The sequence below is a fragment of the Ixodes scapularis genome, unplaced genomic scaffold, assembly GCF_016920785.2.
Source record: "Ixodes scapularis isolate PalLabHiFi unplaced genomic scaffold, ASM1692078v2 PGA_scaffold0__279_contigs__length_252992795, whole genome shotgun sequence".
NCBI lineage: Eukaryota > Metazoa > Arthropoda > Arachnida > Ixodida > Ixodidae > Ixodes > Ixodes scapularis.
Window position 1 is genome coordinate 19,713,964 of NW_024609835.1, and position 72,089 is coordinate 19,786,052.

General features: G+C 43.5%; 1 protein-coding gene across 1 annotated transcript; it reads left to right on the plus strand.

Moving 5' to 3' along the window:
• Positions 1 to 1,822: 1,822 nt before the first annotated feature.
• LOC8038654 (protein couch potato) lies at positions 1,823 to 37,824 on the plus strand. The gene is made up of 8 exons (XM_042289866.1): positions 1,823 to 1,902; positions 2,028 to 2,081; positions 5,102 to 5,164; positions 12,405 to 12,546; positions 16,833 to 16,969; positions 19,967 to 20,235; positions 32,116 to 32,223; positions 36,397 to 37,824. The coding sequence occupies exons 1-7, from the start codon at positions 1,855 to 1,857 to the stop codon at positions 32,141 to 32,143; spliced, it is 741 nt and encodes a 246-aa protein (XP_042145800.1). The 5' UTR covers positions 1,823 to 1,854; the 3' UTR covers positions 32,144 to 32,223; positions 36,397 to 37,824.
• Positions 37,825 to 72,089: the final 34,265 nt, after the last annotated feature.

The following is a 72,089-nucleotide window of genomic DNA, read 5'->3' on the forward strand; positions in this document are numbered from 1 at the left end:
TGTTGTTTCCGACAAAAGTTATTTTCTTCTTGCCCACTTTATAAAAAAGAAAAAAAAAAAGAAATATAATGCGTGATGTTTTAAAGTTTTTTGAACTAGTAATTTGTATGACCTCTCATTGTCAATAGTTGTGCAATAATACCGTCTGAACGATAATATCGCCTCAGTTATGCCAAAGGTTCGCGCATCGGACAGTCTCGTCACTGCAGCATCGGCCGTATCGCACAAAGGCAGACGGATCCCCAAGTCACGTACGAGGAGATGCCTTTGTCCATCCACAAAAGCGAAAAGCGCACAATAGAATACATTATCGCTCTCGGTACTTTTCCCGCTGAATGTCTGTGCGTAGGAATGCTCACGCAGACACAGACGCTTTTTCTGAGAAAATCGACGACCGGATTAACAGTTTTGGAAGCGGGTCAGCAGCGTAAACATTGGAAAGAAAACGAACTTTTAGCTTTCTTTCTTAGTGCTCGTATACAATTTCTTGTTTTTTTTTTAAATATTTTTTACAACTTAATCTTCGTTCGCAAACGTCCTGCATTGTGATCTTATTCGTAATTGTGCGATTGAAATTTTGTGACTTGACTCGTGATTTCCGGATCATAAAAAAAAAAAAAAAAAGGTTTATCTCGTGGGACTTTCGCGCACAAAAGTTTCTTTAAGAGATATGCATATGTGTTTGCACAGCTGAGCGGGAGCACACATGGTAATAATGCGTTTTCTATTTTATTTTTGGCAACCGTTGCGTGGGAAATGGCACACCATTCTCGTCGCAAGTTTACTCAGCGACTCTCTTTGAACGTCGGCCTGCAGGCTATATATGCTAATTAAAAACAGCGCGAAGATGGACGACAGACGAGTAAGTGCATGCACACAGAGCGCTGCTTGTCTGCATCTACTCGCCCCTCGTCCATCTTCGCGCTGTTTTTAATTAGCACAAATGCAGAACCAACTCGCCCAAGTTTGAACGATACTACAATTTCTATATTCTAGTCGCACTTTCGAGTGTCTCTGATGCGTGCGAAGGTCACCCAAATCGCTCTATTCGTCTGCTTTTTATGTACATGGAAGGAAATTAATCCAAAATTGCAGGTTGTGATACTTGTCATGGTAACGTCGCATGGACAAAACACAAATGTGTAGTTTCTCTCAAAGCTGAAGCCTGGTTTCACGCCTGCCAATCCGTGTGCTAAGTTCGCGTAAATTGCTGTCATTGGGAAATAAGTACACGAAAGGTGTTTTCGGAACGACCTTATTCGAACATCAAACACGCATTATCTTTTAACTGTTTTGCATTTCTTCCGGCACGCGGTCAGTATGTCGATCCGACAGAGAAAGTTATGCTCGTTGTCACATAAAAATAGAAATACGCGTTACGAATGAGCTCAGCGAAGTAGTTCTTAGTAGATTTAGTTGTCGAAAGAAGAAGCAATCTTTCTGACGTTTGAAGCGTATACGTCTTCATAAAATAACATAAATCTACATATATGTTAATTCAATATATGATGGGGAAATTCAATACCGTTCTGCGAGGATCAGGACTTCTTTTAGCTACGGTTCTTAAGGTGAATACGAATATAGACGAGTCGGTTCTGTTCATCCGCCTGTTTCTGCGGCTCCTGATTTTAGTTCGCTGTTCAGATATAAATCCGCGAGACAGAATCGACGTCGCTGAAAACTACCACAATAGTTATCCTTATGTTAGGAAGCTGGGAAAGCAAAAAAAGGATGCATGACGTTTTGATCTTCATCTTGAACGCATGTGAATTTTGTTGTCGCAAAGCAAGACAATTCATTCCTTGTCCTTACTTTTCGGCGCAGGTTCGCACCCTCTTCGTGAGCGGCTTACCCATGGACGCAAAACCCAGGGAGTTATACCTACTATTTCGTGCCTATAAGGTGAGTCGATTTTCGGACGTCGAAGTTGGTGGGACGGTGGTTTCCCTTCTTCCATGTTTTTACCCCCTTTACGCCCCACCGTAGCAAGTATTGAAACGAATAATTGTGCTTTTTTTCTCTTGCAGGGTTATGAAGGGTCGTTGCTGAAAGTTACTCAGAAAAACGGGAAGACATCGTCGGTAAGTCCTGTGAAATTCTTCATTTTCAATCCGCTTAGACGACAGGTAGTTTCTTTGTTTTAAGAATGTATATCATTAAGGGGGCCTCTAAAGATTTGTTAGTGCATTCCTACAGTTTGTGACAGGTTACGAGTTCAGGGGCAGCTCTTCCCAGCTCTTTCCACTTGAGCAGATGGAGCGCTGAAGAGTGATCAACCTTCTTTCCAGCGCGCCCTCTGCTAAAGTGGAAAGAGCTGGGAGGAGCGCCCCATGATCCCTTAACATGTCACAGACGATAGATGTTTACATGCACTCTATCTACAAGGTAAGGCCCAAACTATCAATAAATAAAAAAACTGAGGCTCGATCGAAAGCAGGTGCTGGTTTTCGGTCGCTACTCAACACGTGTGATGACGACCTGAAACTTGGAATATTTAAGAAGAAAAAGTTCGTATGCGCCTAGTCTTCATTAATAAAAATAATAGGGTCTGAATAATAGAATCTCTATGATGCCACGTTTCCCAGTGCTCTCCTGTTCTGGCTTCGTGTTTCCTTTTTTTCTTTTCTCTGGAAATAGACACGCGTTTTTGTACAAAAATAACTGAATGTGGTGTCTCGACCTAATGTCCCAGCGCTTTTAACGAATAATATTTATTATCCGAGGGCAGAGGCCTTTGAATGCCACAAAGAGAGTACTGGGGGTGCTAGTCGAGCGTGAAAAACCTTACGATCTAATCTTTAAAACACGAAGAAGTAAAAAAAAAAAGGAACACGCAACATAATTAACCATGCCTTAGTGTTTAAAATATCATGTTTCCCAACCAGCTCGCTTGCATACATTCGCTTCTTGCGCGCAAATAATGTTACTTTCGCCCCTCACCAACGCTCTCCAATTTTCGATTACTTAGTCGCAGTATTGCGTAACTGGATTTTTAAGTGATGTGAAGATTCCTAATTTGCTGCAAGACAGTCGAGACTTGTAACAGCAGTGGTAGGTAGGTTCATTCTTTTAAACATGATCAGGTTTTTTTCATTTTTTCTCTCTATTTTTGCACAGTTATAATATAAAGTTGGGTTCGCGTACTAATGGTCACGCTTTCACTGAAATATAAGACGATATTATTTTTCTGAATTTGATAGAGGTTGGTAGCTTTCTAATAAGTTTCATAAGCCACCAACCTCGTACAAATGGTACAAATCACTTTATGCAGGCGTACACATTACACTCACAAACACAGTATTTCGGGATTGAAACTAAAACAATATTTAAGTAAGTATAAAGTCCACATTATGTGTTTGAACATTCAAGAAAAAAGAGCGCGAATGCGTATCGGTGAATAATTCGAGGTTTATATTTATAAAGCTGTTGGGGGAATCTTCCAATATAGACTGTTTGGAGACATGTAAATTAGTATATTTTATTCGGATGAAGCTAGTTCCGTTAGAATTGGAGTTCCCTTTCCAATTTCGTTTTTGATATTGACGGATATATGCTATAATCACGTAAGTTACGAATTTTTATTTTTCCGAAAATTATTGATCATGGTCTCAGTGTGAGAATTGATCATAAGGGGCATTGTAGATAGCTCTCAAGACTTTTTTTTTTTTTTTTTGTTCCGAAGATTGTAAAATTTACCAATATTGACTCCCGTGGTTGTACCCGTAACAAGGCCGCAATAACTTACGTGGGGACAAAATAAAGCATTATACATAATTATTCCAACGGCAAGCGTGCAGCCGATCTTTCTTCTCTTCTGTTAGACTAATTCGAGAAAGACCGCTGATTAGTGTTCCGAATAGATTATGATTCATTATACTTCTAGAAACGTCTCAAAACTATCGTCGACATTAAACGTGAGTCTGTATACATTGTTTTAAACAAGGTCCGACCGCAGTCAACGCTGTGCGGAGAGCAAGTCGTCTGCTTCTTGCGCAGGATGTTGTGGTGACGTCAGGAAGACGCTGAGCTTTGATTGGCTGTGACTGACGGATAGTGGACAGACCTCGAGGCAGCTTGCTTTGAGGTCTACACTCTAAAAAAAAGCCCGTGCATCTGCTCTCACGCACAGCACTCAGAGAGCCAATCACCGCAACTTACAGAGGCAGCTCAGCGAATGGCAATGCCGAAACATCTGTTTAGAGCAAAAAACGCAGTCTGAGTTGTGACATTAAGTAATGCGAAACGTCACGCTTGCATTGCTTAATGTCACAATGCAGTCTGCCTTTTTTGGTCTAAACAGATGTTTCGGCATTGCCATTCGCTGAGCTGCCTCCGTAAGTTGCGGTGATTGGCTCTCTGAGTGCTGTACGTGAAAGCAGACGTACGGGCTTTTTTTAGAGTGTAGACCTCAAAGCAAGCTGCCTCAAGGTCTGCCCACTATCCGTCAGTCACAGCCAATCAAAGCTCAGCGTTCTGACGTCATCGCAGCTAGTGCAAAAGGAGCAGACGAACCTGCGCTCCTCATGCGATCCAATGGAGCCAATCGACCAGCTCTAAAAGTTAATCGTATAACGGCGCTCCTTGTGTTTGTGTGTTTACTATCGCCGGCTAAGCAGACCACGAGCAGAAAAACGTGCAGTATTGCGCCGCATTCACTGCGTGTGATTGGTGGAGCCGATCAAAGCAAACTCAAGACGACAACGAGCGCCATGACGATGCAGTTTTGCCGCTGCTTGATTGGCTGTATCGGGTCGTCACGTCAGTTGCGGTCAGATCCGGTGTAAAATAGAGTATAAGCTAAAAAAAAAATAGTAGCAATGAAAGAAGAACTGAAAAGCGAGGAAGCTTCTGTTGCCTTCCTTTAGCGCAGTACAACCTGTTTCTAGTTACTCTTTTTCACCGCAGTCTGAAATCATGTCTTAAATTTCATCCGTTCGCATGTGACAACCTTATATTCAAGTATTAAGGTTTTAGTGTTCTCGGCTGTAAAGAATCGTTTTGCAGTTTGCGGGATCTTAGCAGCTTGTACGCGTAGGGACAGTGTGCCAGACGACAGTTCGAACCTCATGCTACAGCGTTTTCTATTTTTTCTTCCTTCCAGCCCGTGGGGTTCGTCACATTCTCCTCTCGGGCGGGAGCCGAGGCCGCGAAACAAGAACTTCAGGTGACTTTCAACTTCTTCCCACGGAGCATGCGGGCTCATATATACTGGCAGGGGTGGACATCCGAGCCAACCAGGGATTGTGGCGATAGTTAAAAAAATGTTATTGCTACTACACTGTAAAAAAAAAAAAAAAAAATGCTTGGATTGCGTAATGCCACCGAGCAGACTTCATTTTGTGGTTTAAACAGATGTTCCGCCTCCTTATTCACTGAGCTGATATCGTAGATCGCAGAGATTGGCTCTTCGAGTGTTTTACGGGTAAGTAGACGTGCAGGAATTTTCAGAGTGTACCACTACCGCAACTAAACTCTTTATTACACTGCGTTGAAAAAAAGCCTGGGAGCTATACTTTTTCTTGTGATAAACAAGATTACATAAATCCAGAAAGCCGTTTAGGTGTGTGTGTTTGTGTTTGCACCGCATAAAGGAGTCACGGCGGTACGCTTTGCATGCTGTCACCTTAATTAACATAGGCAAATCGCAAGGGCTATAAACGCGAGCTCTCGGCGTTTGACAATAGTTTGGCTGTACGAGCCCTTGTGCAAACGGAGCCAACAGCCCAAGCCATCTACTTGCTCACGTACAATTTGCCATTAGTGCCTATCAAAGTAGGACGAAATGTTACACCTTAGTGCAATGAAGTCCCAGCGAGTAGCTCACGAGCAATTCTATGAACATCTGATCGGAAGGGCTGCATCCTCTGTCGGCGGCAGATGTAAGCATGGCCTCCGAGATCCAACGCGCGCCGTATTTCAGAGGCCACGATGTAAGCCGGTTATTTGGCACCGCGGATCCCAGATGACACCAGCTGTCCTGTCAAAGGGACAAGAATTTTCGCTAGCTTCCACGAGGAGCTGCTTACCCAGAGTGATTCTCTATACAGAAATTCATGCTCCTGACATCAAGCTAAGGTGGTGCTGCTTTTGAAAATCTTTCATATCGCATGACGCTGTGGAAGCTACTGGTGCGTGCACGCAGCTTGATCCAACAACTCCCTCGCGCAAGACTCTCCACAACGCCAAGGGCTTGTGACCGTAGCTGTGGCAGCGTGGTTTCACATGACACCGGGTGAAACCGCTAGAGTGGTGATGACGTCGGCGTAAATTGTCGTCATCATCACTCTAGTGGTTTGTAAGTCGAGGTGCCAAGTAACCGTTTTTTTTTTTGCTTCCGTCGCAGGAATCCGGCGAGGTATAAAAATGCTGGACGTGACGATATCGCGTCTGATTTTTAAAATCTTGGCTCCCCGTGTTTCCGTTGAGGTTACGTTCGGGTAAGGTACAGAGTTCAGGCCGTGTATGCTCAGTGAAGGAAAAAAGTGTGAAACTCCACTACGGCTTCTCACCTCAGCCCCGGGTATGTGATTTACATGATTATTCACAGGTACCAGAAAAAAAAGAAAGAAAAAAGATAACTTCGCGAAGAATACTTCAAATTAAAAATATTGAGAGTATAAGATGAGAGGTCTGTGAATTAGGGTTTTAAAAGAATAGCACGGTGTCGTCTCTAGTCTAGACGACTTTCAACGCTCCACGGCAAAGCGCTGGCCAACGTATCTCCAGGTGGCAGGTTGGAATCCCGGCCGAAGTGCCCGTAATATCAAGGAGGCCTATTGCTAAGAAGGTGCCGTGTAATCGGGTTTTGTAGGGTCGTGAAAAGAACCCCGAGTGGTATGAAATTAATCCTTTAATCCTCAGACCTGCGCTGGGGCGTGTCAATTAAATGGCCGTCGTTGGTTTAGCACATAAAAGTCCCAAATTTGACTTCATCCCTAGCCTCTTACGAGGACTAATCACTCCCTTGCATTCTGCGAGGTTACGAATGGCGTCTTAGCCACAGAGAACTGAGTCGTTGTATCTTGCTGCAGCTGGATTAATCCTTTCGAAATCGAGAGTCTCATAGTGCAGAGAAGTGCGAAACGAGACACTAGACGAAAAAAAGTGATCTCTAGAGTTTAGCCTGCTTATGTAAATAAAAATAAATAAAAAACGAAAGACGAAAAGCAAATTATAGCCTCACACAAAGTGAGTATATCCTGAGCTGCAGTTCGTTCCTTCTCGTCTATTTTTTCCCGGGCTCATCGCGGCGTGAGCTGATCGCTGGAGCGAACCGCATATTTGTTCCCTTGCCGCATTGCCGCTCGCGAGTCAAGACGAAGCGTGCGCGTGCGGCGGCGGGTACCCGGATATTTCACTGTCACCGCATGGACGAAGATAACAGGAGGGAACGCGGTTCGAAGCATAGCGGAAGAGCGGCGCGTTCTCTCCCGCCCCGGGTTCCCCCAGCGACGCGCCTGAACAAGATCCAGCGTACCTTCTCGCTGCTGCACCTCAGAACGTCTGGCAGGTATCGCGCTAAAGTAGAAACAGTCCAAACACGAACGTCTGGTAGCTAAAAAAAAAACTAGAAAAACGGGAACGAAACCACCGTTATTTCTCCACCCTTTTAAAAGCCAGTGTAAAAAAGAAAAAAAAAAATGGAAGAAAGTCAGCAATGCAGGGGAGGGTGGAAAACGTTGACACCGCCGTAAATCAGCCGCTTCCATTTTCTGTCGTGCCTTGCTCGTTTCCTTTTACCTGCACTAAGGCGATCCTGCTGAACGAAAATGAATGACTTCCAGCGTGATACCTGGTGCACTTCGATTTTTCCCCGGCTCCCATCGCGCAGCCACGTGCTCGCGCTGGCTCAGAAAAAAGTGGTCTCCCTCCCTCTGTCTTTACGAACCCCTTTCCCACTCTTTCTCTCTCTCTCTTACTTTCCCCTTCTCGTCTCTTTCATTTGCACTTGTCTGACGCCTGTCGCCCTCTGGTGCTTATTGTAGGCACCCGCCTAGCGAAAATTCCGCCAGATGGTGCGATCACACTAGTGTGTCTAGATTTTAGAGTGTTTCCATCTGCTCGATGTGGGGTTTATGGTCCGCGTTTGTAGTACAAGCTGCGAGGATGTGGTAAAAACGTTGACCGTCTGTGAGCATGTCCGCTTCTGCGCCCGCTTTCCTTGTCACCACACGACAACGCGGCGCATGCCCACTTGGGACCAATATGCCCAGGAAGCCCTCGACATTGAATTGCAAAACGCTCTCCGTGGTTTGAGTTGCTCCCTCTCTTCTATCTAGGCTCTCATGCCTACAGCTTTGTGCCGTGGCGCCATCTTCCGAGAAGGGCGCGATTTAACCGTTGCCCTTGTAGAAAGGTGGGATTCTTCATTTTAGGGGTTTGACAGATTAGAGCACACTAGGGGTTCGGGGAGAGCTCTGACGGATCCCAGGTTTTTTTAGGAGAGGAAGGTGAGAAGGTGGTCCTGTGAATAAAAAGAAGCGTCGCTTTCTTTGATTTGTATTTATATATGTAATACCGGTTATTTAATCGCTGTGTAATCACAGTTTCGAAAGTCAAGGGCTGCGATCAGCGATCATGATCTGAGGCACGCGTGTTGAGCGTATAAAACCCGAAGGGGCAGTGAACCTTCCCCTGGCGCACAGCTGTTCTGATTTCTACTTGAAGAAATATCAAAATATCACAATCTATATTTATTTACCCCCTCCCCCCCCCCCCCCCTTTGCGCGCACACACACACACAACTTTTTTTTTAATGGCACAACGCTGTCGGGTGTTTAGTACAAGTTTGGTTGAGTTGATAATTCACAGAAATATGTTTGACCTATTTTTATCGCGATGGCAATTTCAAAATTAACTAGCGTAGCAGACGTCGAGGCTAGCAACTTCGCAAACACGAACCTAAAGTGAGTAGGGGAAGCATTTTATGTTCGTGAAACTATCTGAGTGACTAGACTGAGCAAGCAATAGAGCTTCGTGTTCAAAGTAGTTGGTTTAGAATACAAATAGTTTGAGATATAGATGTGTCGTGGGACAGGAGCAGCTGAGAACGTTTCGGCAAGCTTTTGGTGTGCTAATGAAAATGAAGGCATGTATAAGCCTTTACGATATCGTGTACATACATGTTGTAGCTTTCATATACCTGTGTTGTCCATATTTATTTCACACCGTCATTATCTTACTTGCACACGCACATAAACATTCTATGTTCTGTTTAGTCAGCTCGGTTTTTTTTACTCTCAGAATCAATTTAGTAACTTATGTCTTGAAAAAAAAGGAAAAAAAAAAGAATAGAAACCTGTTGAACCAGGGGAGCAAAAAAATATAGAAGAGACGCTTTACTCTTCAAGAGTGGCACTTTCGCTGGTTTAGTGCAATAGTAACTGGAAGCAAGCTATCCAGGATTTCTCATAGCATTCCTTACGTGTAATTAGACTTGAAAAGTAATCCGTTACAAGTAACGGATTACTTATAATATGCACTTTTTCAAGTCTGTTTGTAACTGACACTTTATTTTTTGTTGCGGCAGCAGTGGTAATGTAATTTCGTTATAAATCTTGGTAACGAATTACTTTATTTACTCGCTACTTCTTTTTAAAAAATATGATCATAACACAAAAACTGGAGCAAATGAGCAGGCAATTGAGCAGCATAAAGATAACAAGTTCAACAAAATAAAACAGATCATGAAGAGGAGAATAACCAAAAAAAAGACACGATTTTCTGTGGTGACCGGTCTCTACCCACTAGAAAAACGTTCAAGGCAAACTATACGAATATTCGAAAAGCAAAGGTCAAGAAGACAACACCGAGTACGCGTTGTACTTTTGGTCTTCTTGCGGAGGAAAGCGCTGCTACTGAACATGCCCACCGCTAGCTTTGTCTGCAGAATTTCCGGGATCATTTTTCGTCGCCGTAACTTAGTAGAATTGCATGTATGGTTGCAGCTTTCGCTGCCTTATCAGTTTACAGGTGGACGGAGTGCACCTGCCGTATATCCTTTTTCTTAAATACAATATTTTATTTTTACACTGACCACCATAATGCGAGAGCATGAGAAATGAAAAGTAGTGTTGCAGAACATTGTTGAAAACATCAAAATTCTTTCTGTTGTGTTCTTGATACTAGTACGGGAAAAATAACGAGAAAGTAGTTGTAACGTAACGAGGTGAAGTAGCCCGCTACTTGTCAACGAAAGTAATTCGTAACACCAATATATCACATTTGTGGCTCGGTAATTTGTAATTGTAATCTATTACAATTTTCGAGTAACGTGCAGAAGTCTGCGTGGAATGCCATCAATATTTGGACAAATAATGTGCCAATATCGCTCAAACGCACAAATAGAAGAAGGCGAACCGAAAAGAAAACACACAAAAAGGTTGTAGCCCTATCGAATAACTTGACACATAAGAAAGCTCTGCAAGGCTATGTAATGCAAGGATACACAAAAAGATGTACTGAAGGCTTTGGGAGCCCTGCCTGTCTTTCGCATCGTCTATACACAATCGCCGTTTGCTCTTTCAAGGGCTTCACCCACTAACGTAATTTCTTTTGAACGTTACTTTTCGGTGATTACCATAGCAGCCCCGAGAAAGTAAACAAAAGCAGTGCTGTCGAGGATGCGGGAAATTTGTTTTTATACAGATAAATGTTTACACTGGCCACAAAGATAAATAACACTTTTCAACGCCGGTTTTGTAACGTCTATCCCACGTTCTCCCCTACCCGTCCTCGTTTAAGTCTTTCTTGCGCTGGAGTACAGCTTCAATGTCACCTGGCTAGGACCCTTTGGACTAAAATTTGAAATTTTATATACTAAAGAACATTCGATAAGATGCCTCTTCGCCAGGTTCTGTTGCTCGTCGCTGATAATGAGTGAAATAAGCCTTGCTCTTTCGTGGAATGCAGTCAAACATCCATTTCATCCTTAAACCACACTTAATACGCTGATGCCTAATTAATAATTACGACTACGTTATTTGAGCGCGCCTTCCAATAACAACCAATTTTGTACTGTTTATTTTTTTTTAATATTCGTACTAATGTTATTTGTTCTTTATCCAGCAAGGCTCACGCGTCCGATAACGTAAGTTCGTCTTCTCTCTTGCAGTAGAGGGAGTCAGTTCTACAAACTTTATTTCCTAACAGGTACGCGACGCAGAGCGCCGCATGGGACTCCGATCTCGCTCGCTCACTTACTTAAGTTAGCCCGTGGCCGGGAGGGGAAGGCCGCTTGGACGCCAAGGGAGAGTCTCCATCCCTCATTAACGTTTCCTACCGGAGAAGTTATTTTCGCATGTTTAATGAGTGCTTCAATTATGCAACGGAATATAGACGCCGTCGACTAATGAACCTCGTCCGGGTGCAACCGAGCGCCCGTTCGACTGGCCATTACAGAGTGCGTGGCTCCGCTGAAACGGGGAAACTGCAAGGTCCGTCAGGGGCCCCCCGTGTGCACTTCTCCCTCAACTGCGGCGCCTCTTCAGTTTGGGAGGACCAATATCTTTTATTTGACTCACTTCTCTAGAGATCCCGTGTTCCCTTCGTTTCCAACGTCACAGTGGAGTGTACTAAGGTAGTGTATATTAACCCGGACCGTCCACTAATGTGCGTGGCGTAGACGCGTTACACATACACCAAGTTTGACAAGTTATGCCAAGTTCAGAGTTTGCTTGAGCCTCAGCTTCCGCGTACGTTAACGAACAGCGGCGCAGAAATTAGGTTCCTGCCACTGCCTATGCAGGCATTTCTACGTCCTAAGAGCACCCACCAACCAGCCGTTTATAGAAAACCTTGACATTTAAAAAAGCGTCTTCACAACAGCCGCTACAGCTTTTTGTCCCGTAGGTACGACTACTACGACATTACGACTTCTCATGGGGATTCGGGCTTGGTAATCACACTTCCAAATTTAGTACCCTTAAAATCAGTAGGGGACGGCAGTGAGGAGGCGAGGGGGAAAGCTGTGTTGTTAGCAGGGTTGAGGACCAAACTGAAAAAGTACGCGCGCGCCGCAACTTCCGAGTCTTTTGAGAGAAGTGTACGCTTCTTTTTTTGTCACTCTGTTTTTGCCATATCCTTTTTGGTTACGGTTAAGCCGGGGTCACACTGCTCATTCATCATACAAAAGACAGTCTGCAAACAGGAATCACCGTTATATCCGTGGTTTGTATGCCGCGTGCCAAGTTTATCCTTAAACTCATTGCCAGGCGGCATTCAAAGCACAGATCTCGCGGTGACTCGCGTTCGAATCTGTGTGCAGATTGCATTTTGTGTGATGTCTGAGCAGTGTGACCCTGCTTTAGTTTTCCCGCCAGGGGAATCACCTTGCGGTTGTCTTTGTCGTTGTTCAGAGTTGGTGACAGAGCGGCGCCGTATCTCTTGCCCTCTTGCTGTTGCAGCAGGGTGTCCGGTTCGACCCCGATCTGCCGCAGACGATTCGGCTGGAGTTTGCCAAGAGCAACACAAAGGTTAGCAAACCGAAACAACAGTCTCCTCCTGCCGCAGCCACGCACCCGACACTTCTGCACCCTATTACGGGACGTAAGTAACCAATACGGACGCACTACCGCATTCACAACTTCTCTCTCTCTCTCTCTTTCTCTTCTGTCTGGGAGTTTGTGAATCCGGGCCAGGAGATAGCGCGCAATGGACTCCGTCTCGAAACCTATCCGAAGATACGAATTCCCTTTTGCGATCTTCGTCACCACGCACTCTCATAAGACCTTGAGTGTCTATTGCACCCCTCATTGCGCTGGGAGCACCAAGTTCGTCTTTCTTTGATCAGTTGACGAATTACTCTGTAGCATGCACCATTTTAGTGGAAAAGGGAAGGGACGATGTTCGGACAGTGTGGCTTGCCTTTCACATTGGACAAATTGGTTAAGGAAAGTGCAATGAATAGGGCTCCGAATTTATTGTAGGGATGTGTGTATGGAAGTGCTTCTGAGAGTGGTAAGAGACTGAAACATGAGCGAGTCTCGAGCATATGGGACTGAGCTGCTTTATGTATATTACTTAACGAGGTGGTGTCCTTTGTCTATCTCCTTACCCGGAACCTGTTCATGACGTTATGTATCACTTTCCTCTTCCCAGGTGCATATATAGGGCGAGAAATTGTTGACTCAAAACTGCGCCCAATACGCCATAACGTGCTATGTAATTCAATGTAATCTCTCAATACAATGTAATACCACGTAACAAATAAGTGAAAGTGTAGGTGGCCCGAAAAATGCAATGTTTTGACATATCAGGCTGAATTTAGCGTCCCGTAACTTTCTAGCATGAATTTTTATGATAAACTTGAAACTTTCGCGAGGAATTTGCAATCTTCACTGGCCACACACTTGCAAAATTATCATGTATTGAATGCTACGTGAGTGGCCGCATTGTTGATTAATTACGCGGCAACGAGATACCTCTCATCTACATCGAGAAACAGTATTCTTGCATTTCGAATCCAGCAGCTGCCTTAACTGGATAATAATTTTAAGATGTTTAAGATATCTAGGTTGTGTCGTTGTGAATAGTAGCCAGCATTTTGCACCTATTTGACAGCTCAGAGTGCGATTGCGACGTTTCGAGTCAACAACTTGTCTCCCGAATGTGTGCTATCACTGCAGAGTCTATCCGTTCTTTGTTCTTCAATTGTCTTGTGTCTGTGCACCACCAAAGAAACTGCACAACAACTTTGGATAGAAATTCACTGAATTGGCATTGCGAAAGTTATAAAGCGAATATTATTCTCCTTGCACGTGATGTTTAGGACATCGTGCATATCAAGCAACAAAAGAAAGATGTGCAACCACCGCTGGTGCAACGCTTGTGCTTGTTCCTTTGGAAGTGTATGTGCAGGGCACGGCAGTATGGACTTTAAGTATTACCGCAGCAGTAAAATGTACGGATATCACTTTTTTTATTATTAATACAGTGTAATTCAGTATAAAAAATAAAATAAACATGCATGTTTTTTTAAGATTTTTTTATAGCGTTTATATTCATTCTTTCAAAGTATACTTCGAGAAACGAAACGGTCGAAATGCATAAAAAGCGCCACGTTTACAACACGATGTATTTAGTGTGATGTAAATTTTTTTCAAATGATCAAATCCTTAGTTAAATTTTGTTAACACAAAATTATAGTTTTTTTTTCTTTTGCCAAATAAAAAAAAAATGTAAATGATAAATAAAACCGAGGATATATTTTGAATGGCTTTTTGCTTTTCTTTTATGTTTTATACTACGAGCACGAAGTCACAAATATTGTAGATATTTATGTAGAAGTGTCCAAATACCTTAATTGACTGCACTAATTTCACATCAGCTCGAGCGCCATTAAGGTGCTACCATATGTTTTGTTATTGGCTTAGACTGTATAATTACGGTTTTGCATCGCTTGTACAACGACACGAATGGATGGAATGCTGACACATTGTCTCGCAGTACTTCAAAGTGTCCACTGCTAGTGACCACTCTAATGTCATTTTTTCAGCGCATCATTACCAAAGCCTTAACTCTCCATGAGCACAATAAATGAAATAGTTGAATTGAACTGAATCGAAAAACTGCCGCACAGGATATGCATACCGAACGTCAAGACTGTTCTAGAAACATGTTTACTGCTCAGTGTCCTCAAAGTCCGTATTGCCGTGACTTGCATCTACGCTTATTGAATCATCCTGTCTGTCCGATAAAATATTTTGGAATTCGTCATTCTACATCTGTCCGCTTTACACTGCTCTGGCGCACGGGCAGGAATGGCACATCTGGGCTTGCACACGATAAAAGACTCTTGCATCGCAAATATATTTCTGCACACGTGGGCTGCCACAAATTTGATGTGTCACTTTGTAGTGGCGTTTCTGTTTTTGACACAGTTAACCGTTTCTATTTCATTTGTATATACTAATAAGTACTTATTTTTCAACATTTTAGTATTAGTTATGTCGATTAGTGCATAGTTCTTGAACTTTTAGCGAAATGAAGCATAACCCCCAAAAAAGAGTTATTGGAGCAAGAGGCTTTCCTTTTTTAGCAAAATATTGTCAGGTGTTATTAATATCATGCCCTGCACAATTCACTTTATTTACACTACACGACGATGCAACTACGTCGCAGGTATCACGCCTGATAACACACAAGCACCCTTCAATGACCACACTTTCCTTCCCGAAACATTTTCACGCCCCATACCCTACGGTAAAAAATTAGGTTTGGTAGTAGTTGTTTAGTGGGCAAATTTTATAAAAAAAGGTACCTATGTCAGAATCAGAGAATCGCAGAGCATAATATATACTTTTAGAGAGCAAGAACATTTGTAGTCTGCAAGCTGGTAGAGACTCAAGCCTGTAGAATTGTCGCCATGTTAAATCAAACCTTTTCGGCGAAAAAAAAATTGTAACAAAATGCACAAATAATATTGATGTATTTAAAGCCAGTGGTCACGTGTGGAAAAACCTTATTTAGATTTACATCATTAAAACAGGTGTTACATATACGTTCAAGTTCAGAACAATAGGCGCGGGTTCAAAATTAAAAATAAAACACACATCCTTCTTTTTAAAGATTATTTTTAAACTGAAAACGTTTTTGATTGTATATTTAGAATAATAAATACAAGTACACCATTATAAAAAAAATAATAATTTGGGTTGGTATGGGTTCAACACAAGCTACACCACACAGTGATATAGCGATTCAGAAGCTTACATTGTATGGAGAGCTGCATGCATACTTTTTTATTGAGTGTCGTCGGGACGTTCCTCTTTCGTCTAGCTGCGTCTCGTACATGCTTCATGATTCTGTTAGTTTTTTTTTTAAATCTGACTTTTTTAAGGGCTTATCTATAGAATTACAATGGAATGGGACAAAGAATCTGTCTATAATTAATTGATATGTTGATATTGATGATGATTAAGAGGGCTTAACGATGCAATAACGGGAGAGTTCGTACTATGACAAGGTTGCTGTGTACATTTCGCCTGTGAGTTAAACGAAATTTTTCTTAATTTGATTATTAGTTTCTTTTTTGTGTGTGAGAACGCAGGCGCAGTGTTTAGGTCTACATTTAAACCTGTGGTACTCTCAGACTCAGGATATTATTCTGAGCCGCCCGAATTCGAGGAAGACTCCAGGTTACAGTGTTCTCGTTTTACATCAGTGCTCATCGAGAAACCTTCAAATTCGGGAGGTACATACGTAACAGAGGTTTCCCTTTATATAGACCTTTCCAAAAATCGCCTTCTGCGCGCTGTCACCTCTGTCTGCTGGGCTGTGCAACGCCTTTTGACCATGCGCTGCAGCTCTGCTGTGCGGTATATCAGACGCTGCGCATGCGTCCAAAGCTCAGTGACTCGTCATTTTTCGCCCGGGTGATAATTGATGAAAAGATCTATATGTCGCAACCGGTATATGGCCTATTCACTACACTCTCAGAAGATTATGTATGGCTACCGCCGCCGAGATTCACTGGAAACGCCAATCAATGGCATTCTTTTAAACATTCTACGCAATGATAAGGCCTGGTTGCATCACATCCCCAATGGGCGCTTAGACTGAGTGGAAAATGGGCGTTCATAATCTGTGCTACCAGGACTGCATGGCCAGTGGAGTATACGTCCTAAAGAAGACCGATGATTAGGTTTCCAAGGTCACCAAACGTACGTTGCTCTGCAGTGTTCACCCAGAAACTTCTGAGAGCGTGTAAAGAATGTCTGTTGCTGAGTCAGTATTTTCTCGCAGTTTACTCAGTGCGCGCAAAAGTGTCTGGCTGAAAATGAAAATGGCCGCGCTGATGGCTATGCGTTGGCGCTGTGTGCGGGACGTTCCAGAAGAGATCGGAGCTGCCCTGCTGCCTGGAGCTCATGATGGTTGGCCACATCACCCGCTCTCCTACGCCGAAGTGCCCGTTACCACTACGCTGCACACTGCGGCTCTCATGCACCCCGCTCTTCATGCTCAGTTGCCCGTGAGTGACGCCGCGGTTATCCACCTTTTCTCTCTCTGCTGGGACAGTGCTTGTTTTGGTGCGTTCCTTGCCGCCAGTACGGTAGAGGGGATGCTGTGTGCACAGAGTCCAGATAGTTCAGGGAGACTTTGAAGCTGCGCTTGGGGAAAGCAAACAAACCGCTGCTGTCTTTGATTGTAGTGTGTTATGTCTTTGCTTTAATGGTGCATTTTCCAGCGCCAGGCTTTCTGGAAAGCAGATATCAAATTACAGCATTGCACGATAAGATAATATTTTGGAAATGCTTTTTATGCGTGAAAAATGTTCAATTAGAATCTGAAAGGACATGTTTTCTGCGTCGAAGTACGCAGATTCCTGTTATATCGTCGAGAAAATGCATGTTTGAGAATAGACGCGGAAGCTGGCGCCATTGTTGTTTTAAATGTATGACGTCGATGTACACAACTCGCATGAGGTGATGTTTCGCTATTCGAAATATATGCACCGTCACACATGTGCACCATCAGCGGAGGGCGGTTTCTGAAAGAACATCATAAAAAATAATGAACGAACTCTGCTTCTGGAGACGCATGCTGAATACTCAAGCCTTCCAAAGATGGCGCTGGTAAGCGCGAGTTTACTGCCGCTACCTCTGTTGGGACCGTTATGCGTCCTTACTTTACGGTTCTGTGTAATGTCTAATGCACTCGGCCATTCAAAGTCTAAGTATGTTTAGTATGCGTGAAATGTAATATATAATCCTAATTTCCCAGCTGGATGAAAAAAAAAAGTTCAAAAATCTTTTTGATCGTGTACCGAGTGAATCAGGCAGTGATGTTGTTCCTCGTTTACTCTCGTAGAAGTTTCGTATTGCAAGGTTTCCCTGAATGCATGCGAGCATTATTGCTTACAGCGGGCGCTTCACGGATGCGTTACGAGAATGCCATTTGTCTCTTGCATTTCTTTCTTTGTTGTTTCTTTCTACAGCATGATGCTTACCTTCAGTATCACGGAGCTGCTGAATGCGGAGGACGAGATTATACCCTTCATTTAGTTGTACGAGTCCTTGAAATAATTTCATATTCTTAGAGTGACTTAAATGGTGCTTAGAACAGAGCTTGGCATTGGTATTGACAACCGTTGAAGCCTCCTAGAACAACTGGCAAGCGGCTTCCTCCGGCAAAAAAACGCTGCCTAAGTTTAGTGTTTTTTTTTTCTCTCAGTCTCTTCCTTACATGTGCACATTCACAAAACGCGCTTGACGGTGCTATACTCCGGAAATTCATATTGCAGGTTTTGATGTGACGTGTTCATCAGCACATTAGCACACTTTGTAGATTGCGAGCACATTACAGCTGCTTCGTAGAAGGCGAGCTCGTGTCCAACTTTCATAATTAACTCCAAAGTAAAAAAAAAGGCAACTACACAACGCCTCAAGTTATTGAATGATTTTGCGTGGGGCTCGCTTTTTTGTTTTGTTTTATCCTTAGGTTAAATATTTATTAAGAAAAAGTTATTTAGTGGAACTTGGCCGTTATGCTGCTGCTCCCATGAGGCTACTCTTTACTTGAGAAAGAAACACCATGTCTATATTGATACATTTATAAGTTTGCCAAAATTTATCTTAACAAAAAGCAATCCGCAGTTTTTCGCGGAGGCACGCCAGAATACATTTGTTTTTTTGACACGTAGAACCTTAAAATGTAATCAGTGTGAAATATGTTAATTATGACTTGTCGCGTTTATTGTCTCCGCAACTATAGGTTGCCAAATGAGCACACCACGTACTGCCTAACCGGAAGCTCTCTCCCTGTGTTAGATGGCCTCTTAATATTTCGTGTTGAATATTGACCAGCTCGGTGCAATCTTCTTGCCTATTTTGTTTCGTTTTGTTAACTCTAACAAAATATTCCCTTGTCAAGTGAGACTAGCAGTGCATGCCACTTCAGTTGACTGTTTAATAATTTTTCGATCTTGAGGATTCAACCTAGTTAGCATAAGTGTTTTGTTTTAATTTGTTTACTCCCTCGAAAGCCACACTTGCAAATGAGATCGCCTGCATATTGCTCCTTCAATGCATTCTCTTAGTCAATCATTCCCTTAGCCAATGAGCCAATCAATTCAGCCAATGTAAAGGGATCGCGATATCGCGCCCCAATGGTTACGCAGTGCGAGTGGCAACAAAGGGGCTCTCAGCGAGACTAATGTTATAGGATCCAAAGCTTGGAGCTAGAAGTGCTTTTTGCGAAGAGTCTAATTTCGTCCGAATTCGGCGCTGAGATTACTTCGCAGAATGGTACCTAGAAAATGTTTACAATTTAAGAGAAGATGTGGTCATGCGACGTAGTTCTTTGTATGAACATCGAGCACGCTGTTTTCAGGAGTGAACAAGTCATCCGAGTTAAAAGACCCTGGAAACCTATCATGTACAAAACTTGAGACGGTACCACTGAAACTACTTACCTCTGCAACGCCAACACTGCCAGATATAGCGAAACAATGTTGCATGAGTGCTAAACTCAGCACTGTTTCCAGCGCTGTATCAACACTGTGTTTTATGTCTGAACCGAGCTATTCATCGTCCTTTTTGTTGGCTGAACTGAAGAAGCACCGCGGGACAGGATATATGCGGATGCTTCTGAACGTGCAGGCTTGTCGAAGAATAATAGCAAAAAGCCGGTAGCGGAAACCTCTGTCGTTTGGTTCTCCAATTTTTTTAATTACACTCAAAAAAAAAAAAAAAAAAACGGGGGGGGGGGGAGTACATAAAATACATAAAATATATTAAAGTTACAAAAATGTAACCATAACGGCAAAAGAAAATACATTATACAATAACAAACTCAAACGCTTTTGTCGTCTCCGGCTATGGGCGTAAGCATCGGTCTTGCCGAGAGTCTAAGGGTCTCTAGCGAGCGTGCACGCGCAGTGTGGTGTCACGCCACGCCTTTGTGTGTTGCCGCGCAGTGTGACGTTGTGCGCGTGAACTCAGGCCAAGGTGCTTCGCTCTCGACGCAGTCAGGGGCGCGGACGGTCGGTGACCCGTGGTGGATGGGTTCGCAGCCTCCGCTGACGGTTCCTCACCCGCTGTCCCACGCCGCGCTAGCCGGGAGCGCCGCAGCCATGCACGCCACCATTCCGCCGCCCCACCTGGTGGCCAGCCCCGCGCTAGCCTCGCCCGTGGGCTCGACCTCGTCGACGGCCGCCACTCCGCCTTGCTCCACCCTGTTCGTCGCAAACCTGGGCCAGTTCGTCTCCGAGCAGGAGCTCAAGGACCTCTTCGGAAGGTGAGCATCCCAGTGCGCGGTGGTCGAGCAAGGGCTGAACGCCGCCGGAGGACGGACGCGCTGCCTGTAGAGGGCGCTGTTAACAACTTCCGCTCTGGGCCGTGTTTGGAAAGAGCTTGGCCATCCAATGGGATCACCAGCACGCGAATAAGGGAGCGCCATTTGCGAAGTGCCGGTCGGGTGTTTTGAAAGACACATCTCATTACCGACAAGCTGCAAATAAACCTTTGGCAAGAGTAGGGCGAGCTATTTAAGCCCTCCACTGTATCATTTAACAAGGGGTTTTAGGATAGTGGGTTCCAATGCTCCCCCAAGCTGCTAGGGGGTTGCACTGAGTATGCACAGGACTTCTCTGCATTTCTGCACCCTAAGCTTCAAGGAGGACCCAAAGCGTTGGGGTCCCGTATTGCGAAACTCCCTGATTTTTATGTCGTTGAAAGCGAATTTTAAAACTCTCAATAACCAAAAGATGGCGCACGTGATGGTCGGGTCACTGGTGTTATCAATTGTAGAATAAACGAGCGCAGCTTTCGCCTGCTGGTTGGCTCGAGGCTTGGGCTTTAAACGCCCTTTTCACGCAATTTTTGCTTTTCGAACAGCACTTCTTTTTTTTTTTTATTTATTTATGTTTTTTGGGGAAAGGGGGGGGGGGTGCCCTGTTAAGGGTAATCAGATGTTTTGTTTACATGTAGTTAAGACTATATACGGCTGTGAAAATAGGGTAGTCAGCCCCACCAATGCTTTGGCTACCCCCCTGATCCTTCCGTGGACCGAACTTTCTCTATAACTGACGTTGCATCCATACATGGCGCATCGAGTATCTGAGGGGACTTTGTTAGCGGTAGCTCACGAACGGGGGCCAATTCGTACTCTCGAGCACGACATTTTGGGCACTCTGAAAACTCGGATGAAACACACTGGTGCGGAAAGCGCTCTTTCTGAATCGGATCCTGGCTTTTCGCAAAGTGTCTTTGGGAGTACCTCTTATGTGGCACTGAACGTACGAAACTGCCGCCGATTGTTTGTTATTGCTACCGCAGTCAGCCATGTAACATGTCAGGTCGACATTTTTTCAATGTTTAGTGCAGATTGTCCAGCTTGACCGGGCAAGAAATGCGGCTTTTAAATAAAGTTTAGCTTCAGTGCTGATGACCTTATCAAAATTGTTTTTATGGTGAACACGAGACTGGCGAACAGCAGCGAGAGAAGGGTCAAAGCAGGCATAAATCTCAACATAATTTTTTGTCCTGACTATTATTTTTCAACTGACTCACCTTGCCCGTAAATCATTGACCAGGTGGCCACCACGATGGTCGTAACGTGTCGTACGTATTAAACTTTTAAGTCGCACCGCGGGCATTTGAATCAAGTCGCGACACTCATCGCTGCGCCATCTAGTGTGATGATAAAATTTTTTTAAAAGCATATGGCAGAGTGATGCAGCAGAATGAACTGGGAGACGCCAGTACCTTTTCCGCTCAAATGTGTTCCATCACGAGCATCTGTTTAAAATGCATCAAAATATTTTTGAACATTGATGTGGAAGAGAGGTAGAAGCAAAATCCCGGGATACCTGACGAAGCCTCTGCTTCCTACAAATTTACTAGTGCGGGTTATCCAGCAGTCAATCACACGCACACACATACTCAGGAGGAACGCATAAAATGAGAAACAGAATGGGAAGTGCTGACATTCATCATAAATTTAAAAAAAACAAAAAACAAGAACATTCCAGTGTTTAACACCGCATTGCTTTGTGAAAACGTTTTTTTTTTAATTCACAAACTATATCACTCGCCATTGTCAATTCTCTAGGCATTTCCCCTGAAAATTTGAAGTGAAGTCTGCAAATTTATTCGGTGGTCAATTGGATTTGAAAGGCCTGTGGACAATACACATTCGCAGGGAACTGTACTATAGATGCAGCTCCCGTGTTTGATAAATTCTAGCGGCAGATAAATTGTTCCATGATTGGAGTGGTCGCCCCTGTAAGTGAAACAATCACGTGGTGGTTAATTAAAAAAAAATGTTAGATACCTTCGCTACTGAGCATAAGAAAAGTTCTTTAACATTCACACTTTGAGTCAACTGAAGCCGGTGTCACACAGCTCATACATCATGCGAAAATAAAGACTGCCAACACAAGTCAGCGCAATATCCGTCGGACGAATGCCGCGTGCCAAGTTTTCTCCTTGAACTCGCTTCGAATGCAGCATTTCCATGCTGCATTCGAAACACGGATCTTGCGGTAGCTCGCGTTCAAATCTGTATGCAGACCGTTTTTTTGTGTGATAGTATAAGCAATGTGACCCCGGCTTAAAGGTCTACCAAGGTATTTGGCTGGTCATGGAACCGAGGCTTTTGCACTCACATGATTTCTAGCTGAACTTTAACACTGATATGGCGATTAAAGGGCCCTCCGGGGCCACTCCAAGGGTCATAGCTATGCTTCGCGGGACGTCTGGGCAGAGCCTTGTTCTGTGCGGATTATGGGCTCATTCGCAATCTGAACGTACGACTTCTAGAAATTTTGAAAGAAAGGATTCCCACATTCAGCAGTACCCCTTGGATCGAGCTTGAGGTGTGCTTAAACTTAAGTTAACCTTGTACTTTAGGTATAAACATTGCGGACATACAACTCTCTTATATAAAGATATACCTAAAATATTATGTTACGCGTGTATTATGAGAGCGTAACTTGCGTGCATTCATTTCCAAGAATATTTTGCGACAAGTCACTCGAAGCACGCAACACAATATAAGACCTTAAGAAGCGAAAGATTTTTTTGTGGATGCCCTTCCGTATCTCATAACTGTAAGGTTATCGGTTTTATTTTAGAGGGCCTCGCGAAGATGGCTTGACATTTTTCTTTCTGATTCTTTTTCTGTTTTTGCGTTCCTCCTGCCTTTTTTTTCAAGTACCGGAGGAGCCTGACCTTGGAATGAATTCCTAATCTCACTAGCCTAACGTACACATTTCCGTTATAATATTTTCAGTATATAATAAATATGCGCCTCTATTATTTATGTTTTACATCGGAACTAAATTTATTAACTTTCTGGGGCGTGTACAAAGCAGATTCTCTTCCAGTAAGATTTTGCGTATTAAAACTGAGAAAGATCTTGTAACGAATCGTTGAATACATCTTCACAAAATGCAAGGCTACACTTTACGTGCATTCAACAATTTGAATAGTTTTGGAGAGCCATGTTTCTGCCATGGCTGGGTAACAAAAGCTTGTCTCAAATTATTTGGTTTTTTGTTTCTGTGGTTGCTGAAGAATCAAAATGAACGTAAAAATAAATCTGAGTTCTTTACTTTCTTTTGCTGCTTAAAGGCCTTTTAATTCAACATTCCTTAAAGCTAAAGGGAATAAAACCGTTTTTAAACTCGACGCTTCAAAACTCGAGCTAGATAATCTTTACTTTCACTGGTATCAGATATTAATCTTTACCCTACATGGTAACAATATTTTAATTAGTATAGCTTTTTCTTCGCGATTAGTCGGATAAAAGTAAAATTATTATGCGGAAATATTAGAATTTTTGTGTTTTATTGGAGGATTAAAATGGCACGTAATAGAAAAACGAAGTACCTCTGGTAGAACGTGTTTAATTTTTGTATATGTATGCGCTATGTATTGGATCACCAGACGAGTATGTTTTAGAATATTTATGGTATATTTTTATAGTTAGCGAAGGGACTTTGTATATTCTCGGAAGCAATGCCCTTTTGGGACATTATCGATTGGCGTATCCCTAAGAACGCATGATAATTATCAACAATATATCCAAGTGATTTGAAATTTTGGCACATCAAGTTGGCCACTAATCAGCATGTTCATGAAAACTAGAAGGATGGAAGGAAAGGAATTGGCGTTTTTCGATACCCCATGCGATCCTCAATACTTTTTCACATTTAGGCAGTGTACTGGTAAGGTAAACTAAAAAAAAGTTGTGAGATATATCTTGAAAAGAAGGCATAATATTATCATACTTTGTATATATTGGCAACATGAAATACTTCAAAAGGTATTTTTTACTATTAAAGTTAAAAGATGCGAATCCCTTCCATCTTGTAGTGCCAAAGGGAAGTACGGCTTCTTGATCTTGCCTTTGCTGGGACGGCCCCAAATAACTATCAATACAATCCAAGTAGAAACGCTTGGAGAACACAAGCGTTCAGCGCAATGACTGGAGAGATTCTTTGAACTATATTGATCATAAAAGAATATAATTTACACCTCTGACTTCACAAATCTAGCATAGTGTTTCTATTGAGGCGTCATAAAAACACGTTTTCATATAGCATTTGGGCAACTATTTTATTCAAATAAATATGAGGAAGGTTACTCCCCTAGTGTCCTGTATGAGCTACGCTTTACGCTATAGGCGTAGAAATATTTCTTCATAGCTTTTTTTATAAATAAATGCCATCAAGAGTTCCCAATAGCTCTTCATTTGTTGTGATACTGGAGACTGTAATCAAGATGTTCTAATGTAGGTTCTCAGTATAAATATACGAGCCGTTATTTTGATACAGCAATCAACTACAAAAACACTTAGGCGGATACTTCAACCCGATAGATGTTGACTCCGCATGGATGCCCGGTCTTTTATGACGTGTAAGCTGCGCTTCTTATTCTATCTTGGCATCTTGATTTTTCGCAGACAACGTAAATTAATTGGTGGTCATAACTGTTTCGCTTGTAATATTGCGGCACTGCGCCGTTATTTTTTCTTATTCTTCTTTTTGTTCCTTTGCGCGTGAACGTTGCTCGTTAGTCAGTCCTTTCGCCAGGTCCATAGCTTTCTGCGGGCAAATGCTTACTAGAAGGGAGCACTTACTGGACGGAAACCGGCTGTTTGCTTGCGTAGTATTGTGAATCACTTCGAATTTCGGTTGACCATCAGCCTTCAAGAAAATACTTTACAATATCGATTTCATAAGTGTTGTATTCGAATGAACATCGATCTCCGGAGTTTCAATCGAAGTTGAAAGCTCTGTATGTGCTATGTGTGGAAATATGTGTGTGCCGTAATTAACCTCTCACAATGCTTGCCACGGAACGTCCTAACCATTGAATACTATATTCCTCTGCTGTGTGACTAACTGTAGTACTGTGCACTGCTAAACTGCACGTCAGTATACCTAACATTTGGTACGTTGTCATGAAGTGTGCCTTGCATATTCGGTACTCTGTGTGCATGTACATATAACATAGTCTGCATGCTTTTCCCTCTGTCGGATGCTTACTTTGAGTTACGACTCGGATGTTAGGGTTGACACAGGGTCACCATTTTTGAACACTTGCGCTACATAAAAATATCAAGGAATTTATTCTAAATATTTGCGAGGCGGCTTAGGAATGCCAAAGTTATTGCGTGTAAGGAAGAATATCAAAGTGAGATAATATCTGCGGGCAAAAGGTTAGAGCTATCTAAAATCATTCATGCTATGATGCAGAACGAACAATATTCTAACCGAAAATTCTGAGCTCGTCATTTAACGATATTTTAACCAGTTCTATATTGTAAAGTTCGTGGCTTTTCTTACGTCGATTTGCATAAAACACTATCGTCCAAAGTATTCACGTTTCAAAAGAATAGCCACAATCTCAGAGGTTTCTGCAAGACTTTTTTCCGGTAATGAGCTCGGACCCCAATTGTTGTTCTTGCTGTATTCAGTTTAGCGAATGCCGTGCCTGAGCGGTATCCCGCCTCAATGGTGATGCAGTGTCGGTAATAAAGGCCGTGCGACGCTTTTCCCACCGAGACACTTAGCGATTGCGACATAGTATTATTACGCTGTCTCATTGGCCGAACTGATGAAAGGAAGAATATCGACTGGTGTTCATAAGCGTCTCGCGGTGCAGTATTGATATCAAAGTCTTCTGAGCGTGTGCGTTGCAAAATTTTACTAAATTCGGGATTGGTACCACAATCCCCGAGATTTGTCAGTGATGCTGCACCTAAACCCGAAAACAAATGTATAAAAAATCTAAGCCCTAGGTAGAAGAATGAAACGTGAGATCAACACATACAGGCTCTATATCTCACAAGAAACTGCCCACAGCACCAAAGTCAGGGACGATCTGCACTCACGCCAACCGTTATTTTCCAATTTCAGTTTCCCGGGTTTTTGCCGATTGCGTATGCACAATAAAGGTGGTGCTCCTGTAGCTTTTGTCGAATATCAAGTAAGTACCGACTCTGCACGCGTTTTCAGAGCTGACGCAGTCGAACGATTAGAAAAAAGGCTGTCGATGAGAAAAATCAAAAGCGGTTCAGAACAAAACGACTTTAGATGTTGATGAGAAAGACAGAGACATCCATGGTCCCCGTGTTTGCCTGTCTCTTGGCAAGTCGTGTCTGCCTGCTTTCGTGACGAATGCCCTTTCTCTCCGTTCTCCCATGACGCTCCTTTTTTATAACGTGCCTTGCATGCTGCTTGCCTGTTTCCCCTAACGTCCCCATTTGTAGTACGTTCGCTTGACGTGTCTCCTTCGTCTAGACTCACTGGATCGGCAAACACGGTATCGTGGGTGTGCTCAGGAGGGTTTGTATTATGTATTCGGTCCATCGTCCTTTTTATTGTCTTGGGTGAGATGGCCACCAGAAATCGGCTACACCAGGAGCCCATCTTACTTTCCGGGCAGAGGGGGTTTCCGCTTTTTATTCAGAGTAGGTCAATTTACCTCTACGACACCTACGACCACACAGCTTGAGTACTAAAAGTTGGAAAGTTCAGCACAATAGCATTATTGCTTCTTGGGGTCTATGTTACATTACGTAAGCTTCTAATGACACTTTTTGGAGGACAACTGTATCGATAAAACATGTAGTAATATCCTTGTGGAACATTACCAGTTTGATTGGAAACAAGAGGACTTTTGAAATCTAACTGAGGTGGTTTGGCTTGTTAACCTTTAATTTTCGAGGTTAATATTTACGCCCAGCCATCACCCACAAGGCGAGGTAAAGATTATTATGCACATGTCATGATATGTCTCACCACCACAAGCGCGTCTGTAAATCTCGCATTTTCGCTTTTTGACAGTGTCTACACGATAGAAATATTAGGAAAAGAACAACAAACAAACTGTATAACGCACAATATATTCTTGTATCAATAGGATCACTAAACTGAACTTGATTTGGCTTGAATTTCTTGGCGTTTCAAGCTTGTTCCTCCCCTTAATGCAAAAGGTCCTTCAGCTTTGTTGTCGTATTATGAAGCCCATTAGTAAGGCCCTTTACTCTTAGAATCCAGGCCCGTATATACAAAGCTAAATTAGTCCGTGCATTTTTTTTTTCATTCGTCTTTGGTATGTAACGGTGTTATAGACCTGCGTATTTTCAAACGTTTATTTTTGCCATTCTACACTAATGCTGTACGTGTCGCCAAACATTAAGAATATGTTCACTTATTTTGAGCCTACGCGTAAAAATAAAACTTTTTTTATATCATATTCTATTAGTAGACTAGACAAGACTAAACGTAATTCCGCCTTGCGATGTACCACGCTCGACGCTCCACCGTAGCCGATTCGTAGCTCGGAGGGTGTCACGTGAATCTTCTGTTGGGCGGAGCGACGCACAGAGTATGAAGTCACGTGGCACGTGTGGAACAATGGATTGACTAAGGTGGCTCGTAGTCTCCCTTAATATACACAGAATGGGAAACCAGAGCATAGAATAAAAAATGTTGCTCCCAAGAAAAAAAAACACATACTTTTTTAAATGTAACGCCTGCTTAAAAACTTTGTACACCGAACTTAGAAGTAATTTAAAATGACGGAGACTCGCGTGGTCATATTGGCGTTTGCTGTTGTATGTCAACCAAAAAATAAATAATTACCGTTCTTCTACATGTTCTAAAGAATTCAAAGTAATTCCGATACGACGTTTGTTTTATTTTTTTATTACCTTCCTGTATATTGATGTTCGATGCGCCTCGAACTTACCTCATGTTGTTATCAAGGGCAGCCTTATCTCAAGATTTCGGTTTCAATTAAAAATATATTTTTTGGGGGATCCATCACAAAACATATCAGAGTGTGTCTAAGTCAACAGTAGGTACTTGGATTAAAGAGGGGCGAATATAATTTCTTGAGTTGCTAAGGCGCTTAACAATGACCAGTCCGTACGTGGTGTCGTCAATTCAAGCCGCTGCAGCCGTTAAAACGACAACTGATAATATTCTTTGTCACGGGACGGATTGAAACCAAATACGTATGTTTTCGATTGGACGAGCATTATATGCTGCGTTGACGTGCTACAAAAATGGTTCAGATTCGTAGGAAAAGAGGGGTAGGGTTCTAATCATCCTTTAGCGTTTATTGTTACTGGTGAACAAGCTCTCCAAAAGCTCTTGGAATCTGAATTGATGGGTCATGCAATTGCCCATGGAATTGCGACACAGAGAGACAGCCTCTTCTCTTCACGTTCATACTGCGTTCGGCTCTTTCCTGCTTGAAACGATTTCATAAGCGACTACGCTTCCAGTGGGCAAGTGTGCTCACGTAGCACACCTCGTCTACGCAAAAGCTTGCGCCTAAGCCATGGTGAATTCCGTTACCGCTCCTTCCGGTATCTATTCGCATTCTCCAACGATTGGAGGGGGCGCAGGCGTTCAACCGAATCACGCCTTTATTCTGCCACCCTCCCTGGTGAATAAATTGGCAATATATTCAAAATCGCAGTTATTTTCACAGGGCTGGTATTTACGGACATTTAAGAATAAGGTCTTATACTGGGAGTGATACTTATCGTGTGAATGAGGCAAACGCTTCTTTGAGCGTGACAGATGTTTCGACCAATGCCAGGTGGTTTGTTGCGGAAAAACAAAGTGTAGCTCATACCTCACGCATTCCTAGATTTCTACACTGTGAATGCGGCGTGGTTTGAACATCGCTACACGTAGGAGTTTTGGCTGTCTTTGTTCTGTCGCAGAACAGAAGCAGACGGCTGGAGAACACTGGACGACAGGTCTGCTGCAATGAAACGCCTTTATTGGCAATCGCTTAGTGTTGTTCGATGAAATCTTCGTGGTGGGGAATAGCTACGTCGCTGGAGAATGTGAATATGAGCGGATATTAAGCGGATCTGAAGTTTTGTGTTTCCTCATTGCGGAGCACGCCGTGGACTCTGTAATAGGAATACTATGCTGCGAAGTGACACATCTATGGAACAGTACCACAAGTAGCCTCATTCCTAGACACGACGACTTTCTCGCTGTATGCACAGCAAATCTCACTAGGACTGTTTTCTATTATGTTGTCGAGGCCAGCTTTAATCTCGTAACACATGATTCTAACCGGCGATGACGGACGACTAACCGCACAAGGGGCAAACAAACACGTCTTGTCCTCTTTGTTGTCCGCAGTCTCCAGTTAGAATTATGTGTAACGTCAACCAGCTCGCGCGTTTAGTAACCTTGCCATTAATATCCTGCTGGCAAAAAGGAAACAAAAGTCACCGAATGATTGTTCACAGGTAGATTCCTTCTCTCCGTTCTCGTAGGGCTGCCACACTATAAACAGATGACTTCGGCTTTTCTAAGGGGCACACTGATGAATTCCTGCCTGCATTGAGGAAATCGAAAACGAATCATTGGTTTTCCCTTAATCATCTTAGCCACTGAGAAGGGCGAACAAGTCGCGTTCCCATTTGTCGTGTTCTATAGAGCACAGAACAACTTCCTCTTCTTTTGCCACTCAAGCGATAACTATTCAAGTACGATACTGGTCACCCTTCTTATCAGCTGAGCCGATTAAGAGAAATACAGTGATCAATGTTCCGAGTGCATTTTGCTTCCGTATACCCTTAAAGATTTTTGAGAGTGTACTGTATAAAGTTTGAAGCGTTTGCGCTTAAAAGGAAGACGCATTTACCGAAACAGCGACCCTGGTGGCTGATCTCTAATTCAGACAAGTTAAGGCGAAAATTAAACGAGACTACGCATGCCTCATCGACAATTGTAACAGCGCACTAACAAACGCGATTCGAAACCGATACCATGGAGTTTATCTGCTTAACGGACTCATTCTATCCGTTCTAAGAAACAAAACGAAAATGGCGCCATTTTGACTTCCAAAATTGGGTCTGAAACGTGCATCCTGGCTGTCCTGCCGTTGTGTTTTTTGGACTCTATTTAGCCATGACACGAAATTTACATTCTTAACCTCAGGATTTGTTGATGATTGTTGATATTGCTATGGCTTCCATGGAGTGCTAAGAAAAAAAGTTCTTTCTACTTTATAACATCCGTCTTCTGCGTCCAACATGTGGTAGGCAAAAGAGAGCATATTATATCAGAGATACTATAGTAAGGGTGCAGGCCATCTGGTGAATGTTAGCCATATTGAATAACCTGAGACTGGGGCAGCAGTGAACAAATAAGTCGAAGGAACAGAAAAGCACAGGACGACGTCACAAACTCAGCTCATTAGAGATGACCCTTTTGTGTTGTTGGTGGCTGACTGTGGGCTATATAAGGAGGTGGACTAAATAAGCCTGTTAGCTGAGTTTGAGACGTCGTTTTGTCCTTTTCTGTTCCTTCGACATTATTAGTTCACTTTTGCCCCAGTCTCAGGTTATTCAACATGGTTAATATTATATCAGTATGCTTTTCAAGGGCATAAAGAACATTCGAGACCTAATTAACTATGAACGTATTTCGTTGCATGAAATAAAAATAACAAAGTCTTATTAATAAAGCTACTAAAACGTTGGGTGCCCCGAAATTTAAGGAAATAGGGATAAACACCCATTTGTGCCAACCTTAGCAGTCGATAAACACTTGCTCGGCTTAAGCTTTGGTATTGGGTGTTGGACTGCAACACAAGGGAACCGATTCGATGCCATTATATTTTTAAATAAATATTGTTTAAAATGAAGTCCTATTACATATTCTCAAATGAGAGACAACAGGAGGGAGCAAGAAACGGCAGTGTTTCGATTCGAGATGAAGAATTAATATTGTTTTAAAGAAAGGCAACACGTATGCATGTTTCTGCTGTCGTACTTTGCACAATAAACTGTTGCGGAAGTTTAACTGAAAAAATTGCTAAAACGTGAGCGAACTGGCGCAAGTTTCAAAGATTGGCCTAAAAAGGATCCTTCTTCCTTTCACAGTCTACACTTTTATAAGACTCAAAGTTCACGCTTACACGAGACTCACTAAAACTACCAATCGTAGGTTACTCTTAGATCAGCGTATCTAACGAGAAGAGCGAGCGGTATAGCGCCCGCATGGTCATTCCATCTCAGTGGAAAAAAAGGCGTCCCCCAATCTTGTCTCTGAAACTGTATTAGTTTTGAAGCATTATTACTTTTGACTTTATGATTGAGTAAACTCATTAAATAAAGAACAATGATTGGCGATTCGAGGGCATCGGTCTAGAGTATATTTTCAGTAGTTTCAACAACTTATGGCTCAATATGCAAGCTCGAAGTTCAGTCTCGCGCAACTGGGTTCACTTTCTAGGAACAGCGTTTAGGCTAAGTTCTTGTGAACGAAAGCCTGCCAAGTCTGGAGCACGCGAGCGCTTGAGAAGCGGCTACACGTGCCACCTCTCTCGTGTGCTAGTCGTGGCAGTTCTTTTCTTCACACGATCTTAGCTAAGACTATTTCTAGCAAGCCAGCCCTGGTATCGGATTTTTAGAATGGTATTGCATGCGATTTCAGAGCGTCCTATACACAGTCCTAGCAGAGAAAACAGCCGCCTTCAGTGAAACAAGTCACATTCGGTCGCCGGGGAGTTAAGTGCCTCTTCCTTTGACAGAAGCGAAGTGTGCATGCATCGAAACGTGTGCGAGCGATGCGCGGGCCCTGACTAAACCTGAGGTCATGTTGTTGTTGTTGTCTGTTTGCAGGACGTCCGCCTTGCAACACATGCTATGAATGCCTTGCAGGGATGCGTACTGTTCTCCTCAGATCGGGGTGGAGTCCGTATTGAGTTCGCCAAAAACAAGATGGGAGAGGTGAGAAGGAGACGCCACGCTCCCCATCCCCCTTTTCGGGGAACCTTGCTAAAGGCCACCCTCCCTCCCCGCTCGCCGAAAACAAACAACAGGTCACGGGGGCTCTCGCATCGCATCGTTACGCTAGGTACGCTACGCATTGTCAGAATATGAGACTGCACGTTGGTACTGCATATCCTGACGATCATTCTGTAAGAATTCAGCCGACACTTTCAGAAGTCGCTGTTTGTACAAATACTAAAAAAAAAAAAAAAAAAAAAAAAAAAAAAAAACGTTATTGCACGTGTCCCTTCTCGCGGAGCGCGGTGCGGGTCATTCATTGCGATCCATTGATTGCATCTAGCGGTGGACGAGATTCAAAAGGCGATTTGCTTGAAAAATTAATTTGAGCAGAGACAATAAGAATCAGTTTACGTAAATCATGTTCAAACGCCAAACCATATCTTTGCGCCTACTTACTCAACGCGCTCTCGAGCTCGCGATGATTGGCACGCCACTCAGTTTACGGTCAAGCTGACTGGCAGACGTATGTATGTTTGAGCGCACTGCATAGGGATCCTACCGGAATACCAATATTTGATCTTCCTTGAATCAGTTAGGTGGCTGTGGAGAGAGATTGGTACCGTGTTTTTGATAGCAATAAAATTTCACTGGGGAATAAAGTGGGCGCCTTCTTTGCTGTTGAGACTGTGTGACTTTTGAGGCGCGATTTCCCTCTGCCCTTCTCCTCAGCTAAGCTAACGATAAGAAGAACAACAATTAGTGTTCCTAGTGCAATGCTGGGAGGTGTACAACAGTACCTTCTGACGGCGTGTGTCTTTCAGAAATGGCAGGTGGCATTCGTTTTTATGCGGTAGACGCCCCGAGCAAAGCCACTTTATTAATAATATTTCTAAACATTTATGTGAACCATTGGTGCGTCTCATATTAAATGGCGGTAAAATCACTGCATCAGCGGAACAGAGATGAAACAACCATTTTGTTTTCTGTACATTTTAGAACGCGTCTTTTTTTCAAGCAATGCGAGAGCCCCAGTAAAATTCTTCCTTGACTAACTCGGTGGTTTGGCCCTTGTCTATTTTTTTTTAGATCCCACACGCTCTGCCTGTTTGAGACTGCTGAAATACTATCATGAACACCAATCTAGTCAATACTACTTCATTTGGTATTGCGCCTAATAATTTGATAAGCCTTTCTCTTTATGACATTTGACATAACGTCGCTGAGGCTAACTAATTGATTAGTTGTCACTGTAAGTACTGTATGTAGCATGCCTTCTACGTTCAATTGGAATAGAAATTTTATTGTCCACGGGAACATTATATTTCTATGCGCATAGGACGCTGGGAATACCGGGAGTTGGATGACTTCTTGATGTTTGTTTCACTCAATGCAAGAAAACCAACTTTGTTTTCTTTGTTCTTGCCTGTTTTATGGTGCCATAATATCACTGGAGCTAAAGTATTTAGTGCCTTTATTTAAGTAACCGTATTTATGTTTTTTAGAAAAAAAATTGAATGCAGAGAAAATGAATGACAGGATAAATGAATCCCCGAATCTATGAGGGCCGCAATTAGCGTGCTCAATGCGCTCGGTACCGTGCTGATAAGCTCTGCCTTTTCCGTGCTCCGGTGACGGGACCTCTGTGAACCCGTTTGCCACTTAATTTGTAGCGATAACCAAGTTTGATGTTGCTGCACACGTCTATGTTACACACAGAACAGTATGCATCTGTACCGGTTTAGTGGTAAGCCTTATAAGCTTCGACTGTCTTAATTTATGACCGTTGCCTGCAGCCCGTTCTCCGGCTCAAGCCTGCTTCTCGTGTTCTACTCACGTCGTCTTCCTTTCGCGCTACACATGTGTTCATACGTTTAGGTTTTGATTACCCAGCTGGAAATGACAGAGTAATTAATTTGTAAAAACATATTTTCAATTAAAAACTCGCTACAAAATGTTTGATTTCTATAGTTTTCGTTAACAATAATACAGAAAGCCGGGAAACCAAAACAATCGTATTTTGAGTATGTAGTTTCAGTGCATTTTGTATCAAGCGTAGTAGACTTCTTGGGTTTCATATCTGACAGAGCTTAGAAACAAGTTGTATGTCGGCCAATAGATGCTGAAGTAACTTTGGGGCTTCACATTGAAAACAACTATGATTGTCAGCGACGCAAATATTTGCTAACATACTATACTTAACTGAATAAAAGCAGGTTAAGATATCAAATCCGTATGCAAGCAGTAATAAAAGTTCATAAAAAAGGCACGACTGCTGAAAATTGAGGGAAAACATATCGCTCAAATTACTCTTGGTGAATGAGCTCCACGTTGCACTCGAGACGTATAATAAAAATATTGGCAAGAAAGGTTTATGCTTGCGAAAATATTATATTTTGTAGAGGAAATTTGTAAACGCCTTCATTTACTGCACCAAGCCCACATTCCCACTCGAACACAACATTCTTTGTGAGATTCGTGTTATGTCACAAGAAACTCGGGATCATTTAAGTTTACCAAGAATTAGTGTTGACTCAGAAGAAACTTTTTAGGACTTTAATATTTTGACTAAATACGCAATTTTATTATCTGTGCAACTATAACACTCATGTTTTAGTGGACGGCCATCCCAAGAGTTAAACTCGGCGAGCAACAATGTTTTACAACAATGAGTTAGGAGCTGTTCTCCCAGCGATATGAGAATTTAGGTAGGGCCTTTTGGTGAGGGTATGTGACAAAATTAAACATTATTTTGTTGATCTCTAGCTTGCAACGCAATACTATTGACGAATGAAGGGTGCTAGTGTAATTTCAAATTTCGAAAAATTTTCCTCTTATGCTAAGCACTTTTCGCATTTTAAACACTGTTTTTAAAACGCGTATTAAGACGCCTTTTAAAGCTTAGTGGAAGCATACCTATAAAACTGCCTATTGGAACGATTTGGAATCTACTTAAAAGAAGAGATATGATAAAATTAATTTCTAGGAACCTATTGTTAAAAAAAGAATCAGGCAAAGAAACACACAGAAAGGGCGCTGTGTGTTTCTTCGTCCTGGTCTTACGTCTTTTTTTTTTGCACTGTTCCCACCAAACAATGTGTACCACCAACTAGCCCCACATATACCTTGTTCCAGGAATCTACAGTCAAAGAGGAAAATGACATAGAGTTTCTCAAATTTTACAAAAAAAGTTTTATACAAGTGGTCGCTAATGGGCATTATACATATGCCCTCAAATTTGTGTTTCTTGTGCCTGGTAATTTGTGCCTTGTAATACATTTATATATTTCTATTTTTATTTTTATACACCAAATTCAAGCTAATTAGATTTTTTTTAAATTTTAAGCTCTGACAAAGTGTAATGTAAACAATAACCATGTTTTCTTAAATTGATAAATATACATCACGTGAGACCTTTGAAGGGACCCATAAGAGACTCTTTTACAGGGTGTCACAAAAGAAAATTTACACGGTCTTTTTTACCGCAAAAATAAACCAAGCATCGCCGAACGCTCATTTTCCACCCAAAGGTAGCGCTAGAGATCACAACCAGATGCCAAAGTTTCAGCCCGATTCAATAACCTAATCAAAAGTTATAAGTGATTTTCTGAAAAGTTCAATGGGGAAATGGCGGCCGACGGAGTTTTCAAACACATGGGGCTCTATGGCACCAGAAACCGAAAACGGGCAAAAATAGCCTCCATTTTCCCATTGAAACTTTCAGAAAATCACTTATAACTTTTGATTGAGTTATCGGATCGGGTTGAAACTTTGGCATCTGGTTGTAACCTCTAGCTCTACCTTTGGGCGGAGAATGAGCCTTCGGCGATGCCTAGTTTATTTTTGCGGTAAATAAGACCGTGTAAATTATGTTTTGTTACACCCTGTATTATTGATGTCTTGATGCCTGAGCAAACGCAGCAAGCACAATACACCTCTCTACATAAGACATAGGTGGGAGAGTCGCAACATTTCTACAAAAGCAAAGCCCCAAGATGTGACTCTTTGTGTCTGTTCTGCGTGTGTCGGTGTTTTTGCACTTTAAATATTGTTAAACATTGTTCTGTTCATGACCGGCTAATGAACGCCAAGCATTAGCTGCATTGAACTTATATTTTGAACTGAGTACTGTATCGCGAATTTTATTGATTCTGATTGTTTTTGTCTTTGTAGGTTTCCCGTGAATGAGGATCTTGAAAGATCAAGGAAAAGATACAAGATGTTTTAGACGAGTCTGTATGTATACATCTTAGACATACACATGTATACATGTAAACGCCCATAGTTACAACAACTAAATGTTTGATTTAAAATTGTTTTCCTCGCGCCTTTGAATAGTAGGTATGTTTTGACTGTGAACTTCAAGTGTGCTGCTGCCTTCAATTGTGCAACTTTGAAAACAGACACACAAACACTATGTGCGCATTGTGTAGAGCTGGTACCTGTTTATGCGCCTACATGACATCAAGATATACAATCCACCAGTAATTGAGTGATAGGTGCCGTCACTCTGTATTTGTCGTTTCAAGGTTTTAGTATTAATTTAGTAAGGTGCATCATTCCGCCTTTACTAGAGGGCATTAAATTGTTCCAATTTGTGATTTATTTGAACCAAAAGGATTTAACTCAAACTGAGTCACCTGAGATGTTGAGCGCTACACGTTGTGGAGATGCATTCGGTTTTTTGTATTTTTCTCTGTCTTCACATGAAGTATATTCCAAATGTGTTAAGACTACAACAGTTTTGGGGAATTTTAGGAATGAAATGTTCGTGCCTCACTTATTGCCCTTTTTTAAACATCCTGTTCCAGACGAAATATATTTTAGTCTCCATCATTCCCCGAGTTAGTATTCATTCTTTTAATAATTATTTTGGAAAAATAGATTCCGTGTTTCCCAAAGAATTTGCAGGTCGTAAAATTGTACATGTTTATTTTGTGCGATTTTCATAGACGCATTGATTGCCAAAGATATCTATTGCATTTTAATATTTTGATAGCCTTAATTTGAATTTATTAGTGCTAGTCATAATGTACAAATAATATCTCTGATATTTATAAACAACCAAATTTCTTTTCGACTCTGTCATTTCATGGATGTTTCATAGGTCTCCAAAGAAAATGCTTTGTATTGTGAGTTCTGTCATTTCATTTTTTCTTGTTATTTTCTGTTTTATTGATTGTATGTTTCAGTCAAATCTATATGCTAATATAATCTCTTATGCCGTTTGATAATTTATATTAGATAGTATGGGTTGGGGTTCTTGTTACATTCCATTTATAAACTCTGCCATTGACTTTGATTTGTCGCCTGGTGAACATAAGTAATAACATATATATAATGTTCCTGAAGCTTTTATTCTAGCGTTTGACCTCTATTTATGCCTATTTTTGGCGCTTTTCAAGGTGTATTATTTTTTCAATTTTTATAATACACTTGTTATTTTTGACAACATTCCGGAATTTTTGAAGTTTCATATTCTTTGAGATTTTGAAAGTTCGCTTGCTTTTTTCAGAGGTTGTGCTGATTTATTTGCTGCTTTTTGCTTGTTTTCATGTTAAACATAACCTTCCTTGTTTTTGTGTATTTTAAGCTACTAAATAATTTATGTACTTCCTAATCGACGTTGTGTCCATTCATTGTGCCTATTTTATTATGTTTCTTGGAATATATGCAATGAAAGTTGTTTTCTTATAAACTAATATCTTGGAAAATGCTTTTACTAAATTATTGGGAGAAAACGCATAGCAACTTGCTCACATCTGTTAAATCCTCTTCAATTTGTTTAAAAAATTTCACATTAAGATTCACTAGTATTTCTTTTCTGTATCAGGCAACCTTATATAATACATATCAAGATTTAAATATTTTGCCCGGTTTTTAAACAACTATTGAAATAAAAAAGAATATTTCCCAGCCAATCCGAGAACGTTATGGGTTTTTGTGGGTGGGTATTAATGCATATATGGTAACGAAAACGCATGTGTCGGCAGGTAAAAGTTCTGCGTGGCGCTGTTACATAACCAGAAGCTGAAATCCTATTTTTCACATCCTTTGATAATCCGTTTTTCTCAATGTTTTAGCATAGAATTATTCTGTTACTGATTTTATGGAAATATCTCCGCTGTCGTGGTTACAAAACTTACGCTCTTTTCCGCCTTCTGCTATTCACAATTGTGGATTGTTGCACTGACAGTCGTAATTCATAATCAAGCTTCACAATGTCATCTATACTGTTTTTCGCTTAAATCTCACTCAGAATCTCGAGTGAAGGTGAAGCTAGCTCTTTGTGTAGTGGTGTGATTTGAGAAGTGAGCTGAGATTGCATTTAACAAGTAAATACGTTTGCTCAACAATCGCACATCTTAGCATGACGCTGATGTTTGGAGCTGTGTCTTAGAATTGTCCATTGGGTTCAGATTAATTTGGTTCATCGATTATTTTATATAGTAGAGGCACTACCATTTCCTGCATGCAGTGGCTAGTAATAGGCAGGTTTTCAAAGCACACATTGATTGACTGCTATACCCTCACTCCTGCATTTTAGTCTTTAGACTCAGTATACACTATAGTCATGTAAAAATATAAATTGAAGGTTCATTGTAAAGTATCTGATGGCATTGTTTTTGACAAGACCGTTGCCTCACAAATAGGATATCTTAAAAACTGAATTTCACAGTTTGAAAATAAATATTTGAGCATCAGAGGCTGAGTACTGATTTACCCGCAAGATTTAGTGTAATTTTTTTACTTTAATATATGTATATATTGATTAAAAGAGCCATACACAGTGCATGCCATATTAATTAACATGAATATTGACCTCCAGTTCAGTAATAAAAAAGAAGTAAGACGTTCTCCAAATAAGATGGATAACCCATTCGTGATACTGTAAGATAAGTTTTTGCATGAATACGGGCGTTTCACTGAACTTTTAAAGTATGCAGCTATGCAACTATATTGTTCGCTATTGTGAAACATAAAATATGCACACTTTACAGACTTTTATTGTGGCGCATGAAGTTACCAAGATATGCAGATAAGGTTTACTACTAAAAAGCGCATAATAATGCTAAAGTTTTTGTTACTCATTCAAACACCGAACGTTGCTAGAAGAGTTCGTTTACTGAATAATGAAGTGAACATCACATCTAAACATTAAGGAAGCTTCTAAGCTCCACGGTTCTATTTGAAAAAAATCGTCACTTACCCGAATAATTGTGAGGATAATTTAAACGAGCATATAACACGGTGTGTGACCTCCGACTGGAAATCGGCAAACTTTTTTTCCGCCCATCGTTTCTCAGTTTTAAAGATGGCACATACATACATAACCACTGGGTTTGTTTTGAATGAACTGAAATATGAAGCTGTAGAGGGAAACTGATTACTTAAAACAAATTTGGCAATATTCAAATCACTCATCTGTCTTTTGAATTCATGATAGAAGTTACTGTCAATCGGTTTTCAAGGACAAATTGCAAAGGAGTGTGCAGTTTTGTTTTCTTCGGCACACTTTTATTCCTGCCGCACGTTCTATTTTTCTTCTTCTCGAAGGCCAGTTAATATAAAAGCTATTTAAATTTATTAAATATTACTTTTAAAATAGTAAAGTTATCATACGTGCAGTGTATGTTAGTTGTCCCCTGTGGTATGAAATTAAAATATACTAGAGTAAAACAAAACAAAAATATCTTTTTAGCCGTCATGCATATTTTCTTTGTGAGAGAAATATGCAATCTTATCTTTGAAATCGACAAACCAAGGTGCAGCAGGTTTCGTGGGACCATTTCTTCAGCATGAATTAATACGGGCGCATTATTACAGGAGAACATGAGGGCAGAGCTAGTTCCATTTTCGATTAATTGTGCTGGATATTGGAGCTTGGCATTAATGCTGATTGATAGCGAGAACACGCATGAGTTCGGGGTGTGGTTCGTTTTGTATATCCGCTTATTCGAATGCTCCAACTTCAATATCTTTAGATAAGCGCTGACCTTTATATATGCATTTGTGGAAAGAAATCCATGTAAATGAGTGTCTTACAGAGCGACTAAATGTTCTTCTTAGTAGCAGGTGAAAGCATCTACTATACCGCCTTCGGTAATATCATATAAATAGAATAAATTTATTTTAGATACAACATCCTTCTAATCATGAGAGAAGGAACGTAAGCGCTGCCTTTAAATGAGATTTACTGATCTCAAAAAGGCTTATAATTACGTTTTTTTACGATGAGCGACTGTTGACCTCTTGGCAATGTAGGTAATTTTTCTTTGAATCTAAGAGAAAAAAAAGACACATTTTCAAAAATTCGTTTATATGAATATGATTTTACTAATTATGAACCAACTAGCCCGCTATTCACAAATGTTGCGTCTTTATTATATTCTTGAAGATATTATGCCGCCAAAGACTTTAGAGAGCGTGATGAACTGCCTGTTAGGCGGAATACAGCGCTAATTTTAAATTGGGTTGGGGATGCGGGCTAGTTGGTTCATACTTAGTAAAATCAACACAACGCACAAAAAAAAAAAAAAAAAAAAACGATAACGAAGTAAACGAGGTCGACGAAGAAGGCTTGTCTACACTCTTGTACTTCGTCTTCGTTTTTTGTGTGCTGTGTTGATTTTACTAGGTTAATTTTGAACATTTGTCTTTTGGCTGAGAATGTTTTCACAATTAACAACTAATATTTGGCCAGATTGAAGATAACGTATGAAAGAAACGGAACATCTAGAAACACTGTCATGAGCCAAGTTAAAAGCACCTATTGAGCGGTGAGCTTGGTTTCGTTCTTACCGTAAAAAATAATAAGCAGTCGCATTTTTTTTCTAATGCAAGTATCGTCTGAAGTGAGATTGCCATAATTTGGTAGGAATTAATCTAACATCTGCTAAATTAAAATACACCATTGTAAAGAAAATGAGTTCTGAGCATCTTGGTGACGATCTGACTTGAGCAGTTTGGGAGTGGGGCTCATTAGATTTGTCGTTTTTACTACACATCTTTTTTTTTGTAACGGCAAACTGCCTTAATGCCGATTTAGGCGATTGTTTCGTCATATCAGCCTTGAATTTCTAATTTGTTTTCCACCCGTGGCGTATTTCAACTGATGATAATAACAATCGTTGTTGATTTGCGTTTAGCCAATGAAACACAAGTCCCAAATAAAAAAGTCACGCCAAGGATTCGTTGACGATTACCTATTCTATTCTTAATAAAACGAAACTTACGCTGACATCATTTTCTTCGATAGACTGCTAACGTTATAAAGAAAAAGGAATCTGTCAAATAGAACTTAACATTTGATGCAGTATTTCAGTAGGTCTTAAGATGCATATCAGAGATGAATTGTCATTGGATAATATGTAATGCCTGCTTTAGAGAGATTTGTGTCACAATATGCAGCCAGGAATCTCTTGAATGTTTCTTTCAACTTAGAAATTAGTTGTAAGGTAAAAAAATGTAAGTCTGAACGTTTTGTGCGTATTTCAAACAAGATAGAATGACTCCCAATAACATTTTCTATCAGATTTTCTAAATAAATCTAGTGCCCCACAAGTAATACTGTAAATTTGTTCCCGAATTGTAGGCGGTAAATTGGGAACTTGACTATGGTTTCTTTCCAGAAGCAATAGCTAGAACAGAACCCATAATAGGTCCAGAGATAAGAACCTCGCTTCTATTCTGTTATATAAATGCAACGCCGCGGATAATCAGAACAAACACGCAACGCGCTTTATAAACTTTCAATAACTACATGTTTACATAAACAATGTTTGAGCACAAATAAATTAAATTATAAAAGTAACTCCAGAAAAATAAGGAAGACGCAACATTAAAATACTCAGCATGTTTGTTCTCTGAAGCTGCAGGAGAATCTCATGTGCTTAATTCAACTAAGAAGTTTTATCCGTCAAGGCTAGATGAAGACGTTGCCTCTATTTTTTGTCGTTCTGACCCATATTCAAATTTCATGTTGTTGAAAAGATATCGGTGGTCGTTTTGTGAAAGTAGAGTGAGTTTTATATAATATTTGTCATTCATGTGAAGAGATCATTTTGATCTCACCTTCGACCAGATGCAAGTATGGATCTGTGCGTATATACATTTAGAGTGAATAAACGGCTAATGAGCCTGAGAATGACACATATCATCAATGCACACGATGGGGTGGGCCCGCGTTAGTAATAACGTTGTGTGCAATTACTCGTCAATAAAAATATATTTCTTAATGTCAGAAACATTGATATTTTGCATGTAAGCATCTCTTTATTTAATTGTGTAAAATGTAGAAGGTGTAAATTTTTAAAGTGAACGACCTCGAATATCACAGACTCTTGAAAATCAAAATTGTAGTGTTGGTCTACGTCCTAACGAGCTCTACCGATATCTTCAGACAGTTTGTTCTACAGCGAGAGGTAGCGCACTTGTTATGGTACTACACTCCACATGGTTGCTTGGTGGTTGTGTCAAACCCGTATTCAGCTCGATATCAGGCATAACTTTTTTTTCCCTTTTTTACTTTCAACATTGCTCTTTGCTAAAAACCCGCAAAAGGTATAGTTGCGTACACCAAACCAAATATATTTTCAAAAGTGTCCCGAGCTTTAACCAGATTATCAGATGCTTTAGGTTTTCGTACATAAGCAGTTCATGAGAACTGCCCAAGGAGCACCCCGTAGAAATGTTTTCGGTCCTTGAGTGAACGTGCATTCTTCGAGTTTGATCGTGCCGCAATATCTACGTGTCTTAGGAGTATACGGCCGCATTTCTTGTTCAGACGCATTAGTGGGTGTGAATCTCTTGTGTTTGTGTGCAAGTCAATCATAAGCAGATGCATATCGTGAAGTTGACGCCTTATAAAAGTTGATTACACCGTGATGACTTTTGACAGTTTGCTAAGTTGTACGTCATCAGAAACGATTCCGTCCAATGCGGCTTCCAACCTTTTTGGGTTGAGCCGTTTCACCTGCCTCTATGATGTTACGTCTCTGTCATAAGCGCTGTACTGTTTCTCAATATTCCTTTGTAATCCCTTTCTGCTGACTCAGTAATAACTAGGATGATGTTGAAATGATAGTGACTATACAAACGGAATCAGGTGATGCCGCGAACGAGTCTGGTTTTCATGTACGTGTTTGTAAAGTATTGACTAACCGCGTACTTTGCTATATAAGGTCCATAGTAAAAAGTGTACATCCTTTTTGTGAAAGCAGTACGTCTTTTTAGGGTCATTCTTCCCATCGTTTGTTGCTGTAGCGTTATTGTGAACAGATTATATCTTTGTGGCAGTGGCATCAAGAGAAGGGCAGCATATTCTTCCCTTGGAGATAAGGCTCAACCCTGTGCCATGTTGCTATCTTGGTCTTTCACGAGAACTGTGCGGCTTTGAAGCGGAGCTGAACTATTATTCAAAGCGTGAGACCATTGAGCATGCGAAGGTGACATTTGTCTTTAAGGTCTTGACCTCGCACACTGTTTATTTCTGCTAAAACTTTCTGCTCTACCTATTAATTTTTTGACATACGAGTCTTGATTGTCTGGACTGTTGGAGTATTTGCTGATGTGTCTGCAATTACTACAAACCTCAATTCTTTATTACAGGACAGGCTTGTTCACACAATTGTACACCCAGGTTACTTGCGCTGTATAGAATGGCGCAGATATTGAACCCTGATTATTAAGCAAACCCATCAAGGGTAACATTATCATTGGTACTTTGCATGTGTATTGCGAACTGTAGTAGGTACGTCAAGAATGAGAGACGCATTGGTTGTCCTTTGGCATGCAAATCTTAAAAATTATAAATGCTTTCGTTTGAAACATGTAAAAAACATCGTTACCAATTATAAATGTTATAATTTTATTCGATTGTGTCTCATAACAAGTGTGAAAGGCTTTTCTTTATTAATCTAAACATAACATCTATTATATTGTCTCGACTCAAAAGCTTTTTTCTACCGGTAAAGTCATTATTGTGTGGTATGTTATAAGGTATGTTAGATAGCAGACACCATTCAATTTTTTTTAGACAAAACACTATAATGGAATCGTACAAAAACCGTACATTGATTTGAAAGTTGGTTGTAACAACATGTTGTTTAGTGAAAACTTTAGGTGCTTCTGAATAAAGATATCAATAAAAAGGAAATGTGTTCTTCCCTTAGTGCGTGCTAAGGAGTGTCTTCTTAAAGGTAAGTGTGGCGGCAGGGCGATCGGGGAACTTACGAACGAAGAAGACAGAGAGGCGCCTGATGGGAGACCAGCGCCTTGACGAGTTAGCAGTGTGAGTATTTATGATTTCGTGCAGGTCGCCTTGGGACCAGCTGTCCATATGTTACAAGAATGGGCAGTTCTAATTTGAAACCTGCCGAAGACCGAGATTTCAGCAAACAGTTGCACAATTTTTAATTCGACCCTCTCGGCCACTTTATCTGAGGGCTTTGAGGTATGCACTCTAAAGGCACGAACTGTAAATCTGGACCAACTAAAGTGAAATAAATATCACCGAAAATGTTTTAAGAACTATTGTCTCAGATAAAAGGTAGGCTGCGGTTTAAGGGGCCGTTTCGTAGATTTCAGGATAAGTCAGAACGCATTCAATCACCAGAAAGGAAGACACTCAAGTAGACACAAAAAACGGCAATACATAACCATAAACAAAATAGCAGGGCTGGCGATAAAAGCCACATAAAATCTCGACCAATGCCGTAATGCAGCATTCCGCGAAATTTAATTGGCTCAATTATTTCATTGGCTCGAAATTAAAATTGAAATTCAATTGGCTCGAAATTTAATTGGCTCAATGCCTTCGGGCTTTAGGCTACCAATAAATGAAATAATATGAATGAAAAATTGACATATAACTTCGGTGGGACTCTCACTTCAAGTAAAATTAAATAAAATAGAAAATTTTGAACTCAAATATTTTACTCAAAGACAGAGACCTTTCTCGTTGGACGTCAAAAGTATAGCCAAAAAAATAATGCCATTCTCAATCATAACCATCTGCCTAAAAGAACGAAGGACTTCTCAATTTGAATTAGTGAGGTCGGAGTATTCTTGCCCGTTTTTCTTCAGGAAGCACGAACAGCTAATTGAAGCAAAGGTTTTTTTTATTTAAAGTGCCATCTTCACTTGCTCGTACTAGCGTGCCTCAGACACTGTACTTTGCCGTCACCATAGTTTCCAAAGATGCAGTTCGGGATGCACAAGACATGTTCTAATTCTAATTCCAATTAAAAAAAAAAAGAAAGTCTAAATGGTAATATATTTTTGCTAAATATTTATAGCGGTTCGATAGCATGTCGATACAATACTCCGATGTCATGGGGAGACTATTTGTGAAGAAAAACGCTCCCAAATTTTTTCCCTCATATTACGATCAGCTTGATTTGAATCGCATAAGCCCAAAGTAACACTATGACCCAGTATGAAATTTATTTTTAGAATACATAGAGAAAAAGGTTCAGGTAGGTTGGTGAACTCTTTATGATGATTGACAAAATACAGCTGGCACATTTCAGACTTCCGTTTCCAGTCGGCGATAAGCGGAGGAAAAGCAGGGATATACTGGTTTTTATTTTAGAGTAAGAGTCAGCGTTGAAAGTTATGTTGAACTTTAGCGTAAGGCTGGTGTTTAACTTTGACATACGTGGACGCAGTGTTTTGTTGCAGGTAGGAGTGTTAGGTAATTTCGTGGACGATCACACTGACTCATCACTAGCGTCTAGAGTTTGCCGCAGGCCGATTCAGGGCCGACCATCCGTACACACGACAGCCCCGTTCTGCCGTACAGCCCGAGGCACTGCAGGCACTCAAAGCGACCTGCCGAGGAGGGGCCTCCGCGACGGTACACGGGATAGGGACCAAGGCAGGCGTTTTTGGAGAGACGAGCACGACAGTCATCAATACATTGCAGCCACGAACAAATGCGCTTAAAAAAGGAGAGAAATAAGCGTAAAAGACTTATAGTACGCATCTTAAAATATCGTCAAACAGCCCAATCTGCCCGTACATTCATTGATTTTAGCAAAAGCACTGTTAAACTTGTGTATTAAGTACGACTCCCGTGTCTCACGCTTATAATAAGTTAAGAAGCCGGAGTGAAAAACGGCGACTGTTAGTCTGCGAAAGCTCTACCCGGCTGTGTTTACGTGCCGCGACAATGGGAGTGAAGGTTTTGAGGCGACGTGGGCTTTGTGATGATTAAATCGGTTTCAAAAGAGATCCGATGTTTGACCAATGTATTGTTCTCCACACTCCTTCATTCGAGAAGGTAGAGAACGATCCAAAAACCACGGTTAGGATTGCCAATAATTGTAAATTTTAGTTGCGATTATTTTGCAAGGTTGACTAACTTCTCCAATGCACGGAGTATCGAAAATAATATATTGTCCAAACAGCGGATCTTGACGAAGGTCGGAACCCGGCCGACAGGTTGAAACAAATTCCTCCATGGTCATTTGACTGAAGGTCCTCTATCACATTTTTCCGACGCCATTGGCACCTACATCATTAAGACCGTGTTATATAAATATATACATATACCATATTTTCCGAGCTATAATCCACGGACTATATATGTTTAAAATTTTAAAGTTTAGGTCTTGTGGACTATCTACGCTTGCGGACAGTACAGCAATTTTGTTTTTTAGATCGCTCACTATGGCTTTTTCAAGCCTTTTCGTGAGCTAAAAAAGCACACATTTAGAAAGGAGTGCCGTGTATAAGAAGATTTTGTTGTTGACTAAGCACCAGATGTGCACTATGCACGGCACGCGGACTATCTAAACAAACGCTTTTATTTTTGGCCGCAAAGTTGCCCCTACTAGAAAACCAAAGTCAGAGGCGACGCTGGTTTTGCCTCTTGACTAATTGGTAGTGAGCCAAGCCTCCTCCTCCCCTTTAATATTATTTGTTCTTGTGAAAAGGAAGTTCGTGTTGTTACTGTTTACTTTTCAGGACTACAGAAAAGTCGTGCCAGTTCCCTCAATCGTCATTCTTAAGAATAGAGGCCTCTTCTTGAAACGTCAGTAAAGCTTTCCTGTTTTTGTTCAGTGCATAGATCTTTATTGTGTATAAATATATATAGAGAGATTAATGATATACCGTATTTTATATATATTGGCATTATGCAGTATACATATATATAAACAACGTATATATAGGGTAACCCAAGTCACCAGGTTTGATCTAAAATGGACTGTAGAAATCGACGCCGGAACGTAGATATCTAAACGTTTCGTCAAAGGCGTATTTCACAGGTTGGTTTTTTGTTCTAAAATTACAAAACGTAGTTCTCTTTTTGTAAAAAATAGGGCCAAAAAACTAGCCAGGATCTACGGCGGGCGGCGCCACAGGCGACCAAGTCGAGTAGCTGGGTATGTTTGGTTTTCGTATTGATAGATGGCGCCAGGAGCACCGTCCGATGGTGTAGCCGACAAGCGAAAGAAAGCAGACGACAGGTAGACGAAATCCGGTGCCAGCAAAAGGGTCATCGTTATGCAGACGCGTTTTTTTTTACTTTTGCTTTTGTTGTCCGCATTTATTCTTTTAAAAACATGTATAATTCAAGACTATTATGTTGATTGTCATACACCACGGTGGACGCCAGCCGTCGCGATAAGGGGGTAGTGCCATCTATCAATACAAACGCCAAACACACCCCGCTTCTCGACTTAGTTGTCTGCGTCACCGCCCGCCGTAGACCCTGGCAAGTTTGTTGGCCTTACTTTTTACAGGAAGAGAGTTACGCTTTCTATTAAAACTGCAAGTTGGGCTAGTTGGTACTTATGCATGGTGGTAAATACACAGAAAAACACGTACAAAGAAATAAGCACACAGGACGAGGTGTATTTACCACCATTCGCTTTGTAATTTTACAAGAAAAACCGACCTGTGAAACAAAAATTTTAGATTGATGCGGCAGGCGTCGAGTTTTACTGTCCAAATATCCATTATAGATTGAGCCTGCTAACTTGGGTCACCCTAAATACGGATGATTTCTTCCCAACTCGAGCAGGCTAAAAGTGTGCCATTTTTTTTAATACGAAAGTGTTCCAAACGGCACATAAACTCCTCTCTCTCTCTCAATGGGGCCAAGCTTGTCGTCTGTAGCAGCGATCTGATGGATAGGCTCCCATTGGCTGCCGCGTGGCGTTGTTCCAAGGACCGCCATCGGAGACGCTCTCATTATGGCGGCGCAAGAGCCGTATTCGCAACTCCAGCGCGCCGCTCGCCCTCTCGCGGACGAACGGAGAACCAGAGGAGCGGGGACAGCGGCGGCGGAGGCGGCGGCGGCGGCGGCGGCGGCGGCAGCGCGGAAACGGTGGCAGGGACTGTCGGCCTTGTTGCGTGAAGCCGTTTGAACGAAAAAAGGGAACGCGTCAAAAAAGGAATTCTTGTGCTCCGCCTTGCAACAGCCTTGCACGAAGGACCGGGATGTCTAATTTTATTAGGGACTTTTCGTGTATTGCATACGTTGCGGATTTCTGGTCTTGTGCATGGCCACCAGCTCAATCTGTACTCAACGTGACGAAAAACGCTCCCACTAATAATGAAGAACTCTAAAGTACGGTCTACGGAAAGTATTATTTGCCATATGTGGGAGAAAACTCGTCGCGCAACGGGTATGTCGATCAATACAAATCGGGAAGGGGTTCGCGTTTTAAGGCCCTTACAAGGAACATGACCATTTATTCCAAGCACTTCAAAAAGACAGAATACCAGTACTTGCTTTCAGGTGATTACAAAGCAAATAAAGGAAGGCTAGAAACATTTTAAGCGGTTCTGTGTTAGGCAGCCGTTTGTGACGAGAGCTTAGAACGCGCAGTTTTGGCCAGAGGGACCGCAATGTTGCACATAACGCGGTGCAAAAAATGTACGGTATATTAAAATAATTATTTTTGATAAAGCGATAAATAAAACTCCTAAACACGCCGGTTATGATAATAGGCCGTTTTTGCAGAGCGTACGACACCCCTAAACTTCGTTTGGACGTACAGCGCACTGACGTTCAACCAGTGCTACCAACTTTCACGAGCGACTTGTTAGCCGAGTTGTGCAACTTTTTAAAATAACCCAAGTAAGTGTGAATGACTGTAAAAAATAATAATAATCGGGGTTCTCTTGGCCCTACTGCAAAACCTCGTTTTTTTTTCTTTTTTCGGTACTCTTTGATGCGTACTTTAGCTATTTAATATCTTATAATGCACCGTCATCAAGCCTCTGGTAAAAGTTGGGGCCGTCAGTTTGACGTCAATGGGCTGCACGGCCAACTGAAGTTTTGGAGTGTCGTATATGTGCCAAGGGGTGTATGGACTACAACATTTTTTTTTTTTAGAATGATGAGCACGGCAACGCTTCTGGCGCCCACTGAAAATTGCATTTCAAAGGCACAGCGCGAGCTTGCGGTTGTAATGCTGCACCGCAGGGTAGCCTGCGGTAAAAAACTTTTTATCAATAACTATAGAGCAGTTTGATTACGTGTTGCAATACACAAACACCGAGACGGCGAGCAGCGAGTTGTGAGCCTGTGACGCGAAGACACCAATACTGTGAACGCTACTCTTCCGAAGCTTGACGGTCAGCGTTCTCGGCTCTTTTTTTAGAGAACTAATGGCCAGGCAAAGCCGCCAACATATCTTCATCGCCCTCAAAAATATTCTGCCACAAACAGTAACCTGGCCGGTACCTAAAACACGCTCGCTCACCCCAAAGCATCGCAATTTGAGGTTTCTGCAACTTTTAAATAACAGCCTGCTCGTATTCCTAACGTGCATCAGCATCTACGTCACCTGTAATATGATCCCTTCATAACCGCTTCGCATTTGTAGACCAATAAATAATTTTTAGGGCGCTGAACAGCGTCAGCGCGAGCGGGCGCGCGGGATATCCTGGAGAATCTATCCCCGTCTCTTCCGCCATCTTGGAACTGCCGCCCCGCCACCTATAGGGCGTTGGAGTTGCGAATATGGGGAGAGTTTGACGAACCTATGATCTCGCCGCCGAAACGCCCCCCCCCCCCCCCCCCCCCTTTTCCGAATGAGCCAATCAGCCCGCGGCGCCGAGCGAGAGGCATGAGCGCTTGCGCGCGAGCTCCAGGCTGCTGCCCGGTGAGCGGGGATGGCCATTTTCGCTCCTTCACCCTGTGGAATGCATGAGATCGACAACCCAGTTTCGTTTTTTTTTTCTTTTTTTTGGCAGGATTTGGCGAGAAAATTATATAGTGTTATTCCTCGGTGGCTTAAAAAGCTAACGAATGAAGTTTCTCCACGTTCGAACGCAAACTTTTATTCATGCGTAAAAGAAATAAGCCCGTAGCAGACGGAGCGTAGCCTCAACGGTGCTCTGCGCCTACGGCGTATTGCGGCAAAATGGCGGTCGTCTCCTCTTTGCTTCCTTATTTCTCTCTCGCCCTTTCGGTGTCCTCCTTCCTTTCCTACACTTTTCTCCTCTACAGCGCCTTCGTCCTCACCCAATCAGGGCGGTGCGGTCGCCGAGCCCTGATTGGGTGAGGTGTACCGTGACGTCAGGGGGAGGACTCCGCTCCGCGATCTCGCATCGGCTCGCTTCTCAGCACCGGTTTCCTGGTTTGGCGTTGTATGCCGCAAGCCCTTCAAGGAGCTGGACCTTGTTTACCCGGTATACAAGACGTTGAGTTAGGCCGATATTGAAGTGCTTCCGTACGTTTTATAAGCCTGCTTGTCCCTTTTACCTTTAAAATTTTGTTACAAATCCCGAAAGCTATCGGCGTAGGCAATTCCGCCGATGAAACTCTCCGTCTGTCCAAACGACACAAGGCAGTCTTGCGAAGAGTTGGTGAAGCGGTGGCGCAGGTGTTTCAGACGCTGGAATTCTGTTCCTTGCAAGTTCATGATTTAGGACGATGTTACATCCCGCTTCCAAGGCATTTTAAGTGGCATTTATATCATGGGCCTTTGGGTGGTATGCAAATTAGCTCGCGACCCCGACTCTGCGCTGCCACTCTGCATGCGCTGGTTCGCAGATGCTTTAAAGGCCGTACGTCTGATGATGTTTGAAGTGCTCGTGGAACAGGGTTGTTTTACATAAATATAGCTTCTTCGTGAATTAATTATATAGTTTATACACGTACGCAGGCATATTTCTTAGAAGATGCACAATTATTGGAAATTAGTTTGTATGGTATAGCAGCAAAAACGGCCGAATTGCCCCCAGTTGCCTGTATGATATGTACTGAACTGCCCAAAATATGCACAGCAATAGTGCCGTAATTTGGCATGTTTATACTTTTCACTGACATTCTTTATTCCAGCCTTGGGTATTCGAAAAAAACACCATTCAGTGTGAATTGTCGTTTCCCAATGAAAGGAGACACTGCTGCAGGTCCCCCAAAAGCTTCCTCAGCCTCCAAACTCCCTACAGCTGGACTTTTTGACAGCAGAGGAAATCAGGAGTAAAAGTAAGCATTCGAATGTCTGTCCAGTGGTAGATGCATCACTCGTAGCAGAAGATGTGGACCCTGTGAAGGGCGACAGTCTGCGTGAGAAAAGCTTCTGGTGTTTTAGCTTCCGGACAATTAGATTTAAGTAAAATCTCAATTTTAGGGCTTAAGAGACTAATAACGAGCTAGACACCTTCGCTTACGTTTCGTATACATTACTTGAGGGTTGATATAAATAAGCCCACAAATACCACCCGTGTAGTCCATTGAAATACTATGCGAATCCAGCAAAGGTCAAATGCGAGCAACGTATGTAATAAATGTTCGTTGTTTTTTTTTACTTTGCCCCTGCACTTGGGCTCTCTTACTTGTGATTCTCTCCCCATGGCCCAGACTGTATTTAGCATGTTGCTCGAGAAACATGCAGCTCTTCTGCTTCGGCGATCTCGTTTAAAAACCGATTAAAAAAAAATAGTCACATAACCTGCCAATTCTTTCAGACAATCAGCAACAGTTATTGTGCGAGATGTATATCTATAGTGATGCTCCTGCAATTGTGGCAATATTTCTTTATTTTCATATACGAGCTGTGATTCATGCGTTGCCTGCCCTGTCAACCATGCTTAAAATGTTGGTTGAAGTTTCGCCTGTAGCTACAGGCCATACCTCCATAAAGGCGCATATAAAACTTTACACTTCCAACGAAAAACACGCAAAAACAATTTAATAGAAACGAGTGCGCCGACAGCTAGCGTCGTCACAGCCTCCACAGGGCGAACGGGGCGAGTCGGGGGAAAAATTCTCTCCTCGCCATGACGTCACCCCGGTTCGCCGTAAGGGGGCGCCACGCGAACTTCTCGGGGCTAATACGGCTCTGGGCGGCGCAGCGGTCCGGCCGCCGGTAAGAGGGATCGGCTGGTCGCAGAGCCAGCAGAGCCCGCACGGGCAGACTCCGGAGTGGCTGCACGGCTGAGCTCAGCGCGGTGCGGCCAGTTGACGACAGCGCGCGCTCGGCCGTCGGGTAGCACAAACGGATCGCGATCCAAAGCGTCTCAGCCGGCAAGAGGACGACGCACTTCGACAATTCGAGGGGGAAGCAAAACGTCGAAGGCGGCAAGCTTTCGGACTCACAACTCATAAGAAATGCTTCGCTGTCCTCGGACTTTTTTTTTTTTTAATATATGTTTCGGGGGCATTTCTAAATGAGAGTAGGACATAAACCGCAAGTATGCCGTAATTTTCGGTTCTCGATCAATGGAGCGTAAAAAAATGGTGCGGCGGAATTTTTTTTTCTGCCGTCGCGGGTTGTATGTTTGACACCCTTTCCTGCCGTTAAATGTTTCCTCGTCATAAAAAAAAACTAATCCATTATTTAGTAGGTACTATGAAGGCAACGTGGTATAAATTATATTTTATGTGTTTTTAATTTTGTTTACCAAAATTTGAAAGCCAATACGTGGTCAACTTTCACATGCCCCTGTGCTGGTTAGATTTGACGTATATTTTCTTCCTTTAGAGCTATGAAAAGCCCCCAAAAAGCTGATTATAGATATAATAATATAGTTCAGATCGGCAGACAAGCCATTTTGCTAACGTCGCGTAAGCATTGTATGAAAAACAGAAGTTGCAAGTTTTGTTAACATTCTCAATAAAACTTTTTTTTTAATTTTTAGTTTTTAAATACTTTTAGACAGAATAGCCGACTATATAAAAAAACTCAATCGATAAAAGTCATAATTTGGTAGTATGTCCTCTATTTGAGCCGCTATCTTGTGAAATGTGTGTCCCTTTGGATAATCAGCAGGCATCCTCACCGACCTTGTGCGTCTATGATTTCGAATAGACATTCCTATTTTTGTATACGTTTTGAGACACGAACGTAAAGTAGGTAAGCAACGAGCGACTTGACGTCGCGGTGTAAGCTGAAAGAGGCATTTACAGAGTCAACGCCGCGCAAACCCTCCGTAACTTGATCTGTTTCCCAGCAGCGAGCGCGCGCACCTTGGCCCGTAGTGACCATACGCTTTGTTCTAATATAGTTCTAATACGCGGCTGTGCTTAGGCGTCTAGCTTATACGCGACGGATAGTATGCTTTATAATTACTTCTGCAAGCAACAGACTAAAAACGCGTATGACCACACCAGTTGCTTCGAGGTTAGCCCAGGGATAACCATTTATCAACTCAGTTCCCGCCACTGAAGTGAAAAGTATGCACCAGCGGATGTGCTTACGGAAAAAAGGGATGGTAAATCTAGTATTCCACCAGTCACTTCAAGAGCTTGTTTTTTCTTGCGGTGGTCGGTGCGTCTATTCAGTTTACCGGCATTCTGCAGCCATCTAGGCAACCAACTAGGCCATCAAACTATATTGCTAGGCAACCAATTTCTCAAGGTTTTCTTAGCACCAACCAAATGCTGGGAGCCCAAATAAAGAATGAACATCCCAAAACCAACCACATGAGGCAAAACACGTTTCGAAAGAAGCTCACAACAGTAGCTTCGAAGACAGAGCAGCTTTATACAAGGAGCAAAACCACCTCCGAAGTAAACATCTCAAAAGTAGACATGCTCAAGATTAAATATCTTTATCACGGGGTTCTATAAACTAAGTATACCGTTACAGCGTTCACGTTCACCCCACTTTGGGGCCACCCGACTCCGCTAGAAACCATGAGCTTTGCTGAGGAGACGAGCGAACCCTCGGAGAAGGTAAGAACATAAAGTAAAGCTAAACTAGACAAGCGCGCGAGCACTACTACGCGACACTATGTTTATTCGATGTACCCCTTCCGGATAGATCTAGTTAACCACGTCGCAGAGAAACGGCTCACCTTCACTCGGTGTTCGCCAGAGCAGCTGTGCTTAGAAATTGTTCCGAAAGCATTTGCACCATGGCTGACAAATTCAGCGCAGACAAGCTGATTTTCGCCGGTTATTCCCTAAGGCGCAAACGCCCAATTATTTGCGGGCGTTATGTTCGTAAAGTATCGGACCTGACCCTCAGCTTGCTTAAGTGGGTGGGGCCAATGGGGAGAGCTGAGCGCCTGAGCTCTGAGGACGTCCTCTGCAGTCACAAGTTCAAAATGTTCGACACTTTATTTGAAGAGCTTCATCGAGGATAAAAAGTGCAGACATCGACCTCATTGTCGCCATCTCTGTCGCAAGCAGACTCATCATTCAATAGTGAAAAATTTCTGGTTCAAGGGTCACCGAAACAACCAACGTTTCTCAAGTAAGTGTCACTCCTTTGAAGCTTCCTTACAGCATGAGTCCTCGAAGACGGACGTTCTACGTAAAGCGAAAACAAATTGAGGCTACAGATAGATTCAAAAAGAAAATTGAACGCAAGCTGAGTGATGTCTGCGAGGAGTACATAGATGTTGAGCATATTGTGCCGTGTTTCTCGTGCACTGAATGGATGAGCTATTTGCGAGCTGCCTATGTGAAGTGCACGTCACTGCAAGAGCATTACCGTCTGTGATCCCTCTTGCCATCTGATATTCCAAAGAAAGATGATTTCAGAAATATCGCCGAAGCAACAAAGTACGTTTTAAACAAGTCAAGGAAGCTCAAGAGGGAAAGGCGAGTCTGGTCGACATGTGACTCTATGAGGGACATCCTCTGGACAAAGATGATTTCGCACAGGCAATATCTTATTACACAAATAATGGCATTGACTGCACATGGCAAAGCCCAAACAAGGAGGATGTCGTACGAGTTGTCATTCATAACGAAAAACGTTTTTTTGCGATGTGGTTTATGACCCGATACACCAAAGAAACTGAGAGAGAGTTCAAGACGACCCACCTGGACTCCGAAATGGCCCTAACTAATTGTATTCTTTTCGTCCAAAGTGTGTTCAAAAACGCCCAGTTCGTGACGAATGTGTATGTATTCACTGCGCGAACTTTGCTCTTTGATTAACGTCTCTAAAGAATGCAACAAGGAGAATTATTTCTTTTGAAGACCTTCAGAAACTCTTCTTCTCCAAGACTCCTTCGCAAGATTGCGTTTTACTTAAATGTGATCTTTCTTTCGGAAGAAAAAGCGGCATCTCTGGCTAAGCTAAGCATCAAACTTGAAGACGAACTGAAACTTGACTTTTGGACGTATAACGGCGAGTTGATAAAAAAAAAAAAAAAATTTGGATGCTTTGATTTTTTTGACGAGTTCGAAAAGTGGACTAGGATATACATGCCTCACTTATTTACCAGACGGGCCCAAAGAATAGCCAAATGACTGGAAATAGCACATTGAAAGCCACGTGCTCTCATTTTGCACTTTCATTTCGCTGAAAACTATAATGTTGTAATTCAGCGCGCCGTACAACGACATGATTAAAAGAGCAAAATGGTTTCAATCTTTGCCTGCGTGGCTACAGGGAACGCTCAGCTTTGGCGTAAAGAGTGACGACATCGCTCATGATTCGAGCCATGCGCCCTTCGCGCTCAACATAGACGAAGAGCGGCTAGAGGAACTATCGCCTATTGCCTAGAAGATTAAACGAAGGATTAATCCTCCAACGAATGGAAGCCAGAGAAAGGTAAACGAACGTCTCGGAATGAGACAAACTTACCTGTTCAACCTTTGTTCGAGGAGCGATATGTTCCTTGCTTGATGAGGGGACAAAATATATTGTTGTAAATATTAAGAAATGAAGGAGTACACACAAGTAAAACGTAACAAAATCGGAAACAAAAATCGAAATAAATGTGGGAAATATGGTCGGAGGAACAGGTGAAATGTTTTTTTCCAATTGGATATCTCGAAATGTAAGTTTTTCGGATAAATAAAATTTTTAATATTTGTTCCAGCACGCGGTTTAGGTTTATTAAAAAACGCGGTACCCTAGCTATAGAAAACAACTGTGAAGGTAGGCTTGCTCGATTTGCCTACACCCACCCATAGATGCACGTAAAGTGTTACCGGTAACGAGTTACTTCTACCTAGATACTTTTTTCGATAACGAGTAACGTACTTAGTTATTTCTTTTAGTAAAGGAATGAGTAACGTACTTAGTTACTTTAAGGCTAAGTTAGAAAGAACGGTATTTCGTTTCTTTTGAGGAGTAACAAATAGAACACCGTTTAAATAGCCTAATTTTAATTCTAACCTGGGTATGCGTCTATTGCAAAAAAGGCAGATGGCGCAACCCGAAAAACAGCCACACAGTATGACAGTACAGCAACGTTTATCGCTGAACTCGTCAGTTGAACTCTACGGCTGGGAATGGCCTTCACCCAGCGAACACAATAAGGTTCGTTGGTTGAACCTTCCAGAATCGTACACAGACCGAATGTAAACCCAGAGGTTGCAAAAATGTGAAGGCACATAACTGCATTGTCAACTTCGAACGGTAGCAGCAGAAGGAAAAAAAAAAAAAGGGAATCTAGACTAGGGCGTACTCCAGGGGATGTCGAGGGAGGCGAATCACCAGGACAAGACAACTATTTGTTATCTTTGGTGTGAAACATCTTTCCTCTCACTTACACATCCAGATTGAATTCTGGAATATCCGGGTTGGGGGCGTTGTCAACAAAAGGAGCGACAGTAATGGTTCCTGTTGTTGAGAACGTGAATGGTCAGACACTGCCACGTGACCATCTTTTTTTTATATAAAATGAATAAGTTATTTTAAAAAAACAGTTGTGTATTTGGTCGCCAAAGTAGCGCGAAAACTAACTCGTTACTTTTGAAAATCAGTGACGAATAACGTATTTAGTTACTTTTTGGGCGAGTAAAGGCCCCTCCAGACTCGAATCGTATAGCGAGCACGACCCCCGACGTTTGTCGGGATGGGATGCCGTGTTGCGGGGAACAGAACGACGGAAACCTGGGCTCGCCCTCTCCAATCCGGTTTGAAAGAGGGCGATTTGAAACCGGTTGGGAGAGGGCTAGCCCAGGCTTTCGTCAATCTCTCCCCGGCAACACGGCTTTGGTTTTCATCCTGACAGAAGTCGGGAGTCGTGCTCGCTCCACGATTTAGGTTTGGACAAGCCTTAAAGGGGCACTGAAACGTCAAAATATTTATTATTATGCGAAGCGATTGAAATTGATGCCTGGACATTACCCTCGAAATTCTAAACTTGGGAATTCAGTATTTTTCAAGTAAAAAATCAATTTCTAAATGCCGAATTTGAAGTTGACACGAGATCCGCGCCAGTGTAGTGACGTCAAAGATTGAGGGGCCCTGCGAGTCGAGTTTCATTCGCGCTTCCGCCCCTTTGCTCCGAAACGCCGTTGCGTTGCCGCCCAATGTCGCCGCGACCCGAAGCGAGGAGGTGAGGAACGGGAGAGAATCAAGGGAACCGGCGTACCGGGAAACCGGTTTCCTGTGTGCTTGCCGTGCTGGCAGTGCTGCCTATCGCTGCAAGCAGAAGACGGAGTCACAACCGAAACTACGATACACAGACGCCAATCCCAGTTGTTTTGACCGCTTGACGATTTCCTTTTCAATGTCTCAGAGGTCGTCGGGCACCTAAAAAAGACCACTTCGTCCGATTCCCCGAGTCAGCGATCATCCTCTGCCATGTGCGTCGAGCGCCGCCATGTTTTCCGAGGGAGGATACAAATCCAGGAGGCGACATCACGCCGGACTCCGATTTTTGGTATTTCAAAAAGAAGGGCCGTAATGCGTTCGCAATTGCGTTAGAAAACATGCTTTACGATTGCCGTTATTAAATGTTATAGAAATGTCGCCTATAAAGCTTCTAAATTTCATGATTTTGGACGTCACAAATTAAAAAAACCGAGGAGGGGAGGAGCGGGAGAGAAAAACGCTAAAAGTAAAAAGACGCGAGCGCGTGAAAATAACTTTTTTTTTTTGCGATGCGGTATTTTTTTTGTGTGTCTATGACAGAAACTTTACAATTTTAGACAATAAAAAAATACGATCTTTGGGGTCAGTGCCCCTTTAACGAGTAGCGATATTTAGTTACTTTTTTTAGGTAACGTGTACATGCGTGCGCCCACCAGAAACGGTGTAGAAACGTCTAGGGCTGTGCAGGGAGCAGTACTTCAGGCATGTGTAAAAATGGGTAGGTTTTGTAAATAGAATGTGGCAGTGGTGCAGTTGAATCGAATCAGTCCAATCATGAAGAAGGTATGAACACAGCGATATCCCATTTCTTAACACTTTTTCTTTATTGCGAACTTTATTAACACCCTCTTTGGCCAAACCCAGTCTTTACAGTTTTACGTCCGGCTCAGGAGTAGTTCTCGGGTAAAGTTTCAGAGCAGAGCACAGCCCTTCCCCAGACCTTCCAGGCTGTTGCACATACTATTTGAAAATGTTCCTCGCAAGATGCGAAAGTACGTCACCTATCTATGCTGGAACGGAAACTAAATGATGCAGAAAACTGCATCGGGCACTGATTGGCTATTCTTTCGGGTCACATGACATCACGTTGAAATGTAGTTTTCTCTATGCAGTTCGAGCTATGCTCGTAAAATGATGCAGTTGGCGGAGATGTTAAAATGTCGTCACGATGCACTTTGACGATCCAGTTAACTGAGTGGTCGAGACGAAGCCGAAGATCGTTCTGCATAGTAAATGAAGGCGACCCTAACATTTGGATATCTACTGTTGGGTTCGCCAGCGGAGCGAGTTTTTAGAGATCACCGGGATGTTTTCGAGACGAGCGATGCGAGCTTTGTGGGAGATTACCGGCTGACCAAAGGGGTGACTCGCTGGCTGTGCGATCAGCTTCGCGGAAAGCTCCAGCGACGTCGCGAAGGGCCCCGTGTGCTGACGGTCGAACAACAAGTCCTCGCAGCTGTACGCTTCTACGCCGCTGGCGGCTTCCAGGGAACCGTCATGAGCGACGAAAACATTGGTGTTCACCAGTGCTCTGTGAGTCGCAAACTTGTTGATCTCGCCATCGCTATCATCGATTGCCTCGGATCGAAGTGGCTGTGTTTCCAGCGAACTGAAGCAGAGAACTCGCTCACAAAAAGGAAGTTCTTCGAGCGATGCAAGTTCAGTGGCGTGATCGATAAATATTCTAAATACTCTTACACGATTCAAACCCTACCAAAAAATCCGGTATAACTTTTTGCTATCCGGATTATGGAACCAGAAATCTATCTGGATTCTATCTGAACTCTATCTGGAATTTAAGTTTTCAGAAATTATTCCTTTGTCTGCAATCTGGATTTCGGGTTTCCAGTAACAAATTTCCGGTTCCATATTCCGGATAATGAAAAGTTATACCGGATTTTTCGGTAGGGAAACGATTGTGTTTTCATTTGAGTGGACCCAATATAAGCGATTTGGCTGAGCGAAGAGCCAAGCATAGTTGGCTCATACTTCAGGTAGAGAAAGAGAGAGATATACTTTATTTTAAAGCAACTACTTCAGGTAATGCCAGCTGAACTAGAATAAACACACACATAAAGAAAAGACCATACACACTGTGGGACTAACAACTGATTTTCTTTTTCCTCCCCTTCTACTATGAGCCCAACTTGAGGGAGATGTTCTCTTTTCTTCTGTGCTTCCTACTTCACCGAAAATTTAACTCCCGAAGGAACGTTTTTTTTTTTTTTTGCTCCTGCATCACGAGAGAAGTTGCACTAACGCAGTCAAAGTCAAAAAGTCAAATTTGTTGTTAGTTGTTAACACAGCATGAGGTTAGTCTGCCTGAACATGGTGACATTGTTACCCACTGTAGATAAGCAGTTTAGCCAGTGCAGTATGACCGCTAGCCTGGGGTCTTTAACGTGAGTCACGGAGTATTCATACACGACCGCACGCCGATACGATGCTCATCCAGATCGAAACGGGCAGGGGCGGGGATTGAACCCAGGGTCCCTGGGCTATGCAGCGCGAGCTTTCGCTCCACGTGCTCCGGCTGGTGTGCGCTAGCCCACTCGGCGATCCTCCGAAATTCCCTGTAGGAAAAAAAACCCGATGTAGTTTCAACTGAATCGCCGGTTTGTCGACGTCACCGGACAGGTCACGGTGCAGTTTTCTTCCGATGTAGTTTGTTGGCGATGGAGATTAGGCTCCTCCTACGGGCGACGTCACGACGCAGTTTCTCCACCGCTTTTTCCAGCATAAACAAACTGTCCAATCATTCGCTCCACGTAGCTTTGGATTTTCGCATTGCCCTCGTCTTTGCTTCGTCCTCCAGAGAGAGCTACTATCCTCCTCCAAGGAAAGGTGGGATGTTGAGGGTGGCCCCTACAGCTTCTACCTCTTCTGTGATTGAAAACCCATTCTCTACAATGAGAGAGTCTCCGGGTTCAAGGAGGGCACAAAGCCCGGAAGCTGCTGTCAGGGCCTTGTCGGAAAGGCGACCAGGGACGAAGTCGCCAACAAACGACCCAACCTTTTGGGGGTGATGCCCAGCAATCCTTTCACGGTGTTGTGGGACATGTAAGTTAAGTGATAGTCATTCTGCACCCTGAAATCGCTCGGTGTCGCAACAAAGAGTTCGGTACAATTCAGGATTACCTTGTCGATGGGTACGCTTGACTGAAGCACTCAGGCATGTACTTTGTCATTATCTGTCGGGAGGGCTTCTTGTTCACTTACGGAAGGTAGTCCACCAGGAAACCAATCTAGAAGATCCATATCCGACTGACGGTGCCCACGTGCACACCGAACCAGTATGCCAGGTTCCTCAGCCCATCCCTCAGGCGGGGATGGTCCTTCAGGGATGGTCCTTTAAAACCCATTCCTCAGGTGGGACAACACAAACAGCAGCTGGACGTCTATAGAAAGAAAGAGAGAGAGAGGGGCCATTCTGTGGTGCTTGGCTTAGCTTGTGGGCCCCATATCCCGTTCGCTCGAACTTCGAAAACGCAAGAAACTTCTCCAGTGAGTCGAAGCCTGTGTAAAAGGTCAGTTTGTGGCTGTCCTTCTGCACATCCGTAAGGGTGAAACTGGGAGGAAGGGTAGTAGCTTCAATGACTTGCTCAACTTCAACGCAGATATTCAGAAGGTGGGCCACTTTGTGCCGCAGAGCATCGTTCCTTCCTCGTAGGCAGTCGTTGAGTTTGCGCAATCTCTTGTTCTCAGACGACAGATCCTGCCCCTATCTGATGCGGTCACGTCACCCCTGGCCTGTAATACACGTCCGGCTGTTCTGGTAGTCTGTAAAATGACGAGATAGTAGAATACATATCAAGTTATGGTTTTGGCAGAGTAGAAAAACGATAGATTATACATTGACACTGTGAATGCCTTGGCACTGGAAAATTGCAATCCAATATTTTAGAAAGCATCATCCGCGCATGTGCAGCCGCTGGTTCGGGACTTTTGAGGATCATAATGTGTGATTGCGTGCTCGAGCGAAAAAAGCCGTTGCCTCCACCGAAGAAAAAATAGATCCTGTTTCCTAGATGCAGCGACCTGTAAGTGATTGCACCCCCCCCCCCCCCCTCCCGCCGTCTTATCTGCAGCTTATCTTTCGCCCTGAAGTTCCTACAAAGAAGCTTCCTCCATTCCTTCTTGTGGGACTCACATTTTCATACCAATGCACTCCGATCCAGGTTTTCGACAAAGGGCATCAGTCATTTCTAAAACGGATGATTAACATGCAGTACAAAAGAGCATCTCATAATAAAGAAACCAAGAGGCAATAATGGGTTTTAATGTGCAGTTTAGAAAAGCATACTGACACACAAAATAATTCGCACAAAATCCCACTCAGCCAGATACTCCATTGCCTTAGAGGAATAGTACCACGTTTTTTTATAGTCACGGGAATCACAAAGTTTAAGAAGCTCAGGAATAATCCCTGGGTCACGATAGTTGAGTGCAGTCATTTTCTTCGCCTTGAGATACCGATTTCAAAGTGGGGACACGTACTTTTGTTTATCCATTGTTTCCTACGAGGCAAGCGGCAATTATCTGGTGTCCACAAAAAAAAAAACAAAAAACAACAACACTATCTTTACTTTCGATAAGGAGCACGAGCAAGGCTATGCTCTTAGCGTTCGGAGTTTACTTCAATGCACGCGCGCGATCGCTGCACCGGAGCCTCCCGGGGCTTCGAGTTAGTGTCCGCAGAATTCTTCCTGCTCCAAGTAAGTGGAAAACAAAATCGTAGTTCCGCATTTCTCAGGTAGCACCAGTGACTATCGGATCTCGAGGCAAATAGCATGAAAACAGGCACTGTGTGAGAACTCGATTCTGCTTCGCTTACAATCAATAGACAGTTTTAGTGGACCGTACGCTATAGCTTTGCGTACGCAAGGAGATTGCGGGTCGTGAGAGCGCATGCACAGAACGCAATAGAAGGGCTAGCGTATTGCGTACGCACGCAACGCTGGGGATTTTGCTTTGCTGGCTAGCGGGCCTTGCGGGACGCTCTCGAGAGATCTCGGACCCAACGAGAGTGCCAGTTTCAAGATGGCGGTTGCCTCGACTGGCGCAGCAAGGGCGACGTGGTGTTTTCGAAGTTCTGTTTTATGTGAAATTGCGTGGGGAATCTTGCTCCCGTGAAAGAACCTGGTTGGACTCGGTTTATTGACGGACCACGTTTCGGCCGGAGTCCGGCCTTCCTGACGAAGGCCGGACTCCGGCCGAAACGTCGTAGATTAAATCGTCCGTTGTTGCTGTTTTCACTAAGGGTTCTTTTCTTCTTCTCTACCCACGCCTTCGGCCCCCCGCCACCATGCCCGTTGTATGTATGTATGTATGTATATACATATATATATATATATATATATATATATATATATATATATATATATATATATATATATATATATATATATGTAAATATATCGTTTTTGTGTATAAAGACACAGAAGCAGCTATTACACGCACAGTACGCCACAAACACATAAGACAAAAAAAAACATAGTCATGTGGTCCGCATAAATTCAGACGCTTGCAAATAAATCTTAAAAACACGAAGGGGGTTAATTAGGCGGTGCATTTGTTTGATCATCATCATCATTTATTTTCCTTGAGGACCCATGGGGCATTATACGAGGGGGTGGCAAAACAACAAAAGCAAGTAGATCAGTAAACACAATTATAACACTGTAAATGTTAAAGTGGCCAACTTAATTCAAACTTACATACAAGCACGACACTTTTTTGCTGACCATAAAGGAGCTACCTTTTTTATCCTGCCGTTGAAAGAAAGAGCTATTCTTCTTGGCCGTATTTGATCAAAAGAAAAAAAAAAGAGGTAGGAACAATAACTGAAATCAGTTTTATCTCAAGCTTTAGTCCTGCTCAGCCAAGTGCCAAAAGTGTAACAGGTAGATTAATGCACGGCGTTGTTTTTTAAGCGCTTCTTTTTTATAAATGCGTCCGCCGAAAAATGAGCTAAAAAGAGACAGCGCTCTTTTGTTCTCTTGTGACATTTTTGGCAAATTGGTGTACGATGCCCATCTTTTGTACCTTAAATGAATAATAATAACATATACTAAGAACTTACGTTCACCAGACTTCGCAGTAGTTAGGTAAAGAACTTCCGAACCAAAACCATACTTGTGATCTGTTGGGAACAGTATCAGAGAAACATTTGGCGTCTTATTAAGTTTGCCAGACCATCTTGCAGAGCAGTACCCTCCAGGCACGATTCACACTTCGTCTGTGACCAGACGCGTCACCGTGACTTTCTTCACGCAAACCAAAACTAAGCGGACCGACACTGCCGACCCGTCACTGCCGTCACCGTACAACCAGCAGAACTCCGGCGCATCCGAAACCGACGAGACAATGAAGAATTGTAGTAGACCGTTTTTGCAGCCCGCTAGGCACGCAGATAACGCTCCGTAATCAGCCACAAGACCTTAAACTACGCAGACAAGGCTGGCGGCGCACATGCGCAGCTATGGCGTTTTCTTCACGGATACCGTAGCGGAGGAGAAAAACGGTCTACTACAATTCCCTAATGACCCTGTAATGCATTACGCTCGCTTCACAGTATAGAAAGGCGAGAAAACGTCACGTTTTGCAGCGGACACTTTTGTAGGGGTAGTTCCATAAGCACGGCAGTGCTGGTCACTGATCTCTATTGTAGTAGGCTCGATCGCACACCGGAGGCCCGTAGGTGTCGCCACCGGCGGCCATTGCTTGACACCAGGCAATACACGCAAGTCTATGGGAGAAACGCACAAAAGTAAGAATATTGAAGCATGTGCGCTGTGCTCGGAGGCGAGTATCTTTGTGGTGTGCTGCGATCTTTATGTCGGGTGCTTTTCAAATGGTAAAATCCGTATTTGTCAATTGTTCGGTGGCTGATTAAAAAATTTAAACGTACCGGAGGACCTACGGCTGAGCTGGCAAGCTTGCTATCGTAGTGGAGTGAACAAAGGAACTTGCCGTCAACGAGACCGTCCTCGGAGAAGCCCAGAAGTTGATGAATGACAACGAAGTTCCATCTCTACAGCAACTTTCCGGGAGTGAGCGAAATTCAGCGTAGCAAAACCTTCCAGCTTGTCGTCTGCTAAACCCAACTCAACGAAACCGCCAATGACTACGCGGTAACTCAAGGTAACTATCGCCTCATTGAGCTGCACTACATTGTTCGCCCTGCGGAGTCACTCTTGACCACAAAATATTTATCTTTCAGAACTGCGAGGGCTCTCAGTTTTGATGTTTGCACGCAAGCTATTTGACAGGCTTATCGAAAAGCAGCCAAAAAGTTTCAGTGCCGACAACAACTTAGAAACGGAGGAAACGGCGCTTTTTCTCGTTCTTCCCTCAGAGTCCCATGCTTCGGCTGGTGTCAATCAATGGCTTCCGGTGACGACACTCGGCCCCAGCCGAAGAGGCCGCGGTCCCCGATCCAGCCTACTGCAATAGAGATGAGTGGTGCTGGCCTCTACGGTATTCTTCCGAATGCCGGCAGCTGCGTTCGCCGGGCCAGGCCCGCACCGCCGCGCCTCTACCGGCGTCCGGGTCGCTGCTTGCGCTGCGCCGCCATGGAGAAGGCTGCTCTGGTGGTGTCCATTCGAACTATGCCGTGCCAGAATCAATGGGAGCCTCGTTACTTGAAACTATGACGCGCGGCAGCCAATAGGAGCCTTCGATTCCGGCGTACTTCGATTTTTAGGAGAGGGGAGTATGGCGCACCGTGCATTCACGAGGGCGCCCATCAAACCATTCTGCCAATATTGTCCGCGAGGCAGCTATGTAGCTGCCTCGCCTCAGGCACGATCACATGGTCCTTTCGCCGCGGGGTCGACCGGGATCTCGAATTTGGCTTCCGACGTGCAGCTTTCTCTCCTAGCCACTGGATGGCGCTGCAGGCGCCCCGTGGCGGGCGAGGAGAAACCTCTTCGCCCATCGATCGAGATATACTCGGTGGGCCAGGGAGCGAGAGGCCTCTTAGAACTTCGGACGAGACCGAGACGAGGGCAGGTGGGTGGCGACCGGATCTAAGATATCGCGGGACACGAGGCCTGGGGGGCCCTCCTTGCGTTTAGCTTTGTGCTTAACGTGTGTTTGTAAATATTTGTGTAATGTCGCGTGTATTTGTAGTTTAGATTGAGTGTTTTGTAGCTTTGCGTTTTGTTGTACCAAAAAACGGGGAGCGGAATCCTGCTCCCGTGAAAGAACCTGGTTGAACTCGGTTTGTTGACGGACCACGTGGCAAATGGCGAATCGGCGGCGGTACGCGATTTCCTACAAGAGCAAGCTTCAAGCCTAAACATTGCAAAACCTTACCCATGCTTGTCTCATACTTAGAATATAACCCGGTGAAACACTTCTTCAAATTTCCCAATAAAAGTGATAAAGAGCGATTAGTCTCGGATGTCTGTCGAGGTGAGAACTGAGCAACTGCCGTTGACCAGAGGGCCCGACCGAAATTTCACTGAAGACTGGTAAACCTGTTAGTCCATATTGCATGCCATAAAAGCTCATGTGCTGTGAATTGAATGGGTCCGAAAGGAAATAGCAAGCACCCATTATGAACAGTTAGAGGGGTAGTGCATTGATTTAAATGTTGAAAGCATTTGCAGTTTGCATTTTTTATATTGTTTAATGATACACAAGTGAGAAAAAGGCGTCCCCTTCCCCCAAAATACTGTAATTCCGCTGTGTGATTGCAAAGAAAAAAGTGCGGGGACACCTAAGCACTTTTTATGAGTTGCGAATGCGAAAGCATGAATGTCGTTCTTCCGTTCCCTTAGTTCGGCTGCGGTGTTGTGGCGTGGACGGCTAAGCGCGCGCTCTCGTGAAGTGGCCACACCACGCTGAGCTCGGTCGTGCAGCCGCTCAGGAGTTTGCTCGAGCGGGCTGTGCGGCCAGGCCAGGCTCACGCAGCCGTAGCCTTGGCTATTGAAATGGGCTCGAGGAGCAAGGAAGAGAGGGGGAGGAAAAGAGGAGACAAGAAGAGAGGGTACGCCACGGTAGAAGGTGGACGGAAAGAGAAAGGATTTGGCAGGGACTAACTTAATGAGTGCACCACGCTTGCCCTCAGGGGCGCATTTAGTCGGATGAATACGGTGGATGGGTGGATAGACTAATACGGCTGGCTCCTTTGAATCGGGCGTTGACTCACGCCACCTGGCCAGTGTCCTGCGGCGAACGGGTGGCCATGGTGGCTTGCGCCCGTCCGCTTCCCTTTCTCCAGTATTTTTTTCTTCTATTCGTTTATATATATATGTATAGAAGAAGAAAAGAACCCTTAGTGAAAACAGCAACAACGGACGATTTAATCTTCGACGTTTCGGCCGGACTCCGGCCTTCGTCAGGTGTAGCCCAAAAGTAGCCAAATGCAAGAGATATATGTAGCCCAAAAGTAGCCATTTTCTGCAGAGCCCAAATAATTGTGCGCTTAAATGTGCGATCTCAATTCGAAGGCACTGCGTCTACATATCTAGAGTTTAGGAGCCGCTTGCAAGATCTACGACATCTTGAAATGTATTGAACGTTTTAGTTCAAACACAAGCGTACAAAAATTTTCCACACGCGTTTCTACAGTCCCATTGTTATGAAGCACACGCTCGCGCCCGGCTTACCCGCCTCATACATGATTTCCGCGTTAAAACGAGCAAGACCTTCTTCAGTAGGGTTGATGTCCTTACAGAACTCGTTCTTCCTACGGAAAGCTAATTTACGTAGAGGACGTTTTGAAGATTTGGAAGGGACATGTTCTGCCTTAGGAGTGACTTTGTGAGGGACATGTGACTGAATACTCTCTCCACGGCGGCATTAGACATGCGCAGTGTCGGGAGCGCGATGGCAAGCTCCGATAGCAACGGAAACAGGGCTGCTCCTGCGCATTGATCTTGGCCTTGTTCGGAATATTAATTCTCCCAAATTTGTTGTCTTTTGTTATGGCTCATTGTGCTTTAAGAAACTTTCATGTTTCGGGGAAAAGCCTCCTTCGTTATATCCGGTACAACAGGCGTTGTCGGGCGACATCAAGTTCTGCAGGATGTCTTGAGTTGCCTTTAGTATCATTTTTCCTCAGATGATGCGCTTTCTGTAGGATGATGGTGGGTAACTCGAGGAAATAAGAGACGCTAGTAGGAAGCAGAAAGAACTTGGGAGCATAAAATAAGCCACAATTACTACAAAAGCGATGTCGTCGGAGCTGAATTTATGTCACGGTAGCTCACTTGAGCTAATAGGTTCTGGCATCACGCCCACGAACCTTCACGCAAAAAAATCCCTGAAAGCGGGAATCCAGAAAGGGGGGACTCTCGCGTTATGTCCATGCTGAGGTGTCTTTTGTACAACTACTCTTAACCAAGAAGAAAAAAAAAAGTGCCGCGTTAAAATTTGAAATAGCCCAAAAATAGCCACATAGCCAACCGACAAATATCGAAGCCAAATGCATGACAAAGTAGCCCAACCTGGCAACCCTGGCCGGCAGGGGGACAGGCAGCCCCGGCGATGATGACGCTTCCCCGGCATTGTTGTCCTCCTCGTGGGCCGCGCCATGACTCACACCCGCCAGGTACTGGAATGCAACCTGCGCTCTGCCCCCATCTCCCGTTTCTTTCCCCAAGAGAACCTTGGAAATTCCAAGCAAGGTCGAGCCGTCCAACTGAGGACACTCGACCAATCCCTGGGTGCTCAAGGACCCAGATATATAAAAAAAGGCAGAAACAAAGGTGTCTTTTCTGCCGTGAGCCACGTGCATCGGACTGGCTCGGCTTGCGAAGTTATTGTGAAAATAGTGTCACTACTCCGCTTAATGTGAACACGGATGTCCACATACCAAGCTGACTCGCGTCACCCCAGAAAATGGATTTGTTGACTATTCAAAGAGGCAAAATTCTTTGTAGCTGCTTTTGCTAACGATGCCTAATCGCTTCGATTTGCGGGCACAATGAAATGTCAAATGCGCCACCCTGTCCTTTCTTGTGATATTGAAACGGTGCAGGGCTGCAATCGGGCAGGCTCGCCAACATTGTTATTTTCCAAACATGTTAGATTTTACCTTAGGCTAAAACACAAATTCCTGTGGCCAGGTATGGCACAGCGACCTGACTTCGAGAAGTCTTGGAGCCGCGTGCTGTCCTGGCCAACGCTAACTAGGAGAGCACCGAATGCAACTCCCAGCCGCACAGGACAGCCACCTTGAACTGCAATGTTCGTAAAGGCCAAGCGCCGTAGCTAGAGTTTATTCGCATCAACAAGAAGAGAAACCGATCCCAAATAAAAAACCCGTGCCAACAGCAATACGAGACTGGTTACGGTACACACGTCGGCAACAACACGAGTTGCTTGACATGGCGGGTACGCTGCCCGGCGGCCAAAGCCCGTCTGCAACAAAACAAGTTGCTTCGCAACGTTAGTGGCAAGCGTACCGCCCAGCGAACGCACCGCCCGACTCCGCAGAGTTCGCGAAAGTAGTTTCATCTATTCACGTATTTACACCCCGGATCGTTCTGCTGAGCATCAAAAACTCATCGGTGCTACGGTCGATTCCCAACGAACACCTCGAGTGCCGTGGTTCACGATATCGTCCAGTGACCGCATGGCGGTCAACTTATGACACGCAATTACGGAGCGGTTTCTACCGCGTTTTCGGGATGCTGTTCAACCTCTCTCGCGTGTCCGGTAGCGCTGGTTAAACGTCTCCTAAACTCCGCAACGTTTTCGACGTCGCTTCTTTTTTTTTTTTCGAAGTCACAGGTTCCTAACGATGTCCTTACGTGCGACGCTCATTGACTCTTGCCTGCATCACTCGCGGGTGATCGGGAAACCTTAAAAGTTAGTTCACCGAAAACTGTTCTGACGCCAATCCTGTTCCCTCGAAGGAGACGGAAAGGCTTGGGAGAAAAATGAAAGGACTCACTGAGTAGTTCTCCGTGGATGGTCGATCTCGCTTCTGGATCCGGGAAAGTCCCGCCGTCGACGTGTTGACTGCTGGTCCGTTGTCGCAGCGTAGAGGGGCACCATCGGCGGTCTAGGCACCCGCGCTGCGTGTTCTAGCAGTGGCGGATGCCAGCACAGCGCATTTTCTCGCTCCGAGATACGCTTTTAGTTTGTGCGCTGGGTGGGCCCCGCTCTGGGTGGGCCCCGCCAGCCGTCTCGAAGGCAAAAAGCTGCACTTGCTTCTTTGAAGAAGTGAAGAAGAGAACGTTCGAGACGTTCTCTTCTTCACTTGTCTCTGTCCCTTCTACTTTTAAGTTTCTGTTTCATACCCCAGTCTCGGTTTAAGTTCCATCACGGTAAATATCCACCAGCTCGCCTGTACTTTAACCGTTTTTTCATTACTTGCTTCTTGTTGCGTCACCATACTTTGTTCCAGAACGGGGTTGACCCCGAAAAGCGCAGGTGCGCTCTGCCCAGCGAAGTCGGCTGCCGTTGTCCCGATGGGAAATGTCTTGGACGCATTCCGGGCGTTGAGTCACCTCCGCGTGGGAGGGCGTTCGGCCGAGACACTTATTCAATGTGTCTTTGCGTGGCTGACGCGGCCACTAAGCCATTGAGTGGCATCGGGTGTTGGGCGTTCGCCTCTCCCTTTGTCCACCTGCTTGATCCTTGGCCGGAAATTGGCGTGGTTCGCTGTCATTGCGAAAGTGCTGCTTTGTTTGCAGTCGCCGGACAGGCCGCACGTTGGGGCGCCAAATGTGGGATTCGACTTGCCTTACTGCACCACGAGGTCGATCCCACTCCCTAGCTCGATGTTGAGGACTGCTACGGCCGGGTCCGTCAGGAGGCTGCCGTGGACTCCGAGGAGAGGATTCAGTCCAAAACACAAAAATACTGAAGAAGCTGGTTTATTTGGCTCCTGTGCCACCAAGCTGTGCCCGTCGGCCAAACTAATAAAAGAACAGAAAAAGGTCGGCGCGTTCGTATTAGACAGATTCACCTGGAGGGGGCCCACGCTGCCGTATTAGGCAGATTCGTCGAAAGGGGAAAGCTCCAAAAAGAACGAGGCTCTGTGGCCCAGAGCCTTCTCCGACGAGACCCAGGGCCGCCGTTCGCGGCCGCTTTTCTAAACAGCGGATAGTGGACGCTCCCGGGATACGTGGCGCGGCTTATCCCGCAGATGGGCCGCGTCCACAATCATTTCCGAACGGTGCGCCGGAGGCACTTTCACCCAAAAGGGCGAGGGTAGACAACGGAATCGAGCATGCCGGCCGCATCGCGGCGGTCGCCTATTGTTCACTGCTACCCAGCGGTAGCCCGCGCAGAATCACCGGGAAGCAATGGAGACGAAGAGCGCAGCGGACAGCGTGCCCGCCGTGATTGCGACGGCATTTAAGGCAGTTATGAATCTGGAAAGTTTCTTCGGTAGCCAGTGCCGCCGGCGCAGAATCACCGGAAAGTAATGGCGACAAACAGCACAGCGGACAGTGTCCCCGACACGAATCCGGAATACTTCTTCGGTAGCACGTGCAGAGTCATCGGGGGAAGCAATGGCGACGAGCAGCACAACGGACAGTGTTCCCGTGGTGATTACGACGGGGTTTAAGGCGATTACGAATCCAGAAAGCTTCTTCCGTGGTGCCAGTATTACGAAAGGAAAACTCCTTCGTGAATCTGGCCGCGTGTACGACGTGAAGGAGGTCCGTTTCGACGGACAAGTGGATGTCACGGCGCGCCGTACTCCGCAGACAAAATCGAGCGCGCCCGCAAAAAAAAAAAAAAAACTTCCAAGCCTCGCGTAATTAGGTGAGAGAGCTTTCTTGGTTCGCGTTGAGTGGACTGCGCTAATTATGTATGTTTATTACTTTCTAAATCAGCTTGACAATAACTGGGCGATTGTTTTCTCGCCGTTCCGCGATTCTAACTACTATCTTCCTGTAGGCTGATGGAAACATCCGAGGGTGGGCGACCGCATTCCGCTTCCCGATTGCGCTGATGTATTTGCTACATATTTTAGAGTTTGCCGTAGGCGTCCATGCTGTTCCATTGTCGCTAGAATATAAAAAAGTTAATTGTATTATTCGTCAGCAGCTTAAAGCAAAACGGGAACTACAAGGCAAGGGATGCCACTTACCTGCATCGACGCACAAGTCGCACCCGAGTCGAGCGGCACTCTGCCTCATACGG

Bases quoted from the DNA above. Each gene is read 5' to 3' on its own strand.
- LOC8038654 (XM_042289866.1), top strand. From the start codon at position 1,855: ATGGACGCAAAACCCAGGGAGTTATACCTACTATTTCGTGCCTATAAG. The intron at 2,082-5,101 runs GTAAGTCCTGTG...TCTTCCTTCCAG, and splicing joins AAAACGGGAAGACATCGTCG to CCCGTGGGGTTCGTCACATT. The intron at 5,165-12,404 runs GTGACTTTCAAC...TTGCTGTTGCAG, and splicing joins CCGCGAAACAAGAACTTCAG to CAGGGTGTCCGGTTCGACCC.